The sequence below is a fragment of the Dasypus novemcinctus genome, chromosome 22 (genome assembly GCF_030445035.2).
Source record: "Dasypus novemcinctus isolate mDasNov1 chromosome 22, mDasNov1.1.hap2, whole genome shotgun sequence".
Lineage (NCBI taxonomy): Eukaryota > Metazoa > Chordata > Mammalia > Cingulata > Dasypodidae > Dasypus > Dasypus novemcinctus.
Genome location: NC_080694.1, coordinates 70300704 through 70372792, shown reverse-complemented (window position 1 = coordinate 70372792; position 72089 = coordinate 70300704). Strand labels below are relative to the sequence as shown.

Genomic DNA, 72089 nt, shown 5'->3' with positions numbered 1-72089 from the left:
CAGATGGATAGTACAGTCTGGGGCATCGGTTTCTCCCATGCCCTGCCGCACTCCATAATGACCTCTCGCTTGAACTTCTGTGGTTCCAACCATATCCATCATTTCTACTGTGATATTAAGCCATTGCTGGAACTGGCCTGTGGGAACGTTGACCTTAACTTGTGGTTAATTAATATTGTCACAGGCTCCATTGTCATGGGCCCCTTCTTTCTGACACTTCTCTCCTATTTCTACATTCTTGCCTATATCTTCTTCAAGACTCATTCTTGCAGAATGCTTTAGAAAGCACTGTCCACCTGTGCTTCCACTTCATGATAGTTATTCCATTCTATTCTCTTGCTCTCTTCATCTGTGTTAGTCCTTCTTCAGGCAGCTCCATGGACCAGGATGTGGTCATTGCCCTCATGTACAATGTGGTCACTACTGTACTAAATCCACCTTGAGGAACAAGGAGGTGAAGCAGGCCATGAGTAGGGCAATCAGAAGGAAGTTCTGACTTGAAGCAATTTCAGAAACTTTCTCAGGCATAAATAGGCATGCAATGAGAAAGATGAGATTTGAATGCATACTTCATCTCAAATAATTTATTGTAGATATATATATATATAAACGGGCACCAAAAAATAAATGAAACATCTAGTCTAGTTGTGTTAAACAATGGATTCCTCAGTAATATTTGAGAAACTTGAATTGATGGACCCTGGTTTTGAAACCCTAATGGTGAATTTGTTTGAGGATATTAGTTGCTATAATTAATTTGTTATATATTCTAATATAACCTTAAAAGAAATGAGATAAAGTAATATGCCTATTAATAATGAATAGAATGAGGTCTGTTGATCTGTATGCTCTTTCTTGATTAACACATTTTAATGTGAGAAATAAATTACTATTATTAGTAATATTATTGTTGTCAGTATTATTAAATTTTGAGCATGATGATTCAGATTCCTTATTACTTAACTCTAAAGCAAGTGCTAATTCACATGAGCTAAGTGGAATTTTTCAAATGTATGTCATGAGTTTTTCTTCTCTAAGCAGGAAAATCAATAAGTAATTAAAACCAGTGACATTGTAATCAGTAATTAACAGAAATAAAATAACTCATTGGTCACATAAAGTGTGGAACCTCACCATCCAGAGATCTTTTGGCTTTAAACTAGCCAAATTGTTCAAAGAATCCTGTTAAATCACATAGAACTGCAGTCATGTTGAAAAAAACTCTGCAGAATTCCTTTTTTCTAATGACTGTCTTATTTTCCCTTGTGCTTGGACATGGAAAATTTTAAACTTTCAAACCCTTTAAACTTTTTGTGTTTTCCTTTTTGACAGGTTGTATTGTAATACAATGTAATACTCATGAAATAGGAAGAATTAATTACGACTCTGAACTGTTTTCCTTTCCTAGCAGCAAACTCATACTAGCAATGAAGTCATAGTTGCTGAGATGATTCTGAAGCAAATAGACAAAAGGTATGATATTCTTCACCTCAAGTTACCTATAAATGCTAAGAGTTGCCAGCATTTTTGTGTATTTATAAAGTCAACCAATCAGAAAAGACCTTGAAAATACATTTTGAAATGTAGGGCTACCTATTCAAGAATCTGCCTTTACTGTTTCAGATGTAATTGACCCAGGAGAAAGGGAATATCCTTATCTTTTAAGAGTATTGGCCACATGATTTGATTGCTACTGATCCTTAAAGAGACTAAGTGTAATGTTTCACCTGTGAGAAGGCATATAGAGGCTATGTAATAAAGTCATGGTTCAAATCTGTTCTACAGCAGACCGTCAGGTACTGCAGACACACCCAATAGTCATTTACCTAACTACTCATGGTATAATTGGGATTGAACCATACTTGTCAATTAGAGAAACCCTAACCCAGGTTTTTCATTGTGAGAAATGAGTTATCACACAGAGAGAAACCAAGTGGAAGCATTTAGAACTTCTTTGGTCAATCTAGTCAGGACATGCGATAATGACAGTAGACTATCCCAAGGCATTTTAACAAAAGAAGTATAAGCAGTGGACCCACCTATAAGATAAAATATTAAGACTGATAGTAAGGGCATCAGTTAATATACAGTTTGTTGCTGCCACAAAAAGAGAAAAATCAATGGAAAAAATAGAACGGGGTAACATGTTGACTATTTATAGAGATGTGGCCTAATTTAGAAATGGTAACACACATCTGTGAAGAATAGCTAGTTGTCTGACTGCACAGAGACAAAGTTGAGCCAATTCTTGGTGATTTACTCAAAGCATAAGTATGCTAAACTCTAAGAGGTCTAGATATGCAAATAGCAAATCTAAAATTCGAAAGCTAATAAACAGATCTGCTACATAAATTGTGAGACTAGAGAAATACCAGGTTCCTAGATCAAAAATTATGAAGAACTTTAAGACAGTGAGTGCAAATCATTCAGCCAAGAGAGAAGTCCTTCCAGGCACAAGGATCTGTCCAACCAGTTAGGTCAGGACTCAAGAAGTTCAGCAGACTACTAAAATAAACAGACTAATAAGTGCACAGCCAGTGAGGTGAAATCAGTGGAAGTGATGTTGAAAGCTTTGAGGCTGGAGCAGATCTCCACCGGGGGTCAAATTCGAGCACCACTCTGAGATGCTGGCCATCCAGCACAGCAGATGGAGGACTTGGTGGAGCTCACCATGCTTCAGAGCCAGGTGGACATGCTGCTCCAGAGCACAGGTGAGGCCTTGACCTCAGCACGGAGCTGGTGTAGGAGCAGCCCGGCTCTGTGGACACCAGCAGGCCTCAGCCGAGCAGGACGAATTGTCCCAAGACTGGCCCACCTGCCGATCAGGTGTAGATGGCAAAACCCACCTGTACTTCCTAGCTGAAGCCACCTTCAGGCACACAGAGAGCCTGCTCTCTGTATATGATGGAGACATGGTACAGTAGAAACTGAACTTGTCTGAATACCAAAATGCTCTCTGTTTAAGATGCTTCTTACTTTGGGTTACAGGGTTCAACCCAGATACCTTAAGAAATCCATAAGCCAGCTGCATTTCTTCCACTTCCTGGGCAGTATGGAAGCCTTGCTGTTGGGCATGATGTCCTTTGACTGTTCTGTGGTTATCTCAAAACTGCTTCATTACACTGTCATCATGAATTATCAGCTCGGCATCCAGGTGGCGAGCACAGTCTGGGTCATGGGTTTCTTCCATGCCCTGCTGCACTCCATAATGACCTTTCACTTGAACTTCTGTGGTTCCAACCATATCCATCATTTCTATTGTGATGTTAAGTCACTGCTGGAACTGGCCTGTGGGAATGTTGACCTCCAGCAGTGGTTCCTTAATACTGTCACAGGGCCCATTACCATGGGCCCCTTTTCTCAGATGCAACTCTCCTATTTCTACATTCTCACCTATCTCTTCTTCAACCTTCGTTCTTGAAGAATGTTTCAGAAAGGACTGACCACTTGTGCCTCACACTTCATGATTGATATTCTTTTCTATGTTCTTATTCTCTTCACCTACATTTGTCCTGCTTCAGACAGCTCCATGGAACAGGATGCGGTCATTGCCCTCATGTACTGTGTGGTCACTCCTGTACTAACTCCACTGATCTATACCTTGAGGAACAAAGATGTGAAGCAGGATTTGATTAGGGCAATCAGAAGGAAGCTCTGACATGAATGAACATGGAGAACCTGTCTGACACATAAATAAGCAGGTGATTGGACACCTGGAGTGTGAATGTATACAGCTTCTCAAATATGTATAAAAGAAAGAATTGAATACATGAAAGACATGTGACAAAGACTAGTCTCTGTGTATTAAACAATGTATTCCTTGGTATTATAAGAACCATGAGCAGATTAGACACTGGCTGTGGAACCCTAACACTGAGTTGGTTTGGTTATATCAATTGATACAATTTGATTTTTTATATATATATTGTATTTTTTGTGAAATCAGATGTAGAAATATGACTATTTCTCATGTGGATAGTATTTAGACCTGTTTATCTTGAGATCCCTCTTGGTTAATAACTTTAATGTGAGCAATAACATTACTACTGCAACTATTATTGTTTATATTATTATTATTATATATTTCTAATATTTGGACTAATTTAATTTAGGACCACCAACACTCAATTGAAAAAGAAAATGCTAACTCACACATGAGTTAAGGGGAATTTTTAAGGATTATATCATGACTTCTTGTTCTTCAAACAGAGAGGTGAATGAATAATTAAATCCAATGACATTGTAATCCCTAATAAGCAAAAATAAATTAAGCAATGGCTTCCCTAGAGTGTTTTGGAGCCTTTATATCCAGAGATCTTTTAGAAGTCAGCTGCCATACTGTCAAGGATTTCTGTGACATAGCTTTAAAAGTGTAGGCTAGTATTACTTTCTGTCTCATTTATTTAATTACTTACTCTTCAGTCTTTGGTCCTGGTAAATTATGACTTTCAAGTCTCTTTCTAATCTTTTTTGTTTTGTCTCCCTACACCTATCTTTTTTTTTTTTTAACTAGTTCTTAGGTAATATAATTCAGGAGAAATATGGAGAAATATGTTCTTTTTTCTTTACTTGACACCAAAGTGTTAGTAACTGAAAGAAATGAAGTCACACTTCTAAGGTATTTGGGGCTAATAGAATAGAGATATCATATCTCTCACTTTTTAAATTTTTAATTGTTTATTGAAGTATATCATTCATACATGAACACACATAAACAATAAATGTATAATAAAGATTGTGAACTTACAAAATAAACATACATAACATCACTGTTGGAGATTTGTACCTGAAGGTTATCGGTAATGAAAGAAAGAGAAAAGGGAGAAGGAAACAAAGAGAAAGAAAGAGCGAGAGAGAGCGGGGATCAGGGGGTCTGCGAGTAATGACTCCTCAGACAACTTTATTTTCTACATGTGGCATTATATATATACTCAAACTATCAAGATAACAAGCAGTGTAACTACACATTAACAATACTTGTATATTAAAGAACTTATCTCAAAGTACAAAGATTCAGTATTCCTTTCAAGTTACAAAGTGCATTTGCTCGTATTTCTCCCTGCCCCAGACAGCTCTATCCTGTTGACTCAAAAGGCTTAATTGCTGCATTCCTATGTTAAAAGCATAGCCATGGAAACAGCATGTCTCTCTTTGTGAGCCCACTATCCCTCAGTTTCCAGCAATCACACAGGGGTCTCACACACCACCCCTCTACCAACTCTCTGCATTATTGTGAAACACTTGTTACAAACTATGGAAGAGCATCGCCAAATATTACTACCAACTATAATCCATATCTTACATTTGGTGTATTTTTCCCTTAACCCATACTACTTTTTGTTACAAGTATTGTGAACTTGCAAAACAATCATACAGATGTGTAGATTTCCCTTACAACTCCACATCCTGGTAGAACGTTTGTTACAGGTTATGAAACAATACCATCAGACTATTACCACCAATCATGGACCATAGCATACATTTGGCACACTTTTTCCATACACCTCCATTATCAACACAGTAAAGCTTTGGCATTGATGCAAGAATATTATAGTATTGTTGTTAACCACAGTGTATTGGTCACACCAGTTGTAATTTTCCCATGATTCTCCATATTCCCATCACTCTGCTATAGTGATGCACATATGCTCTAGCTCACTGAAGGATTCTCTTGCATTTGTAACCTCAACCAAAATTCTCAACCACCTCTGGGTTCACTATGCTATTCAGTCCCTAGATTATTCTTTAGCTTTCTTTCTATTGACATTTACTTCCCAAGAATACCCTTTTCAGCTGCAATCCCATTTATAAACCAGTAACTACTCACTATAATGTATTACTATCATTTCTATACATTTTCACTTTCATAGTCAAGTTAATTAAAACTTCTATATCATTAAGTATCCTTAGTTCTTCTAAACACTTCTCTTATCTCCTAATAACCTTTACTCTAGGTTTTAATTCCATTTGTTTATTATTTATATTTAGTTCATATTAATGAGACCATGCAATATTTGTCCTTTTGTGTCTGACTTACTTCATTTAGTATAATGTCTTCGAAATTCATCCATGTTATCACATATGTCCCAATTTCATTTCTTCTTACTGCAGCATAGTACTCCATCAAATGTATATAACAAATTTTGCTTATCCATTCATTGGTGGATTGACATTTGGATTGTTTTCATCTTTTGGCAATTGTGAACAATGTTCTTATGAACACTGGTATGCAGATGTGTGTTTGTGTCAGCATTTTTAGTTATTCTGCATATATTCCTAGTAGAGGAATTGCTGGATCATATGGCAGTTCTATATTTAGCTTTCTGAGGAACTGCCAACTCTCTTCCACAGAGGCTGCACCACTTTACACTCCCACCAACAGTAAAGGAGTGTTCCTATTTCTCCACATTCTCTCCAGCACTTATTGTTCTCTATTTTTTTTAATGACAGCCATTCTATGTGGTGTTAGATGATATCTCATTTTTGAATTTGCATTTCACTAATACCTAGTGATATGGAATATTTTCATGTGCTTTTTTGCCATTTGTATTTCCTCTTTGGATAAATGTCTATTTAAATCTTTTGCCCATTTTTTAATTGGATTGCTTGCTCTTTTATTGTTGAGTTGTATGATTTCTTTCTGTAGAATGGAAATCAAACCCTTATTGGATAAGTGATTTCCAAATATTTTCTCCCATCAACTGGGCTGCCTTTACACCTTTATGATGAAGTCCTTTGAATCACAGAAAGGCTTAAGTTTGAGGAGGTCCCATTTATCCGAGTTTTCTTCCATTGCTCATGCTTTTGGTGTAAGGTTTAAGAATCCACCACCTACCACCAGATCTTGAAGATGTTTCCCTACATTTTCTTCTAGAAGCTTTATTGTACTTTATTTTATATTTAGGTCTTTGGTCCATTTTGAGTAAATTTTTTTGTATAAGATGTGAGATAGGGGTCTTCTTCCTTTCTTTTTGCTATGGATATCCAGTTCTCCCAAGACCATTTGTTAAATAAACTGTTCTGCCCCCACTGGGAGGACTTGCCAGGCTTGTCAAATATCACTTGGCTGTAGATGTGAGGGTCTGTTTCTGAACCCATCATTTCAGTTCCATTAGTCTATGTGTCTATCTTTATGCCGATACCATGCTGTTTTTACCACTGTAGCTAGGTAATATGATTTAAAATCTGGAAATGAGAGTCTTCCAACTTCACTTTTCCTTTTTTAAAATGTTTCTGGCTATCTGGGGCCTCTTACCCTTCCAGATAAATTTGATAATTGTGTTATTCACTTGCTTAAAAAATGATGGTAGGATTTTTATTGGGATTGCATTGAATCTGTATATCAATTTCAGTAGAATTGACATCTTAATGATATTTAGTCTTCCAATTCATGATCATGGAATGTTCTTCCAATTATTAAGGTTTTTTAAAAATTTCTTTTAGCAATGCATTATAGTTTTCTGAATACATGTGCTTTGTATCCTTGGTTAAGTTAATTCCTAAATATTAGATTCTTTTAGTTGATATTGTAAGTAGATTTTTTTTCCTGTCTTTCTCCTCAGATTGTACATTATTAGTATATAGAAACACCATTGATTTTTGCATATTGATCTTATACTCTGACACTCTACTGAAATCAAAGCTCTAGTAGCTTTGTTGCACTAGTAGCTTTTTTAGGACTTTCTAGATCTACAATCATATCATCTGCAAATAGTGAAAGTTTTAATTCTTCCTTTCCAATTTGGATGCATTTTATTTCTTTTTATTGACTGATTGCTCTAGCTAGAACCTCTAGCACTATATCGAACAACAGTGAGAGAGTGGGCATCCTTGCCTTGTCCCTGATCACAAAGGGAAATCTTTTAGTCTTTCACCATTAGGAACAATGTTACCTATGGGTTTTTCCTATATGAATTTTATCATGGTGAGAAAGTTTCCTTCAATTCCTATTTTCTGTAGTATTTTTATCAAGAAAAGATGCTGTATTTTATCAAATGCCTTTTCTGCATCAATTCATAAGATCATGTGATTTTTCTTCTTTGATTTATTAATGGTGTATTATGCTGATTGATTTTCTTGTGTTGAACCATCCTTGCATGCCTGATATAAAGCCCACTTGATCATGATGGATAATTCTTTTAATTTGTTGTTGGATTCTATTAGCAAGTATTTTATTGAGGATTTTTGCATCCATATCATTAGAGAAGTGGGTATGTAATTTTCTTTTTTTTTTTTAAATATCTTTATCTGGCTTTGGTATTAGAGTGAAATTGACTTCATAGAATGAGTTTGGTAGCATTCATTCTTGTTGAATTTTTTGGAAGAGCTTGAGTAAGACTGGTGTTAAGTCTTCTTTGAATGCTTGGTAGAACTCAATTGTGAAACTGTCTGGTCCTGGGCTTTTCATTTTGGGGAGCTGTTTGATGACTGTTTCAATCTCTTTACTTGTGATTGATTTGTTGAGGTCTTCTATTTCTTCTAGTGTTAGTGTAAGTTGTTTGTACATTCCTAGGAATTTTTCCATTTCATCTACATTTTCTAGTTTTTTAGCATAAAGTTGTTCATAGTAGCCTCATATTCTCTCTCTTGTTTCTGTGGGGTCAGTAGTAAGGTTTCCCTTTTCATTCTTTATTTCATTTATTTGCAACTTCTTTCTTTTATTCTTTGTCAGTCTAGGTAAGGGTTTGTTGATTTTGTTAATCTTGAAGAACCAACTTTTGGTGTAGTTAATTTTCTCTATTTTCTGTTAATTTCATTTATGTCTGCTCTGATCTTTGTTATTTCATTCCTTCTTCTTGCCTTGGGATTACCTTGCTCTTGCTTTTCTAGTTCCTCCAGTTGTGTAGTTAGGTCATTGATTTTAGCTCTTTCTTCTTTTTTAATGTAAATATTGAGGGCTATAAAGTTTTCTCTCAAGACTGCCTTCGTATCATCCCATAGGTTCTGATGTGTTGTATTCTCATAGTCCTTTGTCTAGAGATATTTATCAATTTCTCTTGAAATTTCTTCTTTGACCCACTTATTATTCAAAAGTGTGTTGTTTAATCTCCATATATATGTGAATTTTCCCTTTATTTTCCACTTGCTGATTTCCAACTTAATTCCATTATCAGAGGAAGTGCTTTGTATCATTTTGATTTTGTGTAATTTATTGAGATCTGCTTTGTGACCCAACATATGATCTATACTGGACCAAGATCCATGAGACCTTGAAAAGAATGCATATGTCATATGCAGTCTTATCTTATTCCTTTAACTGGGCCATCTCTTCCTATTTCTTGGCATGGGATTATAATTTTTTGTTGGCGTTTCCACATCTGGCTTACTAGATATATTTATTATGGGTGCAGTTTCTCACTTTAGTTTAGGGATTTCTTTATATTATATATATATATATATATATATATATATATATATATATATATATATATATATAATTCATTTTTAAAAAATATTACATTCAAAAAATATGAGGTCCCCATTCACCCCCACCGCACCCACCCCACCACTCCCCCACAGCAACACTCTCCCCCATCATCATGACACATCCATTGCATTTGGTGAGTACATCTCTGGGCATCGCTGCACCTCATGGTCAATGGTCCACATCATAGCCCATACTCTCCCACGTTCCATCCAGTGGGCCCTGGGAGGATCTACAATGTCCAGTAATTGTCCCTGCAGCACCACCCAGGACAACTCCAAGTCCCGAAAATGCCTAGTTTAGGGATTTCTTGTCTTTTCTCCCTTGTTGGTTGCATAGTATTAACCAAGGATGTAGTTGGTGCTGTAAGCTATGGAGTCTGAAGCTGCCCACATTGCCCCAGGAATTGATGAAGCTTCTCCCACCTTTCTCCTCTGTCAGGGGCAGGAACAGAGCTGCAGATATGTATAATAATCCAAGATGGGCACAACAAGTCTGTTTGTAGACTCCTGGAGACACTGATGAAACTTCACACCCCTTCCTCCCTTACCTTAGGCAGGGATGGAGCTATAATTGTGGTTGGAAATCTATGATGTGTGGGTCCAAAATGACCACAGTTGCTTAGGTAAACTGATGTAGCACCAGACCCTCTCCCTGCCAGGGGTGGGAATGAACTCTCTGGAGTGACCAGCAATCTAATCTTTGTGGGCCAAATATGACTACATATTTGCCCTTTAGTGGGTGGGAATTGAACCACCAATGCTTAACAGTTCAGTCATGTAGGTCCAAAAGTATCCTCTGTTTCCTGGAGAGACTGAGGAAGCACCAGCCCCTCCTATCCTATTGGGTGGTGGGAGTGGTTCTATGGGGTCTCAGTCTCTTTAGGCCAAGAATACCTGAAGTTGCCTGGAGAGGCCGAGGAATCATCAGCAGCCTCCTTCTATCCTTTTAAGGCATGCAGTTGGATCAACAGTCACCCAGCAGGTCAGTCCCTATTGGCCAAAAGTACTCACTGCTGTCCAGAGAGGCTGTGGTGGGACCAGACACCTCCTATTCTGTTGGGGGTGGGAGAGGATTCATTGACATCCAATACTCCAGTCAATGCAGGCCAAAGTTCTGTCATTGTCTAGAAAAACTGTCGAAACACCAGGTCCCTTCTTTCCTACTGGGGGGTGAGGGTCATTTCACAAGTACCCACCAGTCCAGGCTGTGTGGGCCAAAAGCACCTGCAGTTACCCAGAGAGACTGGGCAAACATGGTCCATTTCTTGTCCTATTGAGGATGGAGATGGAGCCACAGGTGCCCAAAGATCAGGTTTCTGCAGGCCAAAACTGCCTGAAGTTGCCCTGAGAGGCTGAGGGAACACCAGGTCCCTCTTATTCTGTGGGGAGACAGAGGTGGAGATGGTTTCAAAGGCACTCAACAAACCTGATTTTGTGGGCTGAAAACTCCTGTCACTGCCTGGAGAGACCAAGGATACTCAGCTCCTCCCCTAATCTCTTGGGATGTGGGGATGCAACCCCAGATGTCCAACTATTCAGCCTGTGCCAGTGGAAAGCACTTGCAGTTGCCTGGAAAGCCTGGTGCAGGTCCTGTCAGCTACTTCTGTGCTGGAGTTGGGGCTGGAGCCTAGACTAAGGCTGCAGTCAGATCTTGGTGGAAAGAAGCCAGTCCCTAACTTCACTGGATTTCAGTCAGTCTGGTTCCCCAACATGCTGGGGGTGAAGTCAAAATGGCACCTAATGGACTCTTTCCCCCTTGGACAGGCTCAGACCCCATCTGTCTCTAGGATTATACTTTAACCAGTCAAGTGCACTAAGCAGTAGCTGAGATCAATGGACAACTACCTCTTCCTCCACCACTTATGGGAATTGAAGCTTCTAACTCCAGTCACAGAATAGCTCCTGAGGTGGCTTGTGCCCCTAGAGTAGAGTGGGCACCAGCCTCTGTGGTGTGGCTTGCAGCTTCCCAGAGAGGTGGTGCAGGTAGTCCCATCTTCCTCCTTGCCAGAGTTGGGATTGGGGTTTTGGCTAGACCTGCAATACAATCTGGGTGGAAAGAAGCCATTGTTCTTACAAACAATGTGATTTTCTGCCAGCCCCACTTCCCTTCAAGCCCAGGGCAGAGTCAAACTGGTGGCCACCATCTTCCTTCTGACCTAGACAGGATCAAAGTGTAGTTGTTCCTAGGACCAGTCAATATGGTGAAGTTGGTGCCATACTGTATCTTCCCCCCCCTCCCGCTTTTTTCTGGAGGAAAATAGAATTTCCAGCTCCAGCTATGGAATAGCTCCCAAGGTGCCTTGCATGCCACAGGCACCAACCTCCATAGTGTGGAGGGCTCTATTCATGAATCCTCTGTGCAGATGGGCAGTCTCCTCCTTCCACACTCTCAAGGATGCTGCAGTTTACAACTCTGGTCTCCTGGGTCCTGCTTTAGGTTGCTCTGGGTGAACACCAACTGCTCTGTATCACAAGCTGACTCCAGGAGCTCCTTATTCTGCGACTATCTTGGCTCACCCCACCACATATCTTTTGAATAATTAAAGTTTTTACCATCCTTGATTGAAATAAAGATAAGCTCAATATCAATATACAAAGTATAATTGTATCAAAATCTCTTAATGAAACAACTTTTCCTAACTTTTAAAGAAAATCAGAAATCAGACTCCTCTTATTAAATGATTTTGTGACAATTTTAGTATTTAAATTTTGCAGACTTGCTTTGGAAATGTCTGGAGTACTAGACAAATTGAATTGAGAATGGGATACTGCAAAAAATGTGGTAATTAAAGTTTCTCCATAAACCCATAATATCAAGGAGTAGTCCATTCTAATACAGGAAATTGGTTTTAATTCTTGGACACCTAACTTTCTTACTAGCAGGAAGAAAGCTTACTCAATGCAGATAGTTATATAGGCAACTTCCTAATTTTCTATTTCGTTCTTACTTAATGAGCATTCAGACTTCCAGGAAACACTTTCAGTGACTTTAAATAGGAGAACATGATTTAACATCATAATTCAAGTTGGGTTGCAGCATAGTTTCTTCATCTTCAAAAACTTCAATCTCTTTTTCAGAAATCTGCCTGCCTTTTTATGAACCACAGATCTCTAGACATAAAAATCTTGAAAGAGAGTGCCCCCTGGGTGCTGAGAAGAATGTTGTAAGCATAAACTTGTTTTTTCCACACATGTATGATGAAGGGGCATCTTTGGTAATTCCTTTCCTGAATTTCATTCTATTTTCCATTCTTCCTATCTTCTAGCCTTCAAGTGGTTACCTTGGTTTCAGTGCCATGGACAACGCCACAAGTGTCAGTTGCCTTCTATATTTCCTTAGTGGAATTTACTTTGATATCCTAGGACATATTGGAGATTCCCTGGGAAAATACTTTTGCATAAAGTGGAAAGAAAATTTCTTATAAAATTTAGGAAATGTGGGGTAATTACACCACATTGGTCTGTAAGTCTGATGACTAACTTTAACATCCTCATTGTTTATTATGTAAGTATTATGGGAAAAAAAGAAAGATGAATCAATAAAAGTATTAATTTCTGTTACTGCTGAATATGACTATTCATTTTTGGTAATAACATGAAATATTTTCCTTTAATATTAGGTCCAAAAACTCATATTTCTGTGTTTGGGGAAATGGTCATGCTATCTATTGCGCATTTTCCTTCTTTCTGTATCCTTTAGTAATAAAACGTCAGTCGTTTAGACAGAATATCTCTATATGATTTTGAAATCTAATCAACCTTTGTACTATAATAATTGTTTTTAAAGTCTTGTTCTTTGTACATTTTTTTACTATTAAGTTTATGGTCTTGTTGATTTGTATGAGAGTTAAGAGTATAGTCGTTACATTAATAATTCTGTTATTTATATGCTGCAAATATGATAAAATTTAAAAACAGTCATTGTGCAAGTAATTGTTCTGATGCACAGGATGTATTATCACATTTAATTTTCATTAAAACCCACCTAATGGACTGCTGATATCATTCCCTTTTTACTTAAAGAAAACTAAGGCTCAGAGGTGCTAATTAAATGTCTCAGTCTCTTATGTTGCAGTTTAAAATTATTTATTTAATAAGCTTCTCTATTTAAAATTCAGCATTTCATCAACTGCAAAAGTGAGGAAATAATTCATGGGCCTAATGTGTTTCTAAAAATAATATTTATGGTTTATAAAAAAGAACATTCAGCTTGAAATGAATATATCTTAAGAAAGTTCAAGCATATACAAACATTGTTTAATTTCACAAAATATAGTAATTTTGTTGAGAATATTTGCACTATAAAAAGCCCTTTAATTTACCAAAGGTTTCAACACTAAACTGTTTTTAACTTGGAATTACTTTATTTCAGTCTAAAGAGGGGTTACAATAAGAAGGATAAGAGGGGACATGTAATTCCTAGAGAAAACATGCTGGGCAGACAATCAACAGGTGTCCCTGGTAGAAAAACTTAAACACAAGGCTCAGTCGTCTCCTGCATTCATTTGTTAGTTTTTCTTAAAACTTACTCATTCACTCTAAAACAATACTCTATAATGAGGAATACTTAGTGAAGATTCTTTCAAAGGACTCAGGAGAATCCCTATAATTGTTATTATATTTTAAATATAATTTTATTTTATAAAAAGATACTTAGATTACATAAAATGCTACATTAATAAATATAAGGAATTCACATATGCCTCACTCCACACCTCCCTTTTTTTCCTCACATTAACAATTTCTTTCATAAATGTGCTATATTCATTGCAATTGGAGGACACATTTTGCAGCATTACCACTAAGCATGGATCATAGCTTACTTTATAGCTTACATTCTCTCACTCAATTCTGTAAGTTAAGGCAGGGTATATAATAGCCAGCTCTCTGTCATTGCAATGCCATTCAGAACAATTCCAAGTTCTGAAAATGCCCCCATATTACACCTCCTTTCCCCTCTCCCTGCCTTCAGCACTTCCAGTGGTCATTATCTCCACATCAATGATAAAATGTCTTCCAAAGCTAAAATCACAAAAAGTCTATAGTAGAATACCAGTAAGTCCACTCTAGTCCATACTTTAATCTCCAATCCTAAGGATTCTGGGACGATGATGCCCCCTCCACCTCTGATTGATAGGGGTCCTCGATCTGATATGGCTAATGGATATTACTCTCTTGCTTGCAGTTGTAGACTTTCTGTTCATTGGTATGGTTGTTGTCCATCCTCAAGTCCTTTTTAGTTGTCCTGGGTGAGTCCTATGGACTAGAGGGCAGGTGTTGCAACTCTCCTGAGGCTCAGGACCCAGCTGACACATGGACAGTCCAAAGATTCAAGTCTCTACATACATCTACCAACTCCAGCACAAATATAAGTTCAATTAGAAGTGAGAGAAGAGGAATGTGCAGAGAAACCACAACTGAGTCCAACTCTGTCACACTCAGGAGCACATACTTCAAAGTAGGGCCCGCTGGCCAGGCACCAAACTTGAGAGCTATCTGCCATGATCATAGAACCTGGGAATCTCCAGAGCACTAAGAAGCCCCACTACTTGGGGTAGTATCCACTTTGACTATCTATAAGATCCTCCTGAGACATGCAAAAGTGTTACCCTGGGATGATCTCCTGACTCATTTTGAAGTCTCTTTGCCATATAAACTCATTTGTCTTTACCTTTCCCCACTTTTATTCAAGGTCCTTTTCCAGTTGCATTGCTCATTGATGCTCGGTAGTAATCCCTTGGTGCTGGGGAGGCTCATCCCCAGGAGTCATGCACCACCCTGGGGGGAAGGTAATGCATTTATATGCTGAGCTTGGCCTAGAGAAAGGCCACTTTTGAGAAACAAGGAGGATCTCAAGATGTAACACTTAGGCAACCTACAACACTAGGTTAAGTTGCCATTTAAAGACTAGAAGCCTCATAAGCACAGTCATCAATATCAAGGTCCAATCAATGGAACATCCTTCACTAGTCATTGCACCTGTATGTGGGAGATTATTGCTATTCCATCAGAGAATGTGGCAGTGTTCCACTATGGGAATTCAATATTCTTTCATTTGTTATGTGAATCTTTACCCCCTGTGACAATGCCCCCAAGAACATTTGACACATTTACATACCTTATATCAGTGACATCCCACACCATTGATCCTGCCTTGCCACAGTTGTAACCCTTCTGTGATCCAAAATTTCTTCAAAAATGAAGCCAAGAATATCAACAAATACAATGAATAAGAAAATGAAATAATAATATATTTAAATGTAAGAAATTAAATACATAATAATTCAGAAAAACTCAATATAAAATAAAATAAAACATAAGATATTAAAAATATTGAAAATTATTAAAGAATTTTTTTAACATTTTTCCTTTTCATCACTGTAATATCTGACATCCTGTATGTACAGTCACATTTTCTTCCATTTATTCCTCAGTGTCTTCCTTTTTTTCATTTTTGTCTTCAAAGAAGTTTTAGGTCACATGAAGTCACATACAGTATATAGGGGCTCCCATATTTCCAACACACTTGCTCTTTTCCCCCTTCCCTTATTAATAACCTTATTTTTTGTGGACGGTACATTTGTTAAAACTGATGTACAAATATTGAAACATAGCTACCAACCATGGTCAAAGTTTTACATTATGATTTACATTTTGGTTCACACACTTTAATAAATTTTTATGTATTTTAACATGGCCTTTATCCGTCATAGCAAGAACATGTAGAACTCTTCCATTGCCCCCAAAATGTCCCCTATATCATCTGTTCTATTCCTCCCCTCCCCTCTCTTTGAGGCCTACATCAACCATCAGGCTTCATTGGTTGAAGGGCAAGATTCATATGTACTTGCAACAACACTTAGGGCTTGACACACTGGTCTGTCCTCCCCTATTATGAACCTACCTATTCTCTCTCTCGAGACACCCACCCCTATGTTTGAGAATATATTGGACTTCCCCAGAATGGGAGTCGAAATCCTTCCCACCTATTATGTGGGTCTCCACCCACTGATAAAACACACAATGTCTAAATGATCACTCACACATCCACTAGAAGAGTGGCACAGGTGCACCTTGTCCCGAATGTACCCTCAACCAACATCCTAAACCAGTTACCCTGCCTTGTCATATTGCCAAAAGAGCATTTCCAACATAGTTTCAACCACATACTCGCCAGTTCTCAGTGTCCACCTGCTTCATCACCCAACCCTCCCCCCAGTTTCATAGACCATCAAATCCACCCTCCCGACCCTACACCCTGTCAAACTTGCACCACTCTACCCAGTAGTATCACTACACCTTTGTCATGTCCCTTCACTGCACAACTACTCACTTCCACCTTATCATATATTTCACCCATATGGGTTTTTGCTCAAAATCCATTCTCCCCTTCTATTCCCTGTAAATCTATCTTCAAGTTTCTAGCACACTGAGTCTGATTGATTTGCTTATTTCATATCAATGAGGTCATGCAATACGTGTCCTTTGATGCCTGGCTTGCTACACTCAACATAAGATCCTCATTTATTAATCCATGTTATCCTGTGTGTTAGTACTGTATTCCTTCTTAAAGCTGAATTATATTCCATTTTATGCATATACTACATTTTGTTCATCCACTCATTTATTGATGAGCATTTGGGTTGATTCAAACTTTTGACAATAGTGAATAATGCAGCTATAAGCATTGGTATGTGTATATCTGTCCGTGTCCTTGCTTTCAATTCTTCTGAAATATACACAGTATATTTCAATTGCTGGATCATATGTCAGATCTATAGTTAGTTTTTTTGAGGAAATGCTAAACTGTCCTCCATAATGGCTGGACCATTCTGCATTCCCACTAGCAGTGGATGAGGGTTCCCATTCCTCCCCATTCTTTCCAACACTTGTGGTCCTCTGTTTTTTAATGGCCTCCAGTCTAATGGCTGTAAGATGATATCTCACTGTAGTTTTGATTTGCATTTCCTCAATAGCTAGTGATTTTGAGCATTTTTTCATGTGCTTTTTAGCCATTGGTATTTCTTCTTTTGTGAAGTGTCTGTTCAAATCACTTTCCAATTTTTTAAAATGGCTTGTCTGTCTTTTTCTTTTTGAGATATAGGATTTCCTTAAATATGCTGGATATTAGACTTCTATCAGATATATGGTTACCAAATATTTTCTCGCATTGGGTAGGCTATCTTTTCATTTTATTGACAAACTCCTTTGAGGCACGAATTTTCACTTTTGAGTTCCCATTTTTCTCTTTTTTTCTTGTTTCACTGCTTGTGTTTTGGGTATAGCATTGAGGAAACCATTTCTTATTACAAGATCCTAAAGATGCTTGCCTACATTACCTTCCAAAGTCTTTATGGTCTTGGCTCTTATATTTAGAACTTTGATCCATCTTGAGGTGATTTTTGTATAAGATGTGAGATGGTGTTCCTCTTTCACTCTTTTGGATATGGATAGCCAGCTCTCTAAGCATCATTTGTTGAAGAGGCCATTTGTTGAAGAGGCCATTCTCTCCCAGTTGAGTGGGCTTGGTGGCCCTGTCAAATGTCACGTGACTGTATATGTGAGAGCTATATCAGAACACTCAGTTCAGTTCCATTGGTAGGTATTTCTATCCTTGTGCCAATATCATGCAGTTTGACCTCTGTAGTTTTGTAGTATGTTTTAAAGTCTGGTTGTGTGTTTCCTACAATTTCATTTTTCTTTTTCAATATGTCTTTTCCTATTTGAGATCAATTTTCTTTCCAAATAAATTTCATAGTTTTTCCAATTCAGTAAAAAATGCTTTATTGGTTTTTATTGGGATTGCATTAAATATGTAGATTAGTTTGGGTGGGATAGATATCTTAATAATGTTTAGCATTCCCATCCATGAACAGGGAATATTCTTCCATTTCTTTAAGTCTTCTTTTGTTTCCTTTATTAGTATTGTGCAGTTTTCTGTGTATATATGTCATTTACATCTTTATTTAAATTTGTTCCTACATACTTGATTTTTTAATTTACTATTGTAAATGGTATTTGTTTCTTAATTTCTCCTCAGATTGATCATTATTAGTGTACAGAAGTGCTGCTGATTTTTGTGCATTGTTTTTATAACCTGTGACTTAGCTGAGCACATTTATAAGCTCTGTTGTAAATTTCTCAGGGATTTATATGTATAGGATCAAGTCTTCTGCAAATAGTAAAATTTTTACTTCTTTCTTTCCAATATCTTTTCCTTGCCTCACAGCTTGAACAAGTACTTCTAAAACAATGTTTAATAGGAGCGGTGTTAGTGGGTATCCTTGTCTTGTTCCTGATCTTAGAGGGAAAACTTTCAGTATTTCAGTATTTCACTCTTGTATTTAATGTTAGCTTGTGTTTTTCATATATACCCTTTATCATGTTGAGGAAGTTTCCATCTATTCCTACCCTTTTCAGTGTTTTTACCAGGAAAAGATGCTGTATTTTGTTGAGTGTTTTTTCTGCATCTATAGAGATGATCATGTGATTTTTTCCTCTCCATTTGTTTATGTGGTGCATTACATTGATTAATTTTCTTATGTTGAAACATTGTTGTATATCTGGGATGAAATCCACTTGGTCATGGGTGTAATTCATTTGATGTGTTGTTGAGTATGATCAGCAAGTATTTTTCTTCTTTATTTTCTTTTAAATGTTACATTAAAAAAATATGAGGTCCCCGTATACCCCCCACCCCTCCCACGCCACCCCTCCCACATCAACAACCTCTTCCATCATTGCAGCACATCCCCTGCACCTGGCAAATACATTCTGGAGCACAGCTGCAACACATGGACAGTGATCCACATTGTAGTACACACTCTCCCCAGTCCACCTAGTGGGCCATGGCGGGACACACAACGACCAGCATCCATCCTTGCAGCACCATGCAGGACAACTCCAAATCCTGAAAATGCCCCCACACCATATCTCTTCTTCTATCTCCCTATCATCAGCAGCCACCACGGCCACCCTCTTCACATCACTACTACAGTTTCTTCCCTTACTAATCCCAATAGTTCCCCAGCAGAACACCAGTAAGTCCACTCTAATCCATACTCTATTCCTCCATCCTGTGGACCCTGGGATGGTTATTTTAGGACGTTAGCATCTAGGTTCATTAGAGAGATTGGTCTGTAATTTTCCTTTTCTTGTGGTGTCTTGGTTTGGCTCTGGTATCCAGATAATGCTGGCATCATGAATGAGTTAGGCAATGTTCCTTCAGTTTTTTAGAAGAGTTTAAACAGGATTTGTGTTAGTTCTTCCAGAATGTTTGGCAAAATTCTCCTGTGAAATCTTTCAGTCCTAGGCTCTCTTAGTTGGGAGGTTTTTGATGATTAATTCAATCTTTCTATTTGTGATTGTTCTGTTGAATTCATCAATTTCTTCTTTTATCAATGTAGGCTGCTTGAGTGTTCTTAGGAATTTGTCCATTTCCTCTAAATTATCCTTCTTCCTGGCAAATACTTTTTCAGATTTTCCTCTTATAATATTCTTTATTTCTGTGGGGTTAGAGGTGATATCCCTTACTTTGTTTCTTATTTTGTGTATTTACATCTTCTATTTTTCTTTGTTAGTCTGGTTTATTAATCTTGAAGATCCAGTTTTGGTTTTGTTCATTTTATATGGTGATTTTTTATTTTCTATTTCAATTATTTCTGCTCTAATCTTTGTTTTTTCCTTACTTCTACTTCTTTTGGAGTTAATTGTTGTTCTTTTTCTAATTCCTCTAGGTGTGCAGTTAGGTCATCAGTTTTAGCTCTTTCTTCTTTTCTTGATATATGCATTTATGCCTATGAATTTCTCCCAGTACAGCTTTTGCTGCATCCCATAGGTTTGATATGCTGTCATTTTCATTCAGTACAAAGTAGTTATTGATTTCTTTTATGTTTTCCTCCTTGACTCTTTGTTTGTTTAAGAGCATGTTTTTTAATTTCCATATCTTTGTGCCTAATCTGGTTGTCTGTCCCTTGCTGATTTCCAGCTTTATTCTGTTGTGGTCAGAGAAATTACTTTCTATAATTTCAAACATTCTGAATTCATTAAGAGTTGTTCTGTGGTCTAACATGTAGTCTATCATGGAGAAAGATCTATGTGCATTCGATAAGAAAGTATATCACACTGTATTTGTGTGTAGTGTTCTGTATATGTCTATTAGGTCCAGATTCCCTAATGTATTATTCAAAGTTTTTGTTTCTTTACTGATTCTCTATTGAGATATTTTGTCTAATGGTGATAATGGTGTATTAAGTCCCCCACTATAATTGTAGAGGCATCTATTTCTCCATTTCATTTTTTCAGTGTTTGTCTCATCTCTTTTGATGCACCCTGATAGTGCATAAATGTTTATGATTGTTCTTTTTTCTTGAAAGATTGCCTGTTTTACTAATATATAGTGTATGTCATTGTCTCTTAAAATATTTTTGTGTTTCAAGTCTATTATGTCTGATATTAGTATAGCTACTCCCATCTTTTTTTGGTTTTTGCTTGCTTGTAAAATTGTTTCCCAGCCATTCACTTTCAGCCTTCTTGAATCCCTGGGTCTAAGATGAGTTTCTTGTAGACAGCATACAGATGGGTCATATTGCATTATCCATTCTGCAAATCTGTGCCTCTTGACTGGTGAGTTTAATACATTAACATTCATTGTTATTTGTGTCAAGGAATTACTTACAATAGCCATATTTTCTTTGGGTTTATGTATGTCATATATTTTTTTTATTATTTCTCTTTTTCTATTTTTTCTCACATTCTCCTCCAACTCTCCCTCTCCTTCTTTTTCCTTTCAGTCTGCAGCACCCCCTTTAGTATTTCTTGAAGAGCAGGCTTCTTATTGGCATACACTCTTAATTCATGTTTATCTATAAATATTTTTAATTCTCCATCGTTTTTTTAATGCCAGCTTTGCTGGAACAAGAATTCTTGACTGGAATTTTTTTTTTTTCTTTTAACACCTTAACTAGGTCATACCACTGCTTTCTTGCCTCCATGATTTCAGATGACAGATCAGCAATTATTCATATTGAGTTTTCCTTGTATGTGATGGTTCTCTTTTCTCTTGCTGCATTCAGTATTCTTTTTCTTAAGCAGTGGACAATTTGACAAGTCTGTCTTGGAGTAGCCCTGTTGGGATTTATACCTTTTGGCATACATTGTATTTCCTGGACATATACATCCATTTCCCTATATACAGTTGGTGAATTTTCAGCTATTATTTCCTCCAACACTCTACCTGTCCCCTTTCCCTTCTCTTCTCCAAGATGTCTATAATGGGTATGTTTGTGTGTTTTGTGTTGTCATTCAGACAAGTAAGTCCCTGCTGGATTTTTTCTATCTTTTTATCTATCTGTTCTTCTCTATGTTTGATTTCTGATGTCCTGTCTTCCACAATGCTAATTCTTTCCCATGCCTGTACAAGTTGCTGTTATATGCTTCCAATGTATTTTTGATTTTTTGGATTGTGCCTTTCATCATGATCATATCTGTTATATTTTTATATATTTTTAAAATTTCTTCAGTATGTTTTCCCATTGTCTTCTTAATATCCTTAATCTCTTCCTTCACTTCATTAAGTTGGTTCAAGATATTTGCTTGGATAGCTCTGGCTAGTTGCTTCATGTTCTTCATCTCCTCCAGGTTTTTAGTTTGTTCAATGAACTGGATCATGTCTTTCTGTTTCTTAGTATGGTTTGCAATTTTTTGTTGGTGTTTAGGCATCTCTTTATCTTGATTGGTTTACTCAGTTGACTAGTTTCTCTCTCTACTCTAGGGTTCTATTTATTTGCTGTTTATGTGTGTGTGGTAAGGTTTCTCTTTGACATGTTGTTCCTCTTATTCTGTTTCCTTCCTATTGTCTATGTTCCTTGAAAGAAAAAGATTAGAGCCAGAGAAAGGGAAAGAGGTAAGAAGAGAAAAGGCATAATAGTAATAATAATAGTAAAAGGTAGAAGAGGAACCATATAATACCTAGGAAATGAATAATTAACTCACATAAAAAATGCAGAGAAATAAGTATAATAAAAGCATGGTGCAAACAATGAAATGAAAAACCAAATAGAGGAAAATATCTAGAATGAATCAAAAGGCCTGAATGATAAGAAGAGAGGGAAGGAGAAAAGGAAACACAGTAAGAAAAAAGTTTAAAAAAAGAAAGAAAACAAAGAATAGAGGTGATAGAAATAAAGACAAGAAATATTGAAGAAAAAAGAATAAATAACTCTCAACCAAGCAATCAAACAAAATATTGGAAAAACTGTTTTTCATTTTAGGCCACTGAGGAGCTTCTCAGACGGTGTTCATCAATCAATTACCCTGCAGCCTCCCCTCTGCAGTTTTTGAATTGGATTTTACTTAGTAAATTAAGTTAAAATTTAAAAAGGAACATTTTTAAAGAAAAATAAAAGACTCAGGAGAAGCTAATACAAAAAAAACTGTCTGTGCATTCTCTGTCCTAAAGTATCAGCTGAGTGTTTGATAACCTGTTGAATCAGTACTCTGTGGAGAGCCCAGAATGGAAGCAGGGACTGTGAATATTCAAAGTAGAGACTCCTCAAATGAGCTAAACTTTCTCATTGGGTCTGTTAGCTAGAGAGCTATCCAGTAACCTTCCCTAGGACAGGTTTGAGTCTTTGCATTTGGGTGGATTCCTGCTGATTAGGAGCCTGTCTGTCCCTGCCCCTTTTCTATTCTTTTTGCTCTCTCTCCCAGGGCAGCAGGTCATGATAACCTGTGTGATCAGATCCCCCCTCACCTCTCCTGATCAGGTTGAGTTCCCTTCTGAAAGTCAAATGGGACCCTGGTGACTGAACTCTCCACAGAGACATGACTGTCAACCCTCTTCCAGACCTCCTCATCCTTCCAGGGGGCACTAAATAGGCCCTTGAAAGCTTATTAAGGCTTCCTTAAGGGAGTTGGATGATAATTTACAGCACTGGACTTGTCAGTTGCCTGACTCTGCCGTCTCCAAGCCCAAGTTCCTCCCTCCCATGTCAGCTAGGTAAATCAGGCTGCCTAAGCAGATTCACCTCTTCCCTCTTCCTCAGGCCAACTCGTCAGGTGGTATTTCCCTAAAGTTCAAAGGGGGGTCCAGGTGACCAAACCCACAGAAAGGAAAACCCTCTGTATCCTTCACCAGAACCCTCTTACTCTCAGGCAACACACCTTCTTACTTGGTGGCTAGTGGAAGTCAGGTGGTTTGCAGAGGCTTTTTGCTTGAGGGTGGGGCTTAGCTGTCACTGTTTCCAGCCACAGGGTTGAAAAACTCATGGTATTCCCTTGGGCTATTTATCTCTTTATCTAATACCCTGCAGATCATGCCCTGAAGCCTCCTGCTCTGTGGGTTCCCAAAACAGCTCACTCAGGCATGATCTTGCCCCTTATCAGCTGATTTTTTTGTGAGAGCTCATGAGTGCTGATTTAAACCCAAATCATCTTGCTGGATCTCAACATCCATTGTCACCTGTTGGAGCAAGATGGCTGCTGACATCTGCAAGGATTCAGCTTCCTGGGTTCCTCTCTTCCTTGGGCTCATTTCTCTCGAGGTTCAGCTGCTCTGCTCTATCTGTAAGGACAGCGGTAGACTCTCAGGCAAATGACTCATCTCTTTTCCAGGGCATTTGCTGTGTCTAAAGGAGCCTTCTCTCCTTCCTCATATATCTGCTTCTCTGAATGCTTACTTCCCCCACTCCAGCATCAAATTTCCTACAATTATTTTTGAAGCACTGGAATTCTCTGGTGGAGAAAACTTCCACAGAGAGAAAGGAGGTAAAAATCCTTTTACTTAGATTAATATACTTGCCAAGGCAAAAGAAAGTCACTGCTGTCCAGGTTCTGAGTCTTTTGCTGCACTTTTCAGCCAGAGCACACATGGCTCTTCCCAGGAAGCTGAAAGGAAGGACAGCTGTGTTCCAGCCTCAGGGAGTTACACTTGCTGTGCAGTTCACCACTTTGCCTCATCCCAGACTTCCAACTGTTGGATGTCTTTTTAAGTTATCCACATGGCTAAGTAAAATATTTTAAACCATACTTCCAAGGTTCTCTAAGCTTAGGTGCTTTAAGACCAATAAATGCAAATAATCAGAACTTAAATACAGATCTAATTTTAGTTATCCTTTGGTTGTTAAAAATAAAACCTAAAAATACACAGTCCCAGTGATTTCCCCAAAATGCATCAACAGTGTTTTGGTAATTTTAGAGTCAGTAATACTGCCATGGTAATTACATGCTTTTTAAGAAGTCTATGTAAAGAGTTAGGTAGAAATAGGAAGATAAATAGAAATGCATTAAACACTGTATTTAAACAGAAACTGTAAAATGAGCAAACTTAATTTTGTCCATAAATGAAGTTGACATTTTTTCCAGTTTTGCAAAGGCATTATTACATGAGAAACTTGTAGAATGTAAGCAATAAGAATACTATGCAAAACAGGTTAGGAGAAGAAACATTCAATGGTAGTTTCCTTTTGAACTCCTCCACCATCCAATAAAACAAACAAAAAAGAATATATAGAATAGATAAGAATATGACCCATTAAATATGATGATTGAGTCATGTAATCAAACTAATTATTCTCCCCACTTTAATTTTTATACATCACTTTTTAATTATACATATTATCATAAATTCAGTTACACTAAATTTAAACAAAATATGCTTCAATTTGAGTAAGTCCACATTAAATTTGAGTACATGGACGCTAGAGTTTTAACAAAATTTTTGAGGAAGATTCATATACAACAAATGAACTAGTTCTGTCAGAGACAGCTATAAAATACACACCACAAGCTATACAGAAATAAAATTCCCATAAGTGGGGAAAGCCTGGCATTTTCTAAGCATCTGGTGAGGGCTGTAAGCCCAAAGTGAGAAGTGTGTTAAGTAGAAAGCATCAGGCCTCCAGGCAGGTTCAGTTTCTACTGTACCGTGTCTCTGTCATATACAGGGGCAGGTGGGGCTTGCAGTGTGCCCAAAGGTGGCTGCGGCCCGGAAGTGCAGGTGGGTGCTGCCACCACACCTGACCCACAGTTGGGCCAGTCTTAGGACAGCTCGTCCTGCTTAGCCAAGGCCCACTGGTGCCCGCAGAGCCAGGCTGCCCCTGTGGCAGCTCCACGCCAAGGTCGAGGCCCCACCTGTCCTCTGGAGCGGCATGTCCACCTGGCTCTGCAGCAAGGTCGGCTCCACCAAGGCCTCCATCTGCTAGCTGGATGGCCAGCATCTCAGAGTGGTGCTGCAACTTGCCCCCCAGGGAGGAGATCTGTTCCAGCCTCCTGGCCCTCTATGTTGTGTCCACCAGCTCCACCACACCAGCTGTGGACATGGTCACCCCTCCCAACATCACCATCTGGACAGGACACCCCATGTCCCCCCCCACGTGCTCCCCATAGGAACAGGAACACACCGCCGGGTTCTTCGGGGCAGGGGGTTTGCCGAGCTTCCTCTCAACTGCCCAGCTGCCTTTACAGTGACCTTTTTGACCTTGGCCTTTAAAAGGCCTTTCCTCTTGTTACATATCTTGGCACTCCTGTGTTAGAGATTTGGACTCAAAGGGTATTGGGAATGAAAGAAAGAGAAAAGGGAGAAGGAAACAAAGAGAAAGAAAGAGCAAGAGAAAAAGAACAAGAAAGCTGGGATCAGGGGGTCTGCGAGTAGAGACTCATCAGACAACTTTATTGTTTACAAGGGGCTCTCTATATACCCAGTCTACATGACAACAAGCAGCAACACCTAGGCTATGTGACAACAGCAGCAACATGCACTTATTTATCAGCGTTACTCATAGTCTAAGGAATTTAAAAAAAATGTATCTCAAGGTACAAAGTCTAAGTGTTCTATTTACTACAAAAGATATGTGCTCATCTTTTCTTTCAGCCTTTAACAGCTTCATCCTATTTGCCAGGAAATCTTAATTACCACATTCCTGAGGTTGCAAGCATAGCCATGGAGACAGCACAGTCTCTCCTTGTGAGACCACTGTGCCTCAATTTCCAACATTCCTCCTTTTTGTTTTAGTTGAGGTGACCATGCCTGTCTTAGGTGGCCCTCCTCTGAGAGTCTTACCCGTCATTGACTACCAGCCAAGCTCTTCGACTAGGGGAAGTTATTAAAGTGCTTTTGCTAGCACCAGATTATTCACATGTCCCATGGCTGTTATGCTTTGCAGTTTTCTTCGAAAGCACTGTCCAGCACAGGCAAGAATCATGAGCAACAGAACAAATATGATTAGCCCTATTCCTAAAGCTGACAGGAAATGCTGTGATTTCCACCAATTAACTGGGTTAAATTTTGTAATATGTGAAATACCTGAGAAAATATCCTTATCATTTTTACATGAATTTGATTATGACACATATCCAATATTTTCCTTTGTAACTCTATCATTTCTAGAGAGATATTACTTTTATGGCCTAATAAGTGATTCTTAATTTTTTTTCCATACTATATCTGATGAATTATATGCAAGTGCTGTTATATAGAAATTACCTTCATTCAATCACACTTCAACCCCTAAACATGTTTAAATTATTCAATTGATTTCCAATATGCAAAACAGCCAATTCTAAATCATTAACCTGATTATTTAACTGTTCATCAATGTGTTCTTGGCTATGCCACAAATCACTAGCATTTTTATTCCAATCATGCACATATTGTTTAGTCTGAACTGTCTCATGCAAAGCCACAGCAACAATTGCAGCAGCTGTGATGATTCCAATTAGTCCCATTATACTAATTATTAAGAGTCCAAAAAATATTTTTGTCCATTTCAGGATTTCTTGCACCATGTGAAGCAATAGCTGACTTTCAGGTGATAACTGCCATATTCGGTTCATTTGGATGGGAATTCACATACCTTGTCATCTTCTGGCTATTGTGATGGTGTCTCCATCCTGCAACACACTTTTTGACAGACATGTGTACAAGGCACCATTTTTTAAAAACAAGGCATTATCTTTGATAGTTATTTTTCCAGTAATGAATACGAAAGGATCCCTGACACAGGCTTTCAATTGATAGGTTTGATTTAATTATAGATATTGACCTGTTTGACTGTAATTACCAATCCATTTGTAAATAGGGACAATTCCAAGAAATACTTTCCACAAGTTTTTATGTATATTCAGATTATAGGTGCCATTAATCCAAGGGGTTGGTAACCATTTTACTTCACATTTCCAAATAGTAAAATTGTTAGCATATACTACTTGTTCACCCAAAAATAGAGATTCTGAAAAAGGATATTGCATATTACTAACTCATTGACCCTTGTTGTTAAGTCCATACCATATAAATCTGCTGTTATATTCTTTGGGGTTCTCCATAGGAGCACTTTCCTACACTATTCCATGGGAATCATTAAAAACAACAAATCCTCTTCTTATTTGGCATTCCTGCCATCCCTCTTTCTTTTCAGGTTTTTGGGGTGGACAATTATAATTTTGCTTTTTAGTTACTGAAGAATTATATGAAGGAAACAAAGTTATTAATAATTTTGTACCATTATTTTTCATGGTAACCATAGTCTGATTTTTTGTTTGCATGCAAGGGGGGCTTTTTCCAATACATAATGGTCTGTGATCAAAAGGAAGGATAAGATGATATATTTCCTTCCCTTCTTCATCAGGTTTTAAGGGTAGTCTGTCATTTCTTGGCCAGGAAAAACATGTGTTTTATTCAAAAATACAGGACATGATGGGTCTCTCCATGTTAGAGCACATACTACAGGTGGGTTAGGAATATATGCCCAATAAGTATGATTTTCACCTGCATGACCCAGAGTTACCAATAATATGATCAGGAGAGGAGAAATCATTGTTAACATTCTCTTTCTTCTCCTCTATACATGGTTTAATCCATCAAGCTGTCAGCCAAATTTGTTCTCCATCTTCTGTAATGACAAGAGCATATCCTCTCCCCCATACTTTAACCTTTCCCTTTTGCCATGTATTAGTACATCTTTCCAATATATTGGCTGATATTCAGCTGAGCCACACAATACTTTTCCTTTATTCTTATTCAATGCATAATGCCATTCAGCAGTTGTTATTGAATAATATACTTTGAGGAAGTTTAAAGTTAATAAAGCTTTTGCCAGTTGGTCCTTTGGTACCATAATGCCATCATTTCTGTCTTGCTTTTAGTATTTGCAATCCACCCCTAGATAGGGATGGCAGTCTTTAGAGTGACCAGACACTATTGGGTTGTCTTTCACTCTTAGCATGGCCTCCTATGCTGCACACAAGTGCTTTTTTATATTTTGCTTTTGGCCTCTTTTCAAAATTGTGATTAAAACCAAAGGGTTACTTGTTTAGAATTTTGCTTTTGCCACAAACTCCACCCAAAGCCAATATTGCTGCTTGCTACATCCAATTCATAGACTAAGTTAATGTCCACATTTTACCTTACTTTTATTATTATTTAAAGCAGGTTGCTGGAGGTTTCCTACTTCCATGAAGGACTTTTCCCAACTAATACATACAATGATTTTAAAATTTGAGCTAAATGAGGGATGAGAGATTTTTAGCACTTCAACAATATTACAAACTCTATTAACATGAGAAGACATTGCACTCCATCAACTACAACAGAGGGCATAGTTTTATCCCACCCAACCAAACCACATTTAGGAATTTGATAGAGCAGCAGGGACTTTGCAGCCTGTCCCAATTGTTTGCCTAGTTCAGGCTCTTAAGACAACATACTATTGTCTCTGATGTTTCTTGATGTTTCTTTTCATTCTGAAAAAAGGATTACTGGTTAACATAATTCATCAGTAGAGTTTCAGCCACCAGTTTTTTTTCTACACAGCTAGATTATTATCACCATGCCAGGACAGATGGTTGGGCTATGCACACAGCCTTGGGGAAGAACTGCAAAAGTCCATTGTTGGGTTTTCCATAGTTAGGGGAATGCAAGCTGGCTTGACTTGCCTAAGGAAATACTAAAGAAAGCCATAGCAGGTTTTAAAACAAGGTGACACTGACATAGTTGGACATTAATTGTTTGCTAAAAAGTAGCAATATTTGGGACTGCTGCATACTACAGTGTTATTATTTTAATTTATGATAATAGGTTGTTTCTGTGACACATACCTTTTTATAATAATTAAAACCATAATTAACCACATTGTACTTCTGTTTAATATTATGCTGAAATATTGTTAAATTTGTACATTCTTAAGTATTCATTTGAACCTTTTACTTATATGACTTTAATTAATAGAGGGTTAAAAAATCCTGTTAATTTTATAACACGTTTCAACACCTTCTATTTATATTAGATGAACTCAACTATTACTTTAAATTATCTTTCATGGTAAAAGAACAAATCTTGAAATTAGTTTGAAATAAAAAGCTACTTTTCAGGATTTGATATTTAGAAAGCAGGTGTGAGCATTATGTTCTTTTAAAAGAGATAAGACCCATTCTTCTTCAAACACTGAGGAAATGATGAGGTTAAAGCACAAGAAGCTATTCTGATAAAACAGACTTTCTTTGTATACTGATTATTCAGAACACTTTTACCAAAACAGACTAATGATTTGAGAGACTTTAAGAAAAAAATTTTTAACTTTGATACATACTACTTGATACTAAAGCTTTTAAAACTTTATAGATAGACCCATCAAATTTTATTTAAATTTAATCATAAAATTTCTTTTCCACAAATTTTCTGCACTTTCAGTATTCATTCAAGTTTTGTCCCACACTCTACTCTTTCCCAATAATCAGTCATTTTATCTAAGGACAAAATCATCTCCTGTTTCCTTAACAGTAAAAACACATTCCATATATCCCACATACTAAGTTACCATGCAAAATTCTTACAACATATAATTGCCATCAATACTAAACAAGCTTGTTAAAATAATGAACTTTCCTTCACTTTAAATACTCAGTAACATACGATACCAGAACCAGTCTTTTAGAAGCAAGTTGGCAGGGGAGGCTGGCTGCCAACAAGTTTTCCTGTTATAAAATTACCTTTTATTATTATTATTATCAATTCAGTTTTTGTCTAATAAATGACTTTTTGGAATTAGCCATTTAAATACCTTAATTTAAACAATGCTTCATTAAACTTCTTAGTATTATTTATAACCATAGACTATAATTATATTATTACAAGACAAATTTTACCTTCACAGAACACATTCGCTTACTTAAAGTTATCACAATACCTTCTACAACTTGCCCCATGCATTTAGGTACTGTGAGTTTATGAAAATTAGCCATTCTATTTTAGGACAAAACACACTTTTTAGAGAAAACTTATTAAATTTCAGTCAGCATTCCCACAAACTTTTAACCTTCTTTAATATTCATTTAAGTTTTACATCCTTCATTTTATCCTGTGAAGAAAAATAAACTTTTCATTTCAATCTAGGCAAGAACTATTTTTTATGAAAAGACTTATAGTAATTTTGTTAATGAAGACTTACAATATTTATCATTGTAGAGATCTTATTAACATTTAAACTTATATATTGATATAAGTGCTTATTTAATTTTTGGCCATTCGAATAGAGCTCTTTAAAAAATGTTTTATTTATTAATTTATATCACCATCCAGAGGTATCGAAATATACACTGACATTGAACAGACAAACACAAAACAATTAAAACATACCAATACAAACATACAGTTTACAATTGACTCATCAACAATGCTTTTGTATTAAAGCAAACAATTCTAGTAATTCATAACTTTTTACAGGCACCCCATTAACTTTCAGTTAATGTTTTTAACACTTACGAATATGCTTCCACTTATCCCGTTTGATTACCCATTACCCTGATGACTTCGCAGAAAATGTTATTTACCTAAAAGAAGACTTAAATCACTGCTTTGGACATCACACTACCCTCAAGGAGGTTTTTTCCACGGTTCTCGATACTGATTAGGAAGACTTCTTCACGCCCCACCACCCCAGATGGTGGAGATTTGGAACCAAAGGGTATCAGGAATGAAAGAAAGAGAAAAGGGAGAGGGAAACAAAGAGAAAGAAAGAGCGAGAGAAAAAGAATGAGAGAGGTGGGATCAGGGGCTCTCTATATACCCCAGTCTACATTACAACAAGAAGCAACAGGTAGCCTATGTGACAACAAGCAACAACACGCAGTTATTTATCAGCATTACTCAAAGTCTAAGGAATTTTTAAAAATCTTATCTCAAGGTACAAAGTCTAAGTGTTGTATTTACTACAAAATATATGTGCTCATCTTTTCTTTCAGCCTTTAACAGCTTCATCCTATTTGCCGGGATCACTTAATTACCACTTTCCTTAGGTTGCAAGAATAGCCATGGAGACAGCACAGTCTCTCCTTGTGAGACCACTGCACCTCAGTTTCCAACACTCCTGCTCAGTTGTTTGGCCAGAACTTGAGGATGAACAGTTGGAGGAGGATGGAGTTCCTCTCAGGTGCAGCTCCTTAGTTTTTGTCACTCCTGTTTGTCTGTTTCATGAGATCAGTTGTGGATCTAGGATTGGTGAAGCTCTCGAGTTCTAGGGACACCCGCCAGATCACCCATCCATGAAATTTCACCATGTCATTTTAACTCATTTCCCTTGTTGATTGGAAATCCACTAAGATAATGAAACCTTGACCAGCAATTTTCTTCTTTGTGTTATTTTCATTTGGGGTGTTATTTAGGAAGTCATTTTCCTCCTCAAATCATCATGACATGGTCTTAAGTTTTCTTAGCCAGGCTGGCTTCCTGAGCCTTGACATAAGTGGCTGCACAGGCCCTGGGCTCTGGAGAGCCTCTCTTTTGGCTGAGTGATCTGGGCTTACTGTCCTGAAATTATCATAATGTTTGATCTAGGGACCCTGTATTGTTCTAGTCCCACTGATTATGTAGCTGATCTCTTTACTAGCTTCAGAACTGTTTTGATGAGCAAGGAGGGGTGAACATGCTGCAGGCTAATTGCACCAATAAACCAGAACTGTTTCTTTACATTTATATATATACAAATGCCTTGATATGATTTGACAGCTCATTTCACAAGGAAATTCCATTTTTTTAAAGTGAACTCTTTGCTTTGAGGAGGAAGATCTTAGGCCACCAGAAGGGAGTGGGTTAAAACTGAGACCCATGGTGGTGGACTTGGTCCAGTGGTTAGGGTGTCCATCTACCACATGGTTGGTTTGCGGTTCAAACTCCAGGCCTCCTTGACCTGTGTGGAGCTGGCCCATGTGCAGTGCTGATGTGCTCAAGGAGTGCCATGCCATGCAGGGGTGTCCCCTGTGTAAGGGGAGCCCCAAGCACAAGGAGTGCACCCCATAAGGGAGCTGCCCAGTGCAAAGGAAAGTGCAGCCTGCCCAGGAATGGTGCCACACACACGGAGAGCTGACACAGCAAGATGACGCAACAAAAGGAAACATTCCCGTGCCACTGACAACAACAGAAGTGGACAAAGAAGACACAGCAAATAGACACAGAGAACAGACAACTGGGGTGGGGGCAGGGGAAGGGAGGAGAAATAAATAAAATAAATCTTTAAAAAAAAAACTGAGACCCTTGGTTAAAAACAGAATTCTTGAGGAATAAAATGTAGTTAATGGGGTTTAACAGACAGAAGTTTACCCACAAACAGGAGAAAAATAAAAAGAAGTTCTTCTGCTGTAGTCTAGGTTTTGTAGGCATAACTTTAGGGCTGCCTTTCAGAGTGTTTGGAATGTGAACTTAACACTTCTTGAGACTACTCAGAACAACCTAACTGTATTTAGCATAAAAATAGATCAGGATATCTTTATTCCTGGAACACCTTGCTGAAGTAAATATTTTTGAAGGTGCACCTCTAGAAATGCAATGGAGGGTATTTAACAAGTACAGTGAAATAAATTGCTTATTAGTTATCATTTGATCCTCTAACTTAATTAAAAAATATATATATATATAATGTACTATAAAACTTCTTCTAAGGGCATCTAATAAGAGGAGAATAATTCTTAAATACTGTTTGATAAGTTTCAAATTATTTGTTGATTTTAGGCATTTTTCCTAGTGATATTTCCCTTTTTATTACTGTTTCTAGATGAATGGAGTTCTTTCTGCTCCAAGACTTGATTTTGGAATAGCAACTAAATTACACCAACTTTCCTCTTTAATTACAGTCACTAGGTAACTCACAAGTTCAACAAAAGAGATTTCTCTTGACATGAATAACTACATTGAACTGAAAACTTTTAGCATTTTCTACTGAACTATAATGTCTTATTTTACCTAATCGTTATATCAGAGTGTGAAAATTTTATATATTCAATGTTTAACATTGAACAAGTCAAATATAAACATTTCACCATTAATATTTCATTGTGAACTGAATTATTACAATACAATATATTTTTAATTTTTTTTATTTTTTTAAAGATACATAGATCACATTTAATTAAGGAATGTCACATGCAATTTATTGACTAATTTCTTATTACTTTTTTTCATCTTTAACCCTTAAGCCTCCAAAAACCTCACTTGGGTAATATTAAAGTTTAAATAAGTCAAAAGAAGCCACATGATTTTTTTTTGACTGAAAGACACACCTGAGAGTACATAAAAAGAGCAAGTTTGGGAGACTACATGTGCCACCTGTTCATCTGACAGAGAATTTATATCTTGATTCATATCAGTTCAAATCAATTAAAGAGATAAAAATTAATAGAAAAATGGTCACAAATTACAAAAAAAGATTTAACTTCATTAGTCATCAGAGAAATAGAAATTAATACTCTAATGTGATCCAACTACGCATTCTCTAAAAAGAAATGGCTAAAATGAAAAAGACTGACTATGCCAAATGCTGGTGAGGACATGGAAAACCTAGGGCCCTCATATGATCTTGGTGGGAAATCAATTTGCAAAACCAGTGTGGGAGGGTCTTTCTCAATTTCCTAGCAAACTGAACACATTTATCCCTATCTCTCAATAATGTTCCCTCTATAAATATATATGAATTACATATGTGAACATTTACTTTTCCTGTATATATGTAACAAAAGTCAACACCAAGACTCCTTTAGAACAGGTGCAACAGTGTTCACAGCACAGAGACTAGTGAGTTAATTTTGTGAAAATTTATGGTGCATTACTCCTGTGATTTATACCTTTCCTGAACTGACATTGTTCTTGAATAAAAAAGAGAAAAATAGGAACTCTGACTAGTTAAAAGTCCTAAGCTTCTCAAGAATTTCAGAAAAGAGATTTAATTCAAATGAAGGAGTGGGATGTGAAAAGTAATGACCAGTAATAAAAATTATATGTGTGGTAAATTAATCAAGCAATGAATTTTTAAGCACAATATTGTCCAATTTAGAATATATAAACCCTAGATAGAACAATATTGTTAGATAACAAAGAGCTAAACAATTGAAGTATTGGAGGTCCTTGTATTTAAATTTGAGGAGGTTGATAGAAGTCTTAAATAGCTCTGTATTTTGTTAATTAAAATATGCAGAAAAGTTTTTACTAAAAATAGAGACCATATTATTTAAAAATTATACAGAAGAAAATACTATTGAAAAAATTCCATTTCCTTTATATAATTTGGAAGAGAAAATAGTAATAAAGTAAAAGTCAAGGTAACCACAAAGCACAAAATAATATGACTTATGTAAATCCAAACTTGTCAGTAATTGCAGTAAACGGAAATGGATTAACTGAGCTAATTAAAAGACAGTAATGTAAAATCTTTAATCATTTTATTATTTGATGTTTACATGAAATATTCCTGATACAAAAGCACTCAAAAAGGTAGAAAAGTTAAAACAAAATGTCTACCAGGAAAACAATAAAGAAAAGTTTTTTTATTATTGCACTATTAATTCAGTTAAGTAATTTTATGATACAGAGTTCTAATGATAAAATAAATTATTTACCAAGGAGATACAACAATTCTAAGATTGTTTGATAATAACATTGATTTAAAACAAAATGTATACCATACCAGGGTCCACAGAATGAAGGAATAAAATATGGACTAGAGTGGACTTACTGATGTTCTACTATAAAACTATTCTGTCTAGTAATAGAAAAAATTTTAGCATCCAGGTGGAGAAAGTGGCCACAGTATTTGCTGAGGGCAGGGAGAGGGAAGAAGATTGTGATGCGGGGGTATTGGGGGATTTTGAGTTGTTCTAAATGATATTTCAGCGTCAGATGCTGGACTTCATATACCCTACCATAACCCACTGAATGTACTGGGGGAAAGTGTGAACTACAAGGTAAATATTATTTATTTAGAGCAGCAGTGACCCAAAATGTGTTCACCATGTGCGGTGACTTTGCCACAATGATGGGGGAGGTTGTTGGTGTGGGAGGAGTGGGGTGGGAAGGTGGGGAGTACATGGGAACCTCATATTTTTCATGTAACTTTTTGTAATGTATATATCTTCAAAAAATACAATCTACAAAAATAATGAGATTGGGGGTGGGGAGTGGGGTATGTGTGAACCTCTTTTGGTTTTTTATGTCTTTTAATTTTTTTTAATGGAACGTTCTTTGTGATCTATTAACTTTAATTTTAAAAGTGTAAAATAAATAAATAAGTAAACATAACATGATTCATTAAAAAAAAAAATGGCACTGGCAGTCACATTGGTTTCCATCACTGCAGTAAAATGTCTGCCTTATTTCGGCTTCCTCTGAGGTCAACCTAAGTTTCAGCTCTTCTCATTTGAAAAATATGCTTTCTCTTCAAGCTCTTTTTTGCATCAAATAAAACTCAGGCCTCCTACAAAAAGAATTCCTTAACTTTCATTTCCTTCACACTTTTGAAATAATAATGTTTTCTTCAGTGATGTTAAATCTTGAGGATTTGTAAATATGTTCATTGTAATAAAGTTTAATTGTTGACTAAATTTGAGTAGTTTACAGACAGGCAGAGGAAACCTTTTGAATCTTATTTACAAAGAACTTGATATTATCTCCTTCATTTACTTGATATTATCTCCTTTATTTACTTGGGCAAAAGTAGGAATATTTTGTATTATAGCTTTTCTTTTCTTTTTTTTTTTCTTTTTTACATGTAGTGGATTAATTCTTGTAATTGAGAAGTAAAAAGGAAGAATATAAGGGACATTTTCAGGTATGGGAAACAGTGATGGAAGAATAAAAATTTAATTGAAAAGAGATGCAGCCTGGGGAGCTTTCTATAATAGAGTTTGAGAAAACAATGAAAGGAGAAGAAAATGATTTGAAATGGTTAGGGAAGAAAGTGAGTGCCCTGGAGAGCAGATTTAGGGAGCATATGGGATTCTAGGTTTTATAGGTGGAAAAAAGTTTGAGAAATATTCTCACATCTACTATACTTGTATTGAGGGTCACTTTGAAAACGTCCCAATAACATTTTCATTGTTATGTATAATTTTTGTACTTAAGGAATTTTACAATCCTTGTAAAATGCACATGATATGTCAAAACCATTCCTAATTGTCTGATCCACAACACAGAATTGTATGAAAAATCCATTAAGGAATAATAGTTTCTTGATACTCAAAGAAAATTAGAAATTGAACTTAATTCTTAATGATTTTCATGCGGTTTTTAGTATTTGGAGTTTATACATATGCTTTGAGAATATTTGGAAAAATAGGGTGTTGAATTGGAAATAAGATATAGCAATAAAGATATGGGAAGTAAATTGGCTCAATAACCCACAACATAAGGAGCATCTTACCATAAAGAAGGAAATCTGTTTTAAATCTTGGGCTTTTCACTTTATAATAGCAAGAAGACAGATCATTCACTAACAGGTAGAATACATGGGCAACTTACCAGCTTGTCTCCTTTTTCATTCTTACCTGATTGATCAGATAAACAGGCAAGGACACTTTTAAGGTTTATACTCCCAGTGATTATAAATAATAGAAAATATTTGAAGGGATGATTCATGCTGTGATCCCAGCATAGGTTCTACATTTTCCAAAATATCTGCCTAACTTTCTGAAATTTTGCACAACTTTTTAAGAGCCAAAGATCCCTAGCTATGAAATTCATGGGAGAATACATTCTCTGGATGCTGAGAAGAACTATTTTAAGAATAAACAGGTTAATTCCCCTGTGCCCCACAATAAGAGGAAATAGCTAGGTAGAATTCCTATCTTGAATTCCATTTTCCCTTCTTTTTCTCTTTTTCCCTTGGAATGTTTGGCCGGTTATTTCGGGACCATGGACAGTAACACAGACTTCGGTTTCCAATTATTTCCTGGCACAGAGATTTGGATTCACTTTCTCATTTGGGGGCTCCCTTGGAAAATACTTTTTGGTTTATACAATGGAAGGAAAATTGACAATAAGAGTTAGGGAATGTGGTCCAGTCACATCCTATTGATTAATACAAGAATATGATTATCTTTAATATACTCTCTCTCTTTTTTTATTACTCTAATTCTGTGGAATCCAAAGAAAGAGGAATTGAAATCATGGGCAGGCAAACTCTAGTTTGGAGTGATGTTTTCTGTTCCTGTAAGCTTTTCTTCTGAGCTTAATGTACTGCAGGTCATATTATCTGAACCTTCACATAAAACACTGACTCTTGTCTTTTAGGCAACCTTTGAGACAGCAGGAGTAGAACTTAACTGCCTTAGAACCAAGATTAGGAGGGTGAGGGGTAATCAGAAGAATACAATAAGTGATAGGTCCTTCAACAAGGAAGATCTGGTGCAGAAGCATATTACCACCACATCCAGATAATACTATGAACAATCTATTAAAACATGTCATCCCAAGTCCCAAACACTGGCCCCACCTCTCTTTGTTTCAAATCCATAAACCTCTCCTAAATTCTCGGATTGAGGAGCTGGATTTCAGCTTGCCTTCTGTCTCCTTGCTTATCAAACTTAGAATAAAATTCTTTCTTTTTTCAATATCCTGTTGTCATAATATTAGCTTCTGTGTCCATCAGGCACTGAGCTTATTGCTCAATAACAATCAAGAGAAGTAGAATTAATTTTGCCCCTGCTAAATCTGACTCTACTATGGTACTACAGTACTAACACTAATATATTTCTTCTAATTTTGTGATGTAAAAGATCACATTTCTCCATGGGGCAATAACCAGGATCTATCCCAGTATCTTGCTGTACCTTTAGGTAAGAAAATAATATTTTTTTCATCCAAGAATTATTGCCATGTGATCTTGCCATCTAGCCAAACTTTCTAGTAAGGGTTATAAATACAGTGCTCTTTTTCCCTCTTTGTATTGTTTCTATACGTATTGTTTTGAATGAGAGTTCAGTTTATATTCATCATATTAATATTGCCATTTTGTTATATGTTGCAAATATTACAAAAGCAAATAATATTTAATGTTTGCTTTGTAAGTGTAAGTTATTGTTCTTTGTTGATGCATATTAGTTCACAAGCTACTGACACTATTACCACTTTAACATAAGAAAACTGAGGGTACGGGGAGTTAAGTAAATGTCTGTTTCTTGAGATTAATATTGGAACTAAGATTTGGTCTGAGGCTCTCTAGTTCTAGAGACAACTGCCATTTGGCTCCATCCTTTTTGAAATATCACCATGTTAATTCTTTTCAACAGTTTCATTTGTAGCCTAATAGTCTGCTATTTCAATAAGGTTATGACCAGCAAATTTCCTCCTTATGTTTGGTCATTCTTGGGTCTTGTTTATGAATTAATTACCCTCCTTTAGTAATAATGATAATGTCTTAAATTTTCTTGTAATAGCAATGCTAGCTTCATGGACGTAAAACCCAAACAAGGCCCTGTGCTCAGATGGACCCAAGTTCCTGATTTAATATACTGCTGTCACCATCTTAATATATTTCTTAATACTTGAAAAAATAATTCCCTTTTATTTTGCAACAATTCCCACCAATTATGTAGCTGGCCCTGCTTTTTAGCTATTGAGTTTTAGATTTGCTATTTATCTCTCTAGTTCCTTTAGAATTTCACTTACTTATGCTGGGAGATAATCATCCAGAATTGGCTGTACTTTGTGCAGAGTCAGACAGACTAGCTTTTCTTTCTCACAGATGTGTGATGCCATTCTTAAATATTCCTACTCCTCTTAAATACACTATCTATTCCTTTACTTTCCATTTTGTTCCAGTGACTCTTCTGTTTCTGTGCCAGTAACAAAGTATGTTTTAATCAACATGACTTTCTTTGTAGCCTTAATATCTTGTAGGTCAGTCTGAAATTTATTCATCTTCTGTAAAAATGCCATGAGGGGGTTTGACAGGTCATTTCCCTAGGAGGTTCATTGTTAAATATAATTCCTCCCCTCAAGGGAATGATTTAACACAAGGGAGTGGGTTAAAATTGGGACCCTAGAATAAAGTTAGAATGCCTGAAAATAAAGGAAAGGGATGAAAGAAGTCTTTGTGCAGACAGAGGGAAATAATAAAGAAGTTCTATTGCACCCTAAACTGTGATTTAAAAGAAAAAACCTTGTAGTTGTAGCCCTTCCCTTCAGGATGCTTGAATTTGCCTATACAGCAATGGAGAACTTTTGAACTCTCAAAACAAGATTTAGCATAAAAATTGATATCAGGGTGGTTATATCTCTGGAGCAAATGGTTGAAGCAAATCTTTCTGTTGGTACACATCCAGATATGTCATGAAGAATACTTAGCAACCAGTACAATGAAATAACTTATTTAATAATTAGCCTACTATCATTTAACTAAGCTTAAATAAAAACTGATCCTTGATTGTATAATTAGAATCATAAATCATTCATTAATTCAATTTGATACTTTCTGAATAATGTGTTTTCTGGGGATTTTTCATTTTTTACTTTTTATTAGTGTTTCTATTTAATGGTTTTCTGTCTGCTTCAAGACTTTACATAGCAACAAACTTACCAACAATTTTAATCCAGAATTTATAGCCATTAGATCTCTTGTGGAGTCCACAAGTAAACAATTTCTTTTGACATGGATGATACTGTTCATGGAAATTAAAAATTTATAAACATTTGCTAAACTAAAGTAAATTCAATGATTTTTTTCTGACTCTTATAATACAGTCAGAAAATTTTATATATTCAATATGTTTATATTTGAAGTAGTAACTAATTAGTGACATGAAATGCCACATGTAATTATGTCACTTAATTTCTTGAAAAGGTTTGTTCATCTTTAATTCTTAAAATTTTAATAACCTCATTTGGATATGTTTCAGGATTTTAAAAAATAAAGAAATCCACATGAATTTCCATATTTTAAAGCACTATCAAGATAATAAAAAGTCAACCTAGGAGTGGAAGAATATATTTGTCATTTACCTATCAGTATGACAGAAAATGTATAACTATATTCATAGCATGCAAATGCATTAAAGGAGCAGCCTATTAGAAAAATGAACAAAATGCTTGACTAATCATGTTTCAAAAGAGAATATTCAAATGGCTTATAAATATATGAAAAGTGCTTAAATAGAAGTTAATTTAATATAATGTGACCCAACTATATGCTCATAAAATGAAATGCCTAAAATGAAACTTTTGACTATCCAAATCCACGTAATTGGATTATTTGCTATATATTTTCAGTAATATAATCAATAGGAAAAAAGATTAAAGATGAAGCAAATGAATTTTTAAGTAAACCAGGGAAATATGGACCTTAAAACTTAGAGTGAGGGGAGCAGATGTCGCTCAGTGGTTGAGCCCTTGATTCCCATGTATAAGGTCCCAGATTCTTTCCCAGGACTACCTAAAATCAAACAAACAGACGTGAATGTTTAAAATCAAAATGTAACTCTTGATGATTTCTTTAACTTATTGTACATGATGCTTTCCACTCAGTCCCTTGCCTGCATTTCCTCCAAAGATTCTGCCTCCCAGTTCAGACCTTCCTCCTCAGTTCAGACACTTTTGTGCCAGTTGCTTTCTCTACTTGTATAAATAATTTAACCTAAGAATTAACTCTTAGCATTCCCCTGAGAGAGCTGCTCCATGAAGAGCCTTCCTTTGGTAGCAAAAATAATGGTCCTCCAGGGATGAGGATAGCCTGATCCCCAGAAACTGCAAATATGTCATCTTACATTGAAAAAATGTGTTTGCAGTTGTGATTAAGGCATGCATCTTGAAATGGCAGATTTTCCCAAAATTATGGGTAGTCCAAACAGTCCTCAGAAGTGCAGAACTTGTCACAGTGCAGTCAGATAGAGGGAATGTGACAAGGACTCAGCCTGCTGTTTGTGGCTTTGGGCATGAGGACAGGGGACTCTAGCACAGGATTCCTTCTAGAAACGTAAGGCCTTCAGTCCACTGGCAGTGAGAAAGTGAGGGCCTGGTTTTACAACCACAATGAGCAAACCTGGATAATAAGCCAAATGCGCAGGAAACTTATACACTTCTAGAGCATTCAGAAAGGACAGCAGCCTCCAACACTTTGATTTTAGCCCCTGGAGATTAATTTTGGATGTCAGAACTGTAAGATAGTAAATTTGCATTGTTTTAAGCCACTAAATTTGGGGTAATGGCAGCATCAAAACCTGCCACCCTTCTTCAAGTCTGTGTTTGCAGTTGCATCCCTCACTCAAAAGCATGGGTATTTCTCTCACACTTCCCATTGGTGTCACCAGGAAATGATTCTTATTCATCACCTAAATATCCCGAATACAACAAGTGATGATGGCTACCTCCCCTGGTGTGAGCCATCACCTCTCACCTGAGTGATTGCAGTCGTTTCCTAATTGAACTAACCCTTCCCTTTTATAGACTGTTGCCACTATGATAGCTAGAGTAATCCTTTAAAAGTATATATCAGGTTATGCCATTTTCCTGAAAAGTCAGCAATGGCTCCACCCAAAATCTAAATATCTTTCAACAGCTTCTAAAGTGAAATGCAATCTGGACTACCATTACCTGTAAACCTCCTGTCCTCTGATTAGCCTCTCCTTCACTCTGAAATAGTTCCACCAACCTCACTGTTCTCAACCACAACAGCCATGCTCTAGCCTTAGCAACTTTGCTCTATTTTCTTCTTTGCTTACTGTCATCTTTTCAATGAGGATTATTTGGAATTTCCATTTATACCATTTGAGAACTCTTGGACCTCTCAGAAGACTTACTGTTTTTCCATTAAATGTAGGAAGTTTTCAGCCATTATTTTAAAAAGTATTCTTTCAGCTCCTTTTTGGTTCTCTCCTTCTGGGACTCCCATTATGTGTATGTTGGTATGTTTGATGATGTTCCACAGATCTAATGCTCTGTCCTTTCTTCTTCATTCTTTTCACTTTCTGTTCCTTGGACTGTATAATCTTAATTGACCTGCTGATTGTTTCTTTTTTGCTGATTGTTTCTTTTGCCTGTTCAAATTTGCTGATTGTTTCTTTTGCCTGTTCAAATCTGCTATTGAATTCCTCTAGTGAAAATTTCATTCGAGTCATTACACCTTTCAAATTCAGCATACTCATTTTTTTCTTTTTAATAATATTTATCTCTTAAATGGTATTCTTTATTAGATAAGGTAGTATTTTTATCTTCTTTTGCTGTTTTGGAAAAGGTTTCTTTTAGTTCTTTGAACATATTTTGATGGGTGTTTTGAAGCTTTCTCAATGAAAAAGTGACATCTATTCCCCTTCTTATGCAATTTCTATTGTTTATTTTGTTTTCTATGCTTGGGCCATATGTTCCTGCTTCTTTACCTGTCTAGCAAGTTTTGGTTGACAATTGGAATTTTTAGGTTGTGTGTTATAACAATTCAGGATATACTTATGACTTCTCTCTCTCTCTCCAGTGCTTGCTAATGTTGCTTTCTTATTTATTAGTTTTTTTAATTGACAAAGCTATTTTAGAGAAGTCTAGTTTGCCCTAGATTTCAAGCCGTTAGTTTCCCTTCTTTGAGGGTACAGGCTTGGGCATGCCCTCAGTCTCCCTTGCTTCATGATTTTGGCATGACTCACTTTGACTCTCTCTTTCCCTGATCTTTCTGTTCAGGTGTCTAGCTCATTAAGTGTACTACTCTCCTATTAATTTCCACTAGTAACTGGCTGATTGGTCTATGATTTTTTCAATGTGTTGGGTCATAAATTGCTCAGCATGTTGTCCAATTGAATTCAGTCATGGGTAGTATTTGAGGCCAGTGTTTGAGGATATTTTGACCTTGAGAATTTCCTCTTATATCTATAATTTCTTAGTTCTCTCTGATGAAATAGCTGTCCTATGGCATAGCTTATTTCTCTTCATGAAGAGTACCTATGTTTTCAAGAGCTCCCTTAGGCTTTGATCTTCCACACTCTTCTTCAATTGAAGTTGGATCTTTGAGGAAAGCTTCAGAGCTCTCTTTTCTTATGGGCACTCTCTCCCTGGGGCAACTCTGACCACTACTCTAGGACCTCTGGGGGACAGTAACCTCTTGTCTTCTCTCTCTGCCTGGAACTGCTACAATATAAATCTTTTGGAGTGAGGATATTCTTAGTTCTCTTCCTGTGTTTTCTCAACCTTGTAAGCCACACTCACCAGGAATTTAACCTCTTTAATGTGGAGATGGAGCTGATGATGTGTGTTTATGGCGAACTCATCCTGGGTGGATTAAGAGAACCTGTATTGGGAGCTGAGGGGAGAGGGAGCCTGTCTTTTAGTCACACTCATATGCAGTTGAGCTTCCATCAATTTGAGACAGGAAGAGATGGAGGATGAAGATGGAAATGGAAAGGAGTGGGTACGGAATTTGGTTGTTCTTACCACATATCGGTAGATGTTCATGAATGACTATTTCTTCATTTGCTGTATGTCTTTAAGAACATTTCTAGAGACTATTATGTTTTCTTTTGACAAAATTTTCCTCAGTTATGCTTTTTTGGTTATGAAGTAAGTCTGCAGAATTCCTCATAATGTCATTTCTTAAGTGGAAATTGTTCTGAATCCTTTTCATGAATTACCTCATATAATTCTTACATAAACATTGATTTTCATCAAATTTTTTCCATATAGCTGTTGATATAATCATGTTTTACTCCATTGACCTATGGTCAAAAAAAGCCAAAAATAACATAATAATAGGGGATATTTTGACAATTCAGTCTGCAACTGATTTCCACAAAAATTAATCCCTTTTAAAGCTTAGTACACAATAAATGTTGCAAGCATGTCAGGAAAAAAAATCTGGCATGATTCTATATGATCATATATAACAATAGACTAGAATCATTAGTATTTTATATAAAAGAATCTGTAAGGAAATATACTGGTTAAAATTATTAAAGTGATAAAATGAAGATTTAGAAATCATAAGAAAGAAAAAAGACATTAAAGTTGTTGAAATCAAAAACTTGATGAATAAGTCAAATTGCTGATTGAATCAAGCTAAGGAGAATAATACAAAAGTGAAAATTAGCTATGAGGTAAAAAAATCAAAATGTGGTTCTTGATAATCAACTGATTGAGCATAAGAAAGAAATGTTAAGGGGCACGGGGAATACTTTGAGATTTTCCCACCACATCTAATAGGATTTAGATCTAGAAGAAGGAAACATGGACAGTGAGGGTGAGATTATAGTCAAGTAGATAAATGTTGAAAACTTTTCAGAACTGAGGGAAAGCTAATGTGTTGTTTAAGGAGAACTCTTCATCCACGTTGTGTAGGTTTGTAGTCCATCATTGTCAATTACAGTCTCAAAATTTCTACATTTTTAGAAACCTTGAGACTGCAAAATTGACCACATTACTCAGCATCAATATTTGCCTATTTACACATATATAAAAAAGTTAATGGATTTTAAAATGTCATAAATGAGTTAATATGTTTAAGTTACTTAGAATGCATGATGTATGTTTTTAAATACAATGAAAAAAAAACACAAGTTTTCAGTTGAAGTATCATTATGACAAGTCCACGTGGTAGCTAATCTCATAAGATAGATATTCAATAAGCCAGGCCACCCATTTTTAATGCTCTGGGGTATCCTTTTTCTTGAATGTAAGTGGAATTGTGACATTTTTTGACCAATGGAAAGAAGCATAAGTGATGTTCTAGGACTTCTAAGGGTAGATCATAAGACACTTGTAACCTTGTCTTAAGTCTCTTGATCCACCCCCTCTTTGACTGCTGCTGAGACAGGTATGAATTTATCAAATCAGTGGCCATTTACCATTTTATTTGGAGTCTTGTTATTCTTTTCTGGCCATGATGCCATGACCAGGATTGCAGCTGTGATCAGGAGTAGTCTTCAGTTGAGCTTTGGATATTCTGCAGTTATTATCCAAGGTCACCTGATTTCTGCAGGTGACCACCAGTCTTTAGCTATTGAGGGGTGGCACTAATCATGGCAATTTCTCCTAGAGTATGACAGTGTTTTTTTTTAAATTAATTTTCAGTATTTGGGAGATTTCAAAGGCTTCCCCATGGCTCTTGTCAGTGTAAAAGCTCATTTTGCACCACCTAGGACCTGATGTTGTGTTTTTCCTTAACTGATAGTATGTCAGTCCCAATTACACAAGTAGCTGGGGAAATTATTATTGGCTCTGTCTGCTGTACCAAGAGTGCCAGATTATCCATGACTCCATTTATTATATGACCTTTATATGCCTCACTCTAACAGGAGAGATATTGATGTTTGGGTTTTTGGAGCATCATTGTCAACCAAACCACGTGTCCAATAGTCTTTGAAATAGCTGGGTATTCCCCCTTCCACAGTGTAAAATTTGCATCAGCAAAAATCATTGAAGAAACTTTGTAGAGTTAGTTCACCAGCTGAAAATTCCTTTTCTTACTCTTGCCTGAGTGCCTGTCTATAAATAGATATAAATTCTGGCCTCCTTCATCCTTCCAGGGCCAGCAGCCACTTATATATCTTAGAAGTGTGGGACATAACATCATTTGGCTCTTAACTCTAGAAATACCTCAGCAACCATGACTTCATAGCTTTCAGGTAGTATTAGTTTTATGTCAGGAAAGGAAAATAAAACAGTTTTGAAGATTTCATCTTTCACCTGTTTTCCATTGTATTATAACACAGTCTGTCAAAAGGGATAGAAATATGGAAACAAAACCAAACAGTAGAAAATTATTTTCATTGACCAAAGACTGAGAGAGAAAATATTACCCTAAGGATATAGAAAAGAATGTTTTTTCAGTCTACCTATACTTTTAATATTTCACAATAATCCCAACTGTTTATTCAGGTGATTTCTTTGTCTGGAGATAGAGTTTCTAGATATCTCTGGTGAAATATTAATTACTTTATTTCTTTTAATTTGTATTGTCATTGGCATTAATTATGTATTTATCTTCATGTATGGAGAAGAATAATCATGACATGTCTCTAAAAAATTCACCTTAATTAATATGTGAATTATCCTTTGCTTTTTCAATTGGGTTATCGTTACCCTAAGTTAAATTTTACAAAACATATTAAGTATAACAATGGCTATAGTAATTTTAATGCTCATTTTAAAATATGTTAACCAAAAGGGATAAGGCAGATAAAGAATCCTAAATACTAACCACATAGGTATATTTGTGCCTCTGGTTTCATAGAAGAACACATTAGATTATTTAACAAACAATTATATCCACTGATACAACAAAAGCCAGTTTAACATTATGGTTCCATGTCTAGTGTCCAAGCTGTTCACCATTCCCTTATAACACTTAGAAATGCAAGATGTTCCCATTTATCTTTTCTGTATCCAATTCTGTCTTGACTATACATTGTCATCAATTTGAGAGTCAGTATACATTGACATCTCAACTACCTCATGACTGCTTATTTATGTCTCAGAAGAGTTCTCCATGTTCACTCATGTGAGAGCTTCCTTTTGATCACTCTACTCAAGACCCCCTTCACCTCCTTGTTCCTCAAGGTATAGATCAGTGGATTTAGTACAGGAGTGACCACACTGTACATGATGGCAATGACTGCATCCTTGTCCATGGAGCTGCCTGAAGCTGGACGAACATAGGTGAACAGAACAGGGGCATAGAAAAGAATAACAACCACAAAGTGAGAGGCACAGGTGGACAGTGCTTTTTGAAGTACACTGCAAGAATAAGTCTTGAAGAAAAGATAGGTGAGAATGTAAAAATAGGAGAGAAGAGTCAGAAAGAAGGGTCCCATGCCAATGGTCCCTGTGACAGTATTAAGAAGCCATTGGTTGAGTTCAACATTTCCACAGGCCAGTTCCAGCAATGGCTTAACATCACAGAAGAAGTGATGGATATGTTTGGAACCACAGTAGTTCAAGCGAGAGGTCATTATGGAGTGCAATAGGGCATGGAAGAAACCAATGACCCATATTGTGCTGGTCATCTGGATGCAGAGCTGATAATTCATGATGACAGTGTAATGAAGTGGTTTGCAGATGGCCACAAAGCGGTCCAAGGCCATCACGCCCAGCAGCAAGGCCTCAGTACTGCCCAGGAAGTGAAAGAAATGCAGCTGGCTCATACATCCCAAGAAAGAAATTGCTTTGTGTGAAGAGACTAAGTTCTCCAGCATCTTTGGCAGTGTCACTGTGGAGTAGCAGATATCTAGCCATGAAAGGTTTCCCAGGAAGAAATACATAGGAGAATGGAGTCTTGGGTCAGAGATGATGAGCTTCAGGATGGTCCCATTCCCAGCCACATTGCTGATGTACATAGTGAGGAAAATGACAAAGAGAAGAGGCTGCAGTTCTTGGATGTCTGTCACTCCCAGCAGGAAAAATTCAGTGACTGAGGTTTGATTTAGCATCACTAGAAGTAATGATAAAATAAGAACTGGGAATCTATTACTGTGGAGTGTTAAAACTTTGCAGCCCTGATTTTTCTCTCCAAGGCAAAAACGTTTTGAGCAAGAATATTGTGTTAAATGACCCAAAACACAGAGCGTTTACAGATCATGTAGCATGGACTAATCTTTAATGCTACCCATGGGAAGGCATTCAGATGGTCTTCAATTTTTAGTAGATTTCTCATTATATTTTCCTTTTTTCATGTATACTCATGGTCAGTCTATAAACTTCTGCCTCTGAACTTTTACATTCTGATACTTTTTTTCATCTTCCTATGTCGGTTTTACAGGGTGGCATTTTAAAATACTCTATTGTCCAGGTGTCAAGAACTCTAGTAAAAAGTCACCCGAAGGATTTTCACTTAAGGAAAATAGACAGTGTTAAAGCAATTATAATCACGAAGTCTACAAAGAAATTTTTAAAAAATCCTTTTTTAAACAATGATAGCTTTTCCTCATCCTATAATGCAATGGGATCTGAGGTGTCCTCTTTCTGAATGAACCCTTCATGTTCTTATGCATAGAAGCATCACCAAGCCTTAAGTAGGGTTAGAAATGAAGCCACATTAAGATATTTGAAATTTTATCATCGTCACATCTGTTGATAAGTTTAGTTTCTTTATCTAATCTGGGCCTAATATTTTCTCAAAACCTGATACCCATTTACTTCTGTGACGACTAAAGGTATGGCGTGGGCATTCTCCAGTTGCCCTGGGGCTCTGCTTGCTTTCCTGCTTCCCTGGATCCTTGGTAAGAAGATCCTTCTTCTCATGGACTCTGCATTTACTCCCTTAGAACAGACAATATGGACTTTTCTCCTTGAGTCAGCTGTGACTTCAGTCTCCATAAAATTCTATCTTCTTTTATGATCAGTTTCCTTAAATCCCATTTTAATTAGTCTTTAATAAAATCTCTCTTCAGGTATTGATGGATAATCTCCCTGAAGGAACTGCAATTTCTTCACCTGTAGGTTCATGAACAGGACACTGACTGTCATGGGGGCTTCCCTCACCCCAACAGTCTGACTGCCTTGTACCAGGTCCCTCCAAAGTCCAAAGAAAAATGTTTTCTTCCTTGCCCTTACTTTCCATCAAAAACATTCACATTTCCTCCAAAAGGAATGCATTAATTTCATTTCCTTTGCAGAAGTAAAATAACATTGTTTTCTAAAGTTATAATAAACTATTGAGGAATTGCAAATAAGTTAATTATAGTATAATAATAAGAATATTTTACGAAATTTGGGCTGTTTATGGAAAGTCAGAAAATTCTTTGAAACTATTTTTCCATGTTATTTGCAAAGTACCTGGCATTATCTCCCTTAGGTGCATTGACAAAAGTAAATATACCTTGTGATATAGTTCCCTCTTTGTCCTTTTCATTTCAAGATATAGAACATGTGTTTTGTGAGGGAAGAAGCAAGGTTATGTGAGAACTTTCTCGGAGTGAAAGGCACTGAGAGAAGAGAAAGAACTTTAAGGAAATATGAAGAGCAATGTGGACACAGGGGAGTTTCTACAAAATGTGAATCATTCAAGGCTGTAGGAATCTATCAGGGGAGAAGAAAATATTTGGGATGACTACAGTAAAAAGTGAATGAATTAGCGATCACATTTAGGAGCCCCTGAATTTTTAAGTTTCATAAGTGGTCGAGATTTTGAGAAATTACCTAATCTCTATTATACTTCATTTAAGGGTTGCTTTCAAAACACCCAAATAGTTTTTTTATAGCCTTGCACATGCTGTGTACTTACTGAATTTTGCCATCCCTGTTTAAAAACAGATGATACACTAAGTATCATTTTGATTCTCTCTACTACAAAACAGAATTATATAAAAATTCATTTAGAAATAAAACTGTGCTGAAATTTTAAAGAAAACTTGAAATCATTCCCATCAGCACTAAACCGTTCCACTACAATGTAAATAGAGACTGCTGATTTTCTTTGGTGAATGTTCAGAAATCAGGCTTAATGAATTGAGAATGAGATATGGCAATAAAAATATAGGAAGTAAAGTCGTTTTATAACCAACAACCACAAAAGAGAGGTCCACTCTAAGATAGGAAATTGACTTCAAATCTTGGGAATTTAACTTTAATAATATCAAGAAGACAGATTACTCACTAACAGTTAGAATACATGGGCAACTTCCCAGCCTGTGTCCTACTTTATTCTTACCTATTTGAATGTTCAGATTCACAGGCAAGAAAGCTTTCAGGTCTACACTTTCTGTGATTGTAAATCGTAGAATAACCTTTAAAATGATAATTTATTTTGGAACTGCAGGTTAATTTCTTTCTCTTCCAAATCAGCTTCCTACTTTTCTGAAATTCTGCTTGCTTTTTTATGAACCACAGATCTCTAGCCATGAAAATCCAGAGAGAATATGTCCCCTGGGTGCTGAGAATTGTTGTAAAATAAACAAGGTACTTTTCCACACCTGTGAGGAAATAGCTTTGGGGAATTCCTATCTTAAATTCCGTTTTTCCACCTTGGAATACTTGCCCTTTTGTTTCAGGACCATGGATAACAACACAGTCCTCAACTGCGTTAGTAGATTTCCTTCTTATTTCCTGGAACAGAGGAATAGATTCACACTCTCATTTGCGGACTACCTTGAAAAATAATCTTTGGCTTAGAAAGTGGAAAGAAAATTGTCAGTTAAGATTTAGGAAATGTGGGCTAGTCACAGCCCACTGATTCATACCAGAAGATTATTATTTTAAATATATGTTTTTACTGTGATTCTGTGGAAGCTAAAGAAAGAGGAATCAAGGAATTAGCATTGCTTTTTGTTTCTAAATATGACATTTTACTTTCGTAATGACAGTAATATATTTCCTTTAAATTTGGATCCCAAAGGTTACCTTTCTTTCTCTTTGGATGGCTAATCCTTGTATTTTCAATGATTATCAAACTTCTTGATTTCTTATAAATACTATTCTTTTAATTCAAGGAATGTTTCTAAGTGATCTTTCATCTACCTAAGTTTTTAATAACAGAAATCAAGGCCATGTTCTTTGTCAATCTTTGTATCGAATTTCTATTTTTCTTGCTTGGCAGGAGAGTTTAGTGTGTATTCATGCATTTATAAGTCTTTGGTATATTATATATTCCAAATATGATAATAATAAATACTTGTGATTTTTATGTGATGTTATATTTCCGAATTCTCTATATGTATTAGCTAGTTAATACTTATAAAAATCCAGAGAAGGAAGAATTAAAAGTATTCCCAATTTACCAAAAGAATACTGAGACTCAGAGGACGTAAGTAAATATATCCTATAACTGGACTAAAATATTGCTTCCTGGGTCATATAATCATAGGTACAAATTATTCTTCAAATCATTTTCACACTTTCCACATAATTCATTGATTTTAGGGTATTTTCCATGTGCGCTATTACTTCCTACGGCTGTTTCTAGGTTAGTGGAGCACTATTTGCTCCATGACTTGACATAGGTAATACCAACAAACTTAACAACACCTTTCCTATGTAATTGATAGCCATAGTTCACTTGTGGATTCAACAAGTACAGACTTTCTTTGATATGAATAATATTGAACGTGGAAACTAAAATTTTACCAGCTTTTGCTGAACTGAAATAAATTCATTATTTTTCTCTAGTTATTATAATAAAGTCTTAAATTTTTATATTGAATACATAAATGGTTGTTATTGAAGTAGTAGTAAAATTAAGTGAAATGCCATGAGTAATTAATGGGCTTAGTTTCTTATAAATGCTTTTTCATTTTTAATCCTTAAGGGTTTTTTTTTTCCTGTCTCTTTTATTTTTTTAAATGTTACATTAAAAAATATGATGTCCCCATATATACCCCACCCCCCTCACCCCATTCCTCCCATATCAACAACCCCTTTCATCATCATGGGACATTCATTGCATCTGGTGAATACATTTTTAAGCACTGCTTCACCACATGGATAATGATTTACATTATAGCTTACACTGCCCCCCAGTCCACCCAGTGGACCATAACCAATCGTTTGGGTAGGTTTCTGTGTTAAATAACTTGACACAATCTACATGAGTTTCTGTGCATGAAAATACACAATCAGATAATAAGACAAACAAACCTAGCAATAGGAGAATATATTTGCTATCAGTGGGAGACAATTTATATCTAAATTCATAGCATATCAAATCAATTAAAAATTTGCAGCCATACTCTTCTGGTCGATCACGATCATGGTGCAAATAGTTCCAGGTGCTGTACCCCCACAAAGTCTTCGACCAGCTAGCAAAAACTTGCAGAGCCACATTCCTAAAAATTCTGGAAAACAAGTAAAGGGTTGCAGTAACTGGGCTAGTGCTAAATGAAGGAAATATAGCTTGGAAAATTGTAGGTGAAGCTTATGGTGTCCTTGCGAGTCCTTCCCACACCTCCCCAACATGGATGCAGTCCACCTGTTCCCATTGTGGGTTCATGGACATGTTCCAGAGGAAGCATAGAACATCAACACACAAAAAAAGTCCTTCTATGTCAGGGACAATCTATCACATGGAAGCCTAAATCATTCAACCTCACCTGACCTCCCAGTTCTTATCTTGTAGGCAGAGAAGCAGATTACAGATATTTAAAGCAGTTTTAATCAAAATGGCCTGGGGCAAAGGGTTACCTGCATTAAGTCAAAGGGTTACCTGCATTAAGTCAAAGTAAAACACCCAGGAGGGAGTGAAAGTATTTTTTATAGGGAGTAGAGGGGGCATTCCTGTAAATGGGGGGATTCCAAGTGCCACAACCAGGCACAAGGCCAGGACAAAAATCAATTACAAGACTGGCTCAGAAAAGACAAATGAGGACACTCTATTTTGCATTTGCCTTGGGCAGATCTTATTGATAAGAGGACTAAGTTCTGAATGGAGACCACATGCTAAAGCAGAGACCATTTGTAAAGACAGTAAAGGATGCTTTTGCTTCAGTTTGTTGGTTTCTGTTAGCTACTGGAACTCTAGAAAATCTAAATCATATCAACAGCTGGATATAAAATTAGGTAATAAACAGGTCAGGCATGAAATTCCAAAGTTAACACTTTAAAATATTCAAATGTACAGTGTACAATAAAAGGTCCACAAACAGACAAAGAACCAGGAAGTGGTGGCCCAACCAATGGGACAAGATAAAAATCCAGAAACCATCCAAAAAGAAGTTCTGAGTACAGCAGACAAAGATTTTTTTGAAAGATCCTCAATAAATTCAAGGAGAAAAAAGAAAACATAGAGAAACAACTAAAGGATATAAGGAAAACAATGAATAAATAATATGAGCATCTCAATAAAGGTATAGATATTTTAAAAAGGAACTAAACACAATTATTCAAATTGAAGTTTTATTCTTTCAACTTTGAGTACAATGTTAGTTTTGGGTTTTAATTATATTCCCTTTTTAATGTTTAGGAAGTGTCCTTCTATTCCTAGCTGTCAAAGAGTTGGTTTTATTGTTGTTGTTGTTGTTGTTTTATCAAGAAAGAATGCTGGATTATTTCAAATGCCTTTTCTGACAGGGAGCTGTACAGAACATATGTCCAGGGTGCATGGTAATGTTTGGATATACTCATAGTGGCAACAATTAAAAACCACAGCAGGGGGGTACTGGGTTCCTGGCCAGTGGTGCTCTGTCGTGGTCCCTAGGGGAGCAGCGACAGTCTCCCAGGTACAGCGGCGGGGACCGGGAGGGAGTGAGGGTTCAACAGTGAGCCCCTGATGCTAATGACTATGCTTGTGAGCTGATAAACCTAAAATAAGAACAAGGCCTAGAGCAACATTGTGCCTGGGAATTTCCTCCTGTCAGCCTTCATGTTACTCAAATGTGGCCAGTCTCGAAGCCAAACTCAGCATGTAAATGCAATGCCTTCCCCCCAGCGTGGGACATGACACCCGGGGATGAGCCTCCCTGGCAACGAGGGACCACTATCAACTACCAACTGATGATGCAACTGGAAAAGGACCTTATACGGAAGGTTCAATGCGGATCAGCAGAATATCCATGTCTACATAAAATACCATGACTTTAAAATGCTGTTTGACCTAAAGTAAGGGGGAAATGGAAAGGAGAAATGAGTTTATATGGCTACGAGTTTCTAAAAAAGAGTCTGGAGGCTGGCAGAAGGATTGCCCTCATGCACAACTGAGCAGAGTCAGAGAGACAGATAAAGCAGATACAACCCCCAGATATTGGTTCCTTTGAGGGCTAAAGAGACCCATGGGAGTTATGGTCATGGCCGAAGGGGTTAAATACCAGGGCAGATGGCCCCTCTTTGGAAATGGTGTTTATGTGTGATGAATCTGGACTCAGATGGGATCTCCCTTCATAAGACTTTCATGCTAATGTGCTGGAGGTGCAGTTAATGTTGGGGTTCAAGATATATTTAGGGGATTTGAATCTCTGGACTGACAATGTGATAGCCAGGTCCTGAGCCTCAACAGACTCCAGCACCTGCAATCTGATCTATTGGACTTACCACACTCAGCTAAGATGGAGTTGAAGAAGGACAACCACCACACCATGGAGCCTAGAGTGATTACAACTGAAAATGGGAGGATTGCATCCAGTATCCATGTGGAATCTGAGCCTCCTCTTGACATAGAGGTGCAATGGACACAACCAATCCAATGTCCACATAGAAGAGGTGGCATTGGATTGGGAAAAGTGGACATGGTGGACGATGGGTATGGGGAAAGGCAGGAAGAGATGAGAGGTGGAGGCATCTTTGGGACATGGAGCTGCCCTGGATGGTGCTTCAGAGGCAATCACCGGACATTGTAAATCCTCACAGGGCCCACTGGATGGAATGGAGGAGAGTATGGGCCATGATGTGGACCATTGTCTATGAGGTGCAGAGGTGCCCAAAGATGTACTTACCAAATCCAATGGATGTGTCACGGTGATGGGAACGAGTGTTGTTGGGGGGGGAGAGGGGGGGTGGGGGGGTAGGGTTGAATGGGACCTCACATATATATTTTTAATGTAATATTATTACAAAGTCAATAAAAAAAAAAAAGAAAAAAAAAAACAGAGGGGGAGATGTGGGAGTGCGAACCAACTTTATTAAGCCCACCTGGCAACAGGCGTGTGCACAGCCTGAAGCCGCAGTTCAGGGTGGCTGGAACGGGCAACCACACCCTCAGCCTGGTACGGGCGAAGCGCCCTCAGCCTACCCGGGCGAGATATATCAATAATGGTCGCCTCCCGCTATCTCCCGCCTAGCCTAACATCTGGTCGGCTCTCACTTCCCCTTTCCCCTCCCCTATTCCAAACCTCTCAGCTAGCCCTCTGCCTAGCAACCGCTTACAATCACCAATCAGAAAGCAGTACCCGCCCGCACCTATCAAATCTCTCCACGCAGTCCCTAACCCTATAAAGCCGTATCCCCTTCCACAATAAACCAGACTTGTGCCACCAGCCTGTCTCCGCGGTTTCTTCCTGAATCTCGTGCGCCCTCCATACCTCGGAGCCACCGAGAGAAGTCGCAGAGGCCTCCAGCGGCTCCTCTCCACCCGCCGGCAATCTGAATTTTTTGGTTTTGTGTGCATATAAAAGTTATGCTTACACTATATTATAGTCTATTAAGGGTGCAATAAATAGCTCTGTCTAAAAAACAATGTACATACCTTAATTAAAAATACTTAATTGCTAAAAATATGGTCCCTCTCCCCTGAGCCTTCAGTGAGTCGTAATCTTTTGCTGGTGGAGGGTCCTGCCTCGATGTTGACGGCTGCTGACTGATCAGGTGGAGGCTGCTGAAGGGTGGGCGGCTGTGGGGATTTCTTAAAATAAGGAAGTTGACCACATCCATTGACTCTTCCTTTCACTAAAGGTATCTCTGTAGCATGTGATGCTGTTTGATAAAACTTTACACAGAGTAGAACTGCTTTCAAAACTGGACTCAATTTTCTCATACCCTACCACTGCTTTATCAACTAAATCTGTGTAATATTCTAAATTCTTTGTTGTCATTTCAACAGTGTATGCAGCATCCTTTTTAAAAGTTTATTTGTTAACCACTTATTTCAAATTCACAAGAATAAAATAAAAGAAAAAGGCAGCTCAACAAGTTAAGGAAAAATTACTCCTAGAAAGTTCTTTTTCAGGCACTTTTATCTCATCTAATTGTAACTGCTAACTCAGTTGTTCCTCTAGTGTTCAGAAGGACACACAGGTGAACACAGATTAGTTAAATGCAATAGTCAAGGTCACTTTATTAATTCCAAAAAAATGAAGAGAAAAACTGCTTTATCATATTCATATCTCACAAAACCAAACCCCATATTCTTTTTTTTTACCTTTAAAGAAATTAAATAGTACCAAGTTTGCTTTTGTTACAAAACATTACAATGTTGTTAGCTATAGCACATAAATTACATTTTCCCATATATCCCCACATACTTAACACCCTGTAGAAGAACACTCCTGTATTTATATTATTAACCACATCCTTATCTACCCAAATCATTGTTATGTATTTCCCATATTATCCTCCAGCTGTCTTCCAACTAACATTCATCTTTCTAGACTACTTAGCCTCAATCACATCAATAAATCAGCACTGTTTGTTATATTCATTATAATGTATTACCATCAAGTCCAACCATTACCACATATTTACATTTGACCTTATTAAACATTCTATATACATCCAACATCTACGACCCCTTCTCATCCCACATTCCATCTCTTTCAATTATATACTGCATTGGCCAAGTCCATAAGTCTAGTCATTATGTTTAGTTCATATCAGTGAGACCATACAAGAGTCATCCTTTGTGTCTGTCTGATTCACTCCAGATAATATCTTCAAGATTCCTCCATGTTGTCATGTGCTTCCCCAAGTGATTTCTTCATATAGCTGAGAAATAGTCTGTCATATGAATATACCACTTGTTTATCCATTCATTGGTTAACGGACACAAATTGTTTCCATCATTTAGTAGTTGTGACATTGGTGGCCTGTGAGGTCTGCTACTCCTCTTGTGACCCGTGAGCTTTAAACGTCACCATGCAGCCCCTTGGCCTGCAAGGTGTGCTGCTGTTCCCTGTTCCAGGGCCTGTGTACTTTAAACTTCATCATGCAGCTCTGTGGCCTGCAAGGTGTACTGCCCTTCTTGTTCTAGGACCTGTGAGCACGATAGTTCTCACCATAGAACTCCAGTTTGGCTCATCCTTGTTACACTTGGCATCCATGTAAAGATTCTACCAGCACAAGGACTATCCTTTTGGTTTTGTCATTTCCAGTTCCTAGAGGCCCCACATTCCATTTTCACTGCAATGGCTGGGTGACTCTTTCTCACATGGCATCACTCTGACACTGACTCCCAATCCCATCTTTTAAGGTCCTTGTGTGTTCATTGCATTGGGCCACTCTGGTAACTCAGGATGGTATCCTTATCTTATCTGATTAGCAACCTTAATTCCCCAGTGCCAAGTAACATAATGTGGTAGTTTGAAGCTGTATGTACCTCAGAAAGACATGTTCTCAGCAGAGTTGCAATTTCTACTCTCCGGTTCATTGAACTTACCCAGATCAGCTAATAGGATGTGAAGATGGTCAACCATCACACCAGGGAACTGAGAGTGCCTACACTCCAAGCAGGAGAATCACATCCATGAACCATGTGGGATCTAAGCCCCCTCTGGATATAGAGGTGGAGTGGACATCACCATCATAAGGTCCAAGGATGGAGCAATAAAATATGGATTAGAGTGGGCTTATTGGCATTCCAGCATAGAACGTTTATGGAAGAAATTGTACCATTGATTGGTATTCCACTATAGAACTATTATGGAAGAAATTGTAGCATTGATATGGAGACAGTGGCCACTATAGTTGCAGAGTGCAGGGAGAGGGAAGAAAAAATGTGATGTGGGAGCATCTTCAGGACTTGGAGTTGTCCTACTTGATATTGCAGGGACAGATGCTGGACATTATATATCCTGCCATAATCCAGTGAATATAGTGGGGGAGAGTGTAAACAACAGTGTAAACTATTTTCCATGCGCTGCAGCAGTGGTCCAAAATGTATTCCGCAAATGCAATGAATGTTCCTCAATGATGAAAGAGGTTGATGGTGTGGGAGGAGTGGGGTGGGGTGGGATGTGGAGTATATGGGAAACTCTTATATTTTTTTAATGTAACATTTTTTGTGATCTATGTGTCTTCAGAAAATACAATAATAAAAAAAGAAAGATGTTTTCTTAAATCTTGTCTATTCCTGTGGTTGTGACCCTATTGTGTGCAGGACCTTTTGATGAATCTACTTCAGTTAAGGTGTGGCCCACCTCAGTCAGGATGGTCTTAATCCTATTACTAGAATCCTTTATAATAAATTAAATTCAGACAAAGAGAGATGAAGCCACAGGAAGCATATTAAAGTACTATATTTAAAATGTCAGTAATTTTTTTGAATCTAATTGTCCTCTTCTTAAATGTTTCTTTCATAAAACATATCTTAATAAGAAGGTATGTACAATTTCATTGTTGAATTATGAAAAGCAACTTATAAAAAATCTTTGTTTATGTGATAGTTGAAAAATTATCTTATTAGTTTTCATTCCTTTGATTCCAGTGATGCTGAACATTTGCTTGATTTAGCTATTGTTTATTTCTTCTCTGGATTATATATTTAATATGTTTGCACGTTTTTCCCATTGGATGTTTTAGATTTTTCTCTAAATCTAAATGGGGTTGAATGGGACCTCACATATATATTTTTAATGTAATATTATTACAAAGTCAATAAAAAAAAAAGACAAGCATATGGCAAGAAAAAAAAAAACAAAAAAAACAAATGCCTTTTCTGTGTCAATCAAGATATTTATGTGGTTTTCCCCTTTGGTTTGTTAATATAGTTTATTATATTAATTGATTTTCTTGTGTTGAATCACCCTTGCATAGCTGGGATAAAACCCACTTGATCAAGATGTATAATTCTTCTAAAGTTCTGTTGGATTGGATTTACAAGTATATTGTAGAGAATTTTTGCATCTATATTCATTAGATAAAGTGAACTATAATCTTCTTTCCTTGTAGTATTTTTATCTGGTTTTGATATGATGGTGATGTTGGCTTCATAGAATGAGTTAAGTGTTGTTCCCTCTTCTTCAATTTTTTTGGAAGAGCTTATGCAGGATTGGTATTAATTACTCTTGGATTGATAGAATTCCCATGTGAAGCCTTCTGGTTTTGGGCTTTTCCTTTTTGGGTGGGTTTTGATGACTGATTCAACCTCTTTACTTGTAATTGGTCTGTTGAGCTCTTCTATTTCTTCTAGAATCAGTGAAAGTTGTTTAAGTGTTTCTAGGAATTTATCCATTTCACCTAGATTGTCTAGCTTGTTGGCATACAATTGTTTACAATATCCTATTATGATCTTTTATTTCTGTATGATCAGTAGTAATGTCTCCCTCTCATTTCTGATTTTCCTTATTTTCATCTTCTCTTACTTTTTTTGGTCACTCTTTTTTTGGTCACCTTTTTTGGTCACTCTAGTCAATATTACTGATCTTCTCAAAGAACCAACTTTCACTTTTCTTAATTCTCTCCATTGATTTTTTTATCCTAATTTTTATGTATTTCTACTCTAGTCTTTCTTTTCTTCTGCTTGCTTTGAGATTAGTTTGCTCTCCTTTTTCTAGTTCTTCCAGGTGTGCAGTTACTAAAAGGTATTTGATTTTCTGTCTTTCTTCTTTATCAATGAAAGCATTTAGGGCTAGAAATTTACCTCTCAGCACTGCCTTCACTGCATGCCACACATTTGAATATGTTGTTTTCTCATTTTCATTCACCTAGTTTTATTTATTTATTTATGATTTCTCTTTCAATTTCTTCCTTTACCCACTGATTGTTTAAGAGGGTGTTGTTTAACTTCCATGTATTTGTGAGGTTTACAGTTGTCTGCTTACTATTGATTTCCATTATGGTCAGAGAGCAATTTGTATAATTTCAATTAAAAAAAAATCTTTTGAGATTGTTTTGTGACCCAACTTGTATTCTGTCCTAGATAATGATTTATGCACACTTGAGAAGAATGCATACCCTGCTGTTTTGGTGTGCAATGTCTGTTTATGTGTGTTAGGTCTAGTTTATTTATCACATTATTCAAGTTCTCTGTTTCTCTATTGACTCTCTGTTTAGATATTCTTTTATGGATGGGAATGGCACATTGAAGTCTCCAACATTAGTGTAAACATATATGTTTTTCCCTTCTATTTTGCCAGTGTTTGCCTCATGTATTTTGGGAAAACATGATTAGGTACATATATATTTATGATTATTTCTTCTTGGTGGATGGTCTCTATTATTAACATATAGTGTCCTTCTTTGTCTCTTGTAACAGCTTTGCATTTAATGTCTATTTTGTCTGATATTTGTATAGCTACCCCAGGTCTTCTTTTGTTTACTATTTGCATGGAATATCTTTTTTCCAACCTTTCACTTTACTTGTTTATTTTTTCATATTTATGTTTATTTAATTCATTCATTTTTTAGGAGGTACCATGGATTGAATTCATGACTTCATACATGTGAAGCTGGTACTTAACCACTGAGCTACACCTGCTCTTCAAAATTTTCATTTTCAACCTGTATGTGTCTTTGGGTCTAAGGTGATTCACTTGTAAACAGCATATTGTTGGATCATACTTTGTAAATAGATTCTTCCAGTCTGTACTTTTTATTGTTTATTGTAGAGTTTAATACATTAACATTTAATATTATTATTGTAAAGGAAGTTTTACAAACATTTTATTCTTTGGTTTTATATATCATATATTTATTTTTCTCTCTTCCTTTTCCCTTTTAGTTACCCTTAATGATAATCTCCATTTCATCACTCTACTCCAATTCTCTCTATCCTGTCTTTTCCTTTCAAACAGCTGTGCACCCTTCAGAATTTTTTTGTAGGTCAGGTCTCTTGTTGATGAACTCTCACTTTCTGTTAACCTGTGAATATGTTAATTTATCCCTCATTTCTGAAGGAGAGTTTTGCTGCTTAAAGAATTCTTGACAATTAAGTTTTTTCTTTCAGTACCTTTAATATGTCATACCACTGCCTTCTTGCCTCCATGGTTTCTGCTAAGAAATTGGCACTTATTCTTATTACGGATCACTTGAATGTGATGAATCATTTTTCTCTTGCTGCTTTCTGAACTTGCTTTAAATATTTGGCATTTGGCTTCTTGATTAATCTGTGTCTCAGAGTAGGAAATAAATTAGAATTTATTCTGTGTGGAGTATATTGTGCTTTATGGAGTACATTATGTCTTTCATAAGTGTTGGGAAATTTTTAGCCATTATTTCCTCAAATATTTTTGGCCCATTTCCCTTTTCTTCTTCATCTGGGGCATCCATGACACATATGATTGTGCATTTCATGCTATCACTCAAATCACAAAGCCGTACTAATTTTTTCCCATTCTTCTATCTGTTCTTCTGTCTGTAAGATTTTGTTTGCCCTGTCTTTTAGGTCACTGATTCTTTCTTCTGACTGTTCAAATCTGCTGTTGTATGTCTCTACTGTATGTTAATCTCTTCTATTGTGCTTTACATCCCCATAATTTCTTATGTTTCTTTTTAAATTTCAAATACTTCATTATGCTCACATTGTGTCTTCTTAATATCTTTTACCTATTTAAAAATATTTTCCTTCATCTCCTTGAATTGCTTTAGGAGATTTGTTTGAACATATTTACTACAAATTCTGTGTCTCCTTTAAAGTCATAAATTGTTCCTTTGACTGGGTCACATCTTCCTTTTTCTTAGTATGGCTTGTAACTTTTGCTGATGTCCAGGCATCTGATTATCTTGATGAGCTTACTCTGAATGTCACTTTCTCTTGCCTAGGGCTTTCTTGTTGGTTGTCCTTGTGTTAAGGCTCTTCTTGATGTTTGGTTCAACTTATTCTGGATGTTTAGAATAGCCTGTGTTTAACTATCAGATTTACTTGGCTGATCTTCATCTGATTCTTGACTTGGGTATACAGTACAATATTTAGGTTACAATATTTGTGTGATTGTTTCATCTCTAGGAGAAATCTTCCTTTCCTTTGTTCCTTCTCTGGTAATAATGATCTGTTCTTTAGGTTTTTGTGCAGAATTTTCATCCCAGCTCATATTAATAGTTTAAATTTTCTACTGCTCTCAGTGCCCCATGTTCACTATACTTTCCAGTCCTGGGAATCTCCTGTCTTACAGCTGTTCTGTGTTCCTCCCTTCTTTTTTCTTTCTCTGAGGCTTTTCTTCCTGGTAGGTTATCTTGCTCCTGGGGAGCCAGAAGGAGTGAATCTAGAAATATAGGTTACTCCAAAAAGACTGCTTTGAATTTAGTTGATCCAGACAACAGAAACTGGACTGAGTGATGTCACAACTTGCCAGCCACAGTCTCTCTCTTCTTTTTTCTCACAGATAAATAAAACAGAGAGTTCAATAAGAAAATACCTGCCCTAAAGAGTTACTAAAGTAAGTTATGCAACCTCAAAGGAATTTACAGAGGAGAGAGACTTGAAACGGTGTTGCTCGTACACAGAAAATTAAAAGACATTGCTAAAAGAAGACAAAAAGGATCTAAACAAATAGAAGTACATTCTGTGTTCATGAAATGGAAGACTAACTATCAAGATGTCAGTTCTATCCAAAATGAGCTACAGATTCAATGCAATCACAATAAAAATTCAAAATGCCTATTTTCAGTAATGGAAAGGCAAATTATCAAATTTATTTGGAAGGGTCCCAAATAGCCAAACACATCTTGAAAATGAAGAACAGAGTTGGAGGACTCACAATTCCTGACTTTAAAGTATATTACAAAATAGCATGGCACAAGTATAGACATATTGGCCAATGGACTCAAATTGAGAATTCAGAAATAGACCCTCATATCTATGGCTAACTGATTTTTGACAAGGATGTGAAGTCCACTCTGTCAGGAAAGTATAGGCTCCTCAATAAATGGTCTTAGAAAAACTGAATATCCATATGCAAAAGAAAGAAAGAGACCCCTATCTCACATCAAGTGAAAAATTAACTCAGAATAGATCAACAATCCAAATATAAGAACAAGGATTTTAAAGCTTATGGAAAATAATGTAGGGAAGGATCTTCAGGGTCTTCTGTTACACAATGGTTTCCTTAACTTTATATCTGAAGCACAAGCAATTAAAGAAAAAATAGATAAATGGGACCTCATCAAAATTAAAAAAAATTTTATGTGTAAGTTGACTTTGTTGTGAAAATGGAAAGACAACCTACTCAATGAGAGAAAATATTTGGAAACCATATATCCAATAAGATTTAATGTCCTTAATATGTAAAGAAATCCTACAATGCAATAATAAACAGACAATGCAATTAAAAATGGGCAAAAAGCTTGAATAGACATTTCTCCCAAGAGGATATACAAATGACCAAAAAAGGACATGAAAGGATGCTCAAAATCACTAGCTATTACAGAAAAACAATTAAAACCACAATGAGAAAGTATTTCACCTTGACTAGAATGGTGACTACTACTACAAAAAAAAAACAAACAAACAAACACAGAAAATTGCAAGGATTGGAGAGGATATGGAGAAACAGGAACACTCATTCATTTCTGATGTGAATGTAAAATGGTGTAGCCATGTGGAAGACAATTTGCAGTTCCTCAGGAAGCATATTACCACATGACCCTGCAACCCCACTACTAGGAACCAGAATAATTGAGAGGAGAGAGTTGAATAGATATTTACAAACAGAAATTCATTGTGGCATTATACAAAATTGCCAAAAATGGAAACAATCCAAGTGTTGATTAACTAATGAATGGTTTCTGTGGTGGAGTGGTGTATGGGAATTCTGTATTTTATGCATAAATTGTTCCATAAACCCACACCTTTTCTAATAAAAATTTAGTTTGTATCTATATTATAGAATAAAATGTAATAAAAGCCATAGGACTATAGAAAACAGAAAACCCTAATGTGATCCATGAATATATTAAAGGTATCATTATAATATTATTTAATTGGTAGAAATTGTACCAAAGGAATTCAAGTTGTTTATAATAGAGGGGCGGGGGTTGCCTTTTCTGCATGAGTTTTCTGTAAAACTGTAACTTCTTGGATAACAAAGCAGCATTCCAATAGCAAAATGGGCAAAACACTTGAATAGGTATTTCATGAAATTGAATATTCAAATGACTCTAACTATATGAAAAAGTAGTTAAATTCATTAGTCAACAGGAAAGTAGAAATTAATGCTTTAATGTGATCTAACTACACACATCCTAAAATGAATTGTCTAAATGAAAAAGCTAAAAAGCTGAAAAAAAGACTAATCATAGTACATAATAGGGAGGATGCAGAACAACTTATTCTCTTGTATACTGCTTGTCAAGTGGTACAACCAGGTTAGGAAAACCGTCAGTTTCCTGATAGTGCTGAATACATATAACCCTCTCATTCAGTAATTATAATGCACACATACAGACATACTGTAGGAAGAGGATATATATGTATATTCATTTAAAGACAGGTCCAAGAGAGTTCACGGCAAAACTACTGATTAAGGTCCCAAACTAGAAACTTTTCAAATGTCCATGAACATTACATTGAACATAAGGATCTAAAGCTTAAAGAATCCAGACTCAAAAGAATGTCATGTATGATTAAAGCTTTACAAAATCATGTGAAACAAACCATGCTGATTGACATGGGGTAGTGGTGATTTTTGTGGGGCAATAGTGAAAGGTAAATAAAAAAGAGTGTACTGGGGATCTGGCAATACTTCATTGATCTCAGTACTGATAATACATGTCAATTCATTTTGTAAAAATTTATTGTGGTTTCCTTTCTTATTTACATCCTTTCAGAATTGAGATTATACTTGAATTAACAAGAGTAAAAAGAAAAATCCACAAAGTTAAAAAAAATACTAATAGTTTCTCAGGAAGAAATTCCCAAATAATGAACTTTCAGGAAAAAAAAAATTAATCTTAAATTAAGGAGTGGAATGTGTCTTTTAATAGTCAGTAATTAAAAACCATATATGTGAATAAGTTAAATAAACAATGAATACTTAAACAGTCATAATAAGAGTATTATCCAAATTAGAATTATAAATTCTAGGTGGAGCATGATTATTGGATAACAAAGATAACAAGAAGTTATGCAGTGGAAAGATTGGTGTTAAAATATTCTGAGGTACTTGCACTTGTATTTCATCAGATATATAGATATCTTGATTAACTGTGGACATTGTTAATTCAAGTAGGCAAATAATTTTTTTTCTAAAATGAGGAAAATCATATATAACTTTTAAACTATAAGAGGGAAGAAAATAATACATAAGAACTCAATCCAATATAATTTGGGTAAAAGAAAAATATAAAGCAGGGAAACAGGGTAAATAAAAAGTACAAAATAAGATGGTAGGTATGGATACAAATATGTCAGTAATTTCAACAAACGGAAATGGACTAAATGGGTCAATTAAGAGACAATAATGTAAAATCGTACAAAAACATTCTAGAATTTTGCTGTTCACATGATATTTATGAAACAAAAGCAAACAGAGGGGTTGAAAATAAATGGATAGAAAATAAATATCAGAAACTACTAGCCATAAGAGTTATTATTATATGAAAATCACAGTTAATTGGTATTAGGATTTAGAAGGTTAGTATTTATTGACAAAATAGATTATTTTGACCTTGACAGCAGCAGCTTCTGACTCTCCACCAGCATCTACAGAGAGCTGTGGAGAGGTGGTACACCTTTTTTATTTTTGTATGTCATTTAAAATATTTTTTCTTTTTTAAAAATTTTTATTATCTTTTTTAAAAGGTACATAAATAACACAAAATATTACAATAAAAAATATGATGTTCCCATATATCCCACTCCCCATACCACCCACTCCTCTCACATTGACAACTTCTTTCATTCCTGTGGTACATTCATTGCATTTGATGAGGACATTTTGTAGCATTGCTATACCATATGGATTATTGTTTATGTTGTAGTTTACCCTCTCTCCCAGTCCATTCAGTGGGTTATGTCAGGATATATAGTATTCTGCATCTGTCCTTGCAATATCATTCAGGACTATGCCAAGTCCCAAAAATGCCCCCGTATCACACCTCTTTTCCCCTCTCCCTGCCGTCAACAACTCCCAGAGCAACAGTCTCCAAATCAATTATATAATTTCTTCCATTGGTAGAGTCACAATAATCCTATAGTAGAATACTGGTAAATCCACTCTAATCCATATTTTGTTCCTCCATCCTGAGGACCCTAGAATGGCTATGTCCACTCCACCTCTAAATTGAGAGGGGTCTTAAATCCCACATGGCTGATGGATGGAATTCTCCTGCTTGCAGTTGTAGACTCTCTTGTTTCCCTGGTGTGGTGACTGACCATCATTCACTTCCTGTTTGCTGACCTGGGTAAGCCCAACAAACTAAGACTACATGTGGCAACTCTGCTGAGTGTCAGGGCCCAGCTGGCATATCTTTTCTCCTCTCTCTTTTTTTTTTTTGTCTCTTAGCAATTTTTTTCTTATTTTCACCTTCTTTCTTTTTTCCCCTTTTATTTCTTTTATCTATTTCCTTTTTTTCTTGTTCTTTTTCTGGTGGAATGAGGAATGAGAGAAATAGATTACCTGTGTACCACAATATAATACACAGAATGCTCAATACTCAACAACAGAAAAATTACAAAACCTACAAGGTGACCCCAAAGTATGACGTAGCCACAGGGGATAAAAAAGAATTCAATGGAAATTATTCTAGAAGAAACTCAGTCTCTGGAATAACTAATCAAAGATGTTAGATCAGCTCTCTTAAATAGTATCAACTAACTAAAGGTAAACATGGACAAAAAATTAAATGAAATCCATTATGAACAAAATGAGAATTTGAAAAATGAGATAGACATGATAAAGATGAACCAAATGGAAATTCTGTTAAAAACTATAACTAAACTTAAAAAATACAATAAAGGAGTTCAATGGCAGATTGGAGGAGGAAGAAGAAAGGATCAATAAACTTGAAAATAAGACATTGAAATTGTCCAATGTGAGAAGCAGAAAGAAAGAAATTAACAGAGCCTGAAGAACCTGTGGGATACTGGTTTAGTGTGCTAAAAGTTGCAAGGATCAATATACCAGAAACAGGTTGGCTTTCATAATCAGACTTCATTAGATTAAAAACTTAGAGTTTGGAGGCTGTGGAAATGTCCAAATCAAGGCATCATCGGAGATTCTGCCTCTCTGAAGACTGGCTGCTAACAAACCTGGACTCCTGCCAAGTGGCAAGACAAAATGACAGCTCCCTGGTCTGGGCCTTGTTGCTTCAGCTTCTTGCTCTCCAAGCTTAGCTCTGGGTGACCATTCATATAGCTTGTCTCTCCTCTCTTCCAGGCTCATTGCCTCAACTTCTTGCTCTTTCAGCCTCTCAGGGACCTTTTTCTCTAACTGCTGCTTTTTTCTGTGTCTCTGGTCTTTCAGTCCTCTGTTTATGAGGGACTCCAGCAAGAGGACCCAGGACCCACTCTGAATCATGTGTCACTGAATTAATCCAATCAAAGGCCCCCCAGTGGAATCCAATCCAATTAGAGGGTCCCATACCTACAAGAATAGATTAGTTCTGAGAACATGATCTTTTCTGGGATCTGTGAAATCCTTCAAACACCATCAATCATACCAGTACATGCATCATAGGATAATCAGAAGTGGAAGAGACAGATAAAGAGGCAGAAAAGTATTTGAAGAAATAGTCACCCAAAGTATCACAATTCTGATGAAAGTTACAAATATTCAAACTGAAGTTGCTCAATGCTTGCCAAGCAGGATGAATCCAAAGAAATTTACACAGAGACACATTATAGTCAAACTGTCGAATGCCAAGAATAAGATAGACACTAAACACAGCAAGTAAGAAGAGACATCACATATAAGGGATCCTTAACCAGATGAACATCTAATTTCTCAAAAGAAATAATGGAGGCCAAAGGCAGTGGGAGAACACCTTTAAAGTGCTTTTTAAAAATTAACTAAGCATAACCTCTCCGACAAAACTGTCCTTCCAAAATGAAGGGGAAATTGAAATGTTTCCAGATAATCAAGGGAATCCATTACCATTAGACCTGCCTTAGAGGAAATATTAAAAGAGTTCTTTGGGTTGAAAGGAAAATATATTAGACAATTGTGTGATGTTGTATGAAGAAATATAGTCCTCAAGACTGGTGACTATATGTGCAAATGTAAATGTCAGCAGTATTGCATTTTTCATTAAACAAGCATAGACTTTTGTTACTAGGCACAAAAGACATTAGGTGTAATTAGTGACAAGAGCAACATAAAAGGAAAAGATGGAGGGTATAGGAACAGAATATGTGTGTAAGCTTTTGAAATTAACTTGGTATTAAAAACTGAATTATAACAGAATTAAGATATTAAATGTACTCTCCATGATAACCATAAAGAAAATATGTGAAAAAGCTATATAAAATGAAATGGGAATTGATTCAAAATGTCTTATTGTTAAAGATAATCTAAACAAAAAGGACAGTAATGGAGGAAAAAAGTGACAAAAATTGTATAAAACAAAAAACAATTATCAAAATAGTAGAAGTATGTCTTGCCTTGTTAGTAATTGCCTTAAATATTGAGAGATTAAACTCTCCAATAAAAAGACAGAGAGTGGAAGAATGGATTAAAAAACTTGACCCAATTATATGTTGTTTACAGGAGACCCATTTTAGATTCAAATATACAAATAGGTTGAAAGTGAAAGGATGGAAAAATATTTCATGAAAATAGTAACAAAGAAATCTGAGTTGGCTATACTAATATTGGACAGAAGAGGCTTTAAGTCAAATATTGTTACAAGGACAAAGATTGACATTATTTATCAATAAAAGTATCAATTAAAGAAGAATATTTAACAATTATACATACATATGCAACTTATGACAGGATCCCTCAATATTTTAAGAAAACATTGACAGGATTGAGGGAGAAATAGACAGTTCTACAATAATAGTTAAAGACTTTCAATATTGGTAGAACATCTAGACAGAAGAAATAAAGACCAGAGCACTATTTACTACTAGATATAGCAGACATATATAGAATAAATCATCCAACAACTTCAAGTAAACATGAATCATTCTCCAGGGTAGACCCAATGCTGGGGCACAAAAAGTCTCAATAACTTAGTTTATATCATACAAATTAAAATTTCCAACCACAAAAGAACCAAGTTAGAAATCAATAACAGAGGGTAAACTAGAAAATTTAGAAATATGTGGACATTAAACAGTACACTGTTAAACAACAAATTGGTTAAGAAGAAATTAAAAGAGGAAATAGACAAGACTTTGAGAAAGATGAAAATAAACATTCAACATCTCAAAACTATTGGACAATGTGAAATCAGTGTAAGCAGTTAAATTTATAACTATGAGCATCAAATTTTAAAAAAAAGAAAGTTCCCAAGCTAACAACTTAATTTAATATTTGAGAAATTAGTAGAGGAGCAAAATAAGCTCACCATTGGAAGAAAGAATGAAATAATTAAGATTAGGACTGAAGTAAATGAAATAGAGTATAGAGGATAGAAAAATAATTGAGAAAGTAACTAAAATAAAAAAGTTGGTTCTTTCAAAAAATCAATAAAATTGATAACTCTTTAGCTACACTGACAAAGGAAAAAAGAAAATATGCAATAATTGAAATCAGAAATGAAAATGGTGATATCACTACTGATCTTACAGAAATAAAAAGAATTACAAAAGAATGCTATGAACATTGCATGCCAGCAAATTAGACAATCTGGACAAAATGGAAAAATTCCTAGAAGTACAATTATTTCAACTGACTGAAGAAGAAATAAGAAACCTCAAAAGAACTATAAGAACTACGGTGCTTGAGTCAACATGTATGATTCTGCAATGATGAGCAAATGACATTATACATTTGTCCAAACCTATAAAACTGTACAGCACAAAATGTAAACCACAATGTAAAATATAGGTTTGGGTTAGTGTAGTCGTGCTTAAATTTTGGCTCATCAATTGTAACAAATATAACACACAAATGTAAGACGTTACAAAATGGAGAACTATCAGTGTGTGTGGGGGGTGTGGGGAGTTATATGGGAATTTCCTATACTTTAGGTATAATATTTCTGTAAATGTAAATGTAAAACTTCTCTAAAAACAACGTGTAGTATTACAAAAAGAAGAGAGCATTCCAGGACTTCATTAGGCTTCATTAATGAATTCTACCAAACAACTAAAGAATTAACATCACTCTTTCTCAAAGTCTTCCAAAGAATTCAAGAGGAGACAGCACTTCCAAATTCATTCTATGGGGCTCACATTCCTCTGAGACCAACCCAAAACCTGGTAAAGATACCACAAGAAAAGAATATTACAGCCCAATTTCCCTTATGAATATAGATGTGAAAACTTAGCATAAAACTATCAAACTGAATCCAATGGCATACTAAAAATATGCTTCATGACCGACGGAATTTATCCTAGGAATGCAAGAGTGGTACAACATATGATAATCAATCAATGTAATTCACATATAAATAAAACTAAGGAAAAAAAAAACCCACAATATTATCTCAATAGATTCAGAAAAGGTTTATGACAAAATCCAGCACTCCTTAATAAAACCACTCCTAAAACTAGGAATTTTAAAGGGAACATTCTCAACATGATAAAGGCCATTTATGAAGAATCCACAACTAATATAGTCAATGATGAAAGACAAAGCTTTCCCCCTAAGATCAGGAACAAGAGCATGATTCCTGCTTTTACCGTTACTATTAAACATTGTACTAGAAGTTCTTGTTAATGAAATTGGTGAAGAAAAAGAAATAAAAGGCATCCAAATGGGAAAAGAGGAACTAAAACTATCTATTTAAACACAACATGATCGTATGTATAGAAAATCCAAAGAATTCACAAGAAAATTATTATGGCTAATAAATGATCTCAGCCAAGTACTAAGGTGCAAAATCAACACACAGAAATCAATAATGTTTTTATGCATTAGGAATCAACAATCTGAAGAAGAAATTGAGAAACTATTTCTACTTACAATAGCACCTTAAAGAACATCCAAGAATAAATTTAACCAAGGATATAAAAGACTTGTACAGTGAAAACTAAATGCACTACTGAATGAAATTATATTAATAGAAGACCTTAATAAATGACAAAGCATTACATGTTCATGGATTGGAAGAACTGATATTGTTAAAATGCCACTATTTTCCAAAGAGATCTACAGATTCAATGCAAGTCTATCAAAATTGCAGTGATCTTTTTTTTTTTTTTCTTTTCAGAGAAGTGGCCATTTGGAACATTTCTATTGTAATTTCATGAATCCATTTTATGTATATATTATATATATTTTATATAGTCACACAATTAATATAAATTATTATAGAAGTAAAAAGTAAAAACAAAAATAAGCCTTTTCAAATTTGCCATACATTTCAAACCAGTATATGGTGTGATCTCTCATTGCATGTGTTTTCTACTGATTTACATTTTTAGAAAATTAGGTACAACATTATAAAAATACTTCAAATCTATACAACTGAAATGATAACATAAAGTAATATGGTGAAATTAAACTCTCATATCTGTGTCCTCAACAAACATAAATCTGCTTAAAGAAACAGACTCTCAGTCTGAATCAGACAGGAAAGCACAAGTCTGTGAAGTATATAGGAAATCTACTTAAGAAAAAAATGATACATGGAATTTCCATTCTGACAATATATGAAAGATGTGATAGTCTTAAAAGCCCTCCCAGTCAAAAACAACCAACTTCTGGATAGAATGTATTTTTTAGCACAGCATATCTCATAGTAAGGAAGAGAAATCTACAATCAGTCCTTCATCCCAATACATATAGACAAAGTGAGCTGAGATCAGAAATGAGTTATAAGCAAA

At 36.1% G+C, this 72089-nt stretch overlaps 1 protein-coding gene across 1 annotated transcript; it reads right to left on the bottom strand.

Annotated features, from left to right (window-relative positions):
- Window positions 1-47139: 47139 nt before the first annotated feature.
- On the bottom strand, window positions 47140-48075 carry LOC101443493 (olfactory receptor 12D2-like). Its single transcript, XM_071211078.1, has one exon. The coding sequence runs from the start codon at window positions 48073-48075 to the stop codon at window positions 47140-47142; it is 936 nt and encodes a 311-aa protein (XP_071067179.1).
- Window positions 48076-72089: the final 24014 nt, after the last annotated feature.

What these genes read in the sequence shown, in the direction of transcription:
- LOC101443493 (XM_071211078.1), bottom strand. Translation starts at nt 48,075, where the DNA reads ATGCTAAATCAAACCTCAGTCACTGAATTTTTCCTGCTGGGAGTGACA.